The sequence below is a fragment of the Papio anubis genome, chromosome 1 (genome assembly GCF_008728515.1).
Source record: "Papio anubis isolate 15944 chromosome 1, Panubis1.0, whole genome shotgun sequence".
Classification (NCBI taxonomy): domain Eukaryota; kingdom Metazoa; phylum Chordata; class Mammalia; order Primates; family Cercopithecidae; genus Papio; species Papio anubis.
Genome location: NC_044976.1, coordinates 198654732 through 198726820, shown reverse-complemented (window position 1 = coordinate 198726820; position 72089 = coordinate 198654732). Strand labels below are relative to the sequence as shown.

General features: G+C 42.6%; 1 protein-coding gene and 2 long non-coding RNA genes across 7 annotated transcripts; 2 read left to right on the top strand and 1 right to left on the bottom strand.

Moving 5' to 3' along the window:
• Positions 1-12086: 12086 nt before the first annotated feature.
• On the bottom strand, positions 12087-47099 carry RAB4A (RAB4A, member RAS oncogene family). Of its 5 annotated transcripts, none has more exons than XM_003893793.4 (8): positions 46791-47099; positions 30600-30680; positions 28369-28483; positions 21731-21793; positions 19998-20152; positions 18552-18647; positions 14645-14781; positions 12087-13821 (listed from the first exon to the last, which is right to left on the bottom strand). In XM_003893793.4, the coding sequence occupies exons 1-7, from the start codon at positions 46819-46821 to the stop codon at positions 14666-14668; spliced, it is 657 nt and encodes a 218-aa protein (XP_003893842.1). In that variant the 5' UTR covers positions 46822-47099; the 3' UTR covers positions 12087-13821; positions 14645-14665. The 5 variants fall into 5 exon arrangements, with proteins under 5 accessions (XP_003893842.1, XP_009196173.1, XP_021786875.1 ...); XM_009197909.3 differs by having other exon boundaries at positions 19998-20114; positions 46791-47032; XM_021931183.2 differs by lacking the exon at positions 14645-14781.
• A 624-nt stretch (positions 47100-47723) lies between these two features.
• Positions 47724-49845, top strand: LOC116271619. Its single transcript, XR_004180222.1, has 2 exons — positions 47724-48590; positions 49040-49845. It is a non-coding gene; the product is annotated as an uncharacterized LOC116271619 (long non-coding RNA).
• Positions 49846-57934: 8089 nt separating this feature from the next.
• LOC108583681 lies at positions 57935-71206 on the top strand. Its single transcript, XR_002518996.2, has 3 exons — positions 57935-58349; positions 60921-61072; positions 70593-71206. It is a non-coding gene; the product is annotated as an uncharacterized LOC108583681 (long non-coding RNA).
• Positions 71207-72089: the final 883 nt, after the last annotated feature.

Sequence of the window (72089 nt, the reverse complement as noted above, 5' to 3'; positions counted from 1 at the left end):
AGCTATATGATGTCTGTAAGAAATTCATTTTAAATGCAATCATATGAGTAGGTTAATAGTAAAGGACAGAAAAAGATGGACCAGGTCGGGCGCGGTGGCTCACACCTATAATCCCAGTACTTTGGGAGGCTGAGGAGGGATCACTTGAGGCCAGGAGTTCAAGACCAGCCTGGTCAATATGGTGAAACCCTGTCTCTAAAACAACAAAAACAAATACAAAAATTAGCCTGGTGTGGTGGCACATTCCTGTAATCCCAGTTACTCAGGAGGCTGAGGCATAAGACTTGGTTGAACCTGGGAGGTGGAGGTTGCAGTGAGCCAAGATCGCGCCACTGCACTCCAGCCTGGACGACTCTGTCTCAAAAAAATAAATAAATAAAAAATAAAAAATAAAAAAATATAATAAAAACGCTAACCAAAAAAGAAAGCAATAGCGAAATTGATTTCAGAGCAAAGGAAATTACCAGGGATAAAGAGGGTTTTTATACAAAAGGTTCAGTTCACCAAGAAGATGCACCACGTTTAAAGGTGTACGCACCTGGCAGCAGAACTTCACAGAGCTTCTGTGCCCACAGTGCACAAGCATAGTGACACTCTCTAAAACCTGCTGGACTTACTCTAAGTGTGGCAAGCATCATCCCTAAAAAATGAGACAGTACAAGAAAAATAGAACATAAGATTCTCCGTATGCCCAGGAAAAGCAGGGTTATGACAGGAAGCAGACGGCGATGGTGGACAGGTGAATTACTGGAAAAAGGCTAACATGACAAAGAAGATTGTGCTGAGGCAATATATGTGAAGCAAATCTGACAACTGAAAGGAGAACTAGACAAATTCACCATTACAGTTGAAGACTTTAATACTCCTAACAGTAATAGAACTAACAGAAAATCAGCCAAGACAGAAGAATTGAGTATCATTAATCAAGTGGCTGTAATTGACATTTATAGCACTCCACCCAACAACAGCGTGATACATATATTCTTCCAAGGGCACATGGAACATTCTCTAAGACCATATCCTGGTTTATAAAATAAACCTTAAAGAATGTAAAATAACTGAAATCATACAAAATTTGTTTCTGACCATAAATGGAATTGAACTAAAATTCAGTCATAGAAAGATAACAGGAAAATCTGAAATTGCCTGGAAGTTAAACAACATACTCATAAATAAACCACCAAAGAGGAATTCTCAAGAGAAATCAGAAAGTATTTTAAAGGGAAGAAAAGTGAAATTATAGCATATTAAAGTATGTGGGCACACATAATGCAGTGCTTAGAAGGACATTTATTGCATTGAGTGCTTTTATTATGAAAGAAGGTTTCAGATCAATAATCTGAGCTTCCACAGTAACAGAAAACTGTAAGTAAAATGAACCCACATCTAGCAGAACAAAGGAAGAAAAAAAGCAGACACCAATGAAATTGAAAACAAAAATGGAATATGAATGAAGCCGGGAGCTGTTGCTTTGAAAAAATTATTGAGAAACCTCTAGTAAGACTGAATATTTTAAAAAAAAGAAGCCATGCAGACTGAATATTTTTAAAAAAAGAAGCCATGCATATCAACATCAGGAATGCAATGATTTACATTTTACTGATTTTTTTTTTTTTTTTTTTTTAAATCGGGTCTCACTTTGTCATCCAGGCTGGAGGGCAGTGGCGCAAACACGGCTCACTGCAGCCTCGAACTCCTGGGCTCAAGTGATCCTTCCACCTCAGCCCCCCCAAGTAGCTGGGACTACAGGCATGTGCCACCACACCCAGGTGATTTTTGTATTTTTTTTGTAGAGATAGGGTTTCGCCATCTTGCCCAGGCTGGACTTGAACTTCTGGGTTCAAGGGATCCCAAAGTCAGGTGTGAACTTACTGATTATTAGTGATGCTAGCATCTTTTTCTTATTAATCAGTCATCTTTACTTCTTTGATGAATGGCCTGCTTATGTGCTTTGCCAATCCTTTTAAAATTGTTTTGGAAAAAAATATAGAAAAGCTCACTGACTTTTTTTTTTAAGTGAGTTTCTTTCTCTTACTGACCTTGTTAGGGTCTCTCTATATATCTGATATCCATCTTCAGACAGATATTTTGTGAATATTTTATACAGCCCATTGCTTTCCTTTATGCTTTCTTTTGTCTTATGGAAAATATCAATTTGCATACTCAAATCTGAAACCTTTCCTTTACAGATGGGGGACTTTGTGTCACTTTCAGAAAGATTTACCCTTCGATTATAAAAAATGCAACATTGTCATCCAATGGTTTAAAAGAAAAACCTTGCTTCCGGTGTTAGTGCTTTAATCCAACGGAAGTTACTTTTTTGTGAATATGAAGTAAAAATCTAACCTTCCTTTTTTTTGAGACCAAGTCTCACTCTGTTGCTCAGGCTGGAGTAGAGTGGTGTGATCACAGCTCACTGCAGCTTTGACCTCCCTGGGCTCAGGTGATCCTCCCACATCAGCCTCCCATCACTGGGACAGCAAGCATGCACCACCACACCCGGTTACTGCTTGCATTTTTAGTAGAGATGGGGTTTTGCCATGTTGCCCAGGCTGGTCTCCAATTCCTGGGCTCAAGCCATCTGCTGGCCTCAGCCTCCCAAATTACTGGGATTACAGGCGTGAGCCACCCTGCCTGGCCCAACCTTTCTTTTTTAATCAAATGGGTAGCAGATGGGTTTAACACCATCTGGTGAACAGTCCTTTCTGATATAGAGTGTTACATCATTTTTAAAAAAATAAATTCCTATAGATACATGGGAAGGTTTTTAGGTGCTGCTCTTCTATGGATCAGTTTGGACAAACCTGAGCTCACCATATTCTTCTAAACTGCAAAATAAATTTTGCATTTACTTCGTATCTGGGAGGCCAAGTCTCCACATGCCCACCTTGTTCTCTTTTCTTGGTTATTTTCTAAATATAAACTTTAAAATGAGCACGTCAAATTCTATTTTTAATTCCATTTGGCAGTTTCATTAAACTGCACTGAATTTACTAATTTTGGAAGATTAACAGCTTTCTAATATTGAGTATTTTTATCCCCAAATATAGTATGTCTCCATTTAGGTCGGTCTTCCTATATTTATTTCAGCAGGATTTAAAGTTTTCATGAATAAAAAGTCTTGCACACCTCTCGTTGGATTTGCTCCCCACCTCCATCAAATTTTCTAAATGGTTCCTGCCGATGTGTAGGCAAAGGACTAAATTGGAAGGAAAACTATTACCTTTTCTGATAAATGGGAGGAGCATATGAGTGAAAACAAAAATTAAGGATGCTGTCATTAACCAAATTGTTTTGCAATTACCTCAAAAGAGAACTGGAAATGACCCAGTTCATCAGTAAGAAACTGGCTAAAGAAAACATTATTTCCACAAAATGGAACCCTATGTAGCCTTTAATGGAAAGCTCTCAATGTACTGAGAAGTGGAAAGAGCTCCAAGAGAGTTTAGGTGTACAAAAGATGCTGTACGTAACATGTTACCTTTTAAGAAAGTGAAGGCTAATGAAAATATCTGTATCTACATTAAGAACCTCCGGATTCACAAACTAACTAGTGGCTGCTTGCAGGGCTAGAGGAAGAAATGGAGTGATGGGATGGGCAGGGAGCCTTCAGTGTTCACCTTTTCATGCGGCTTTGATTTTTAAACCATAAGAATGCATTAACCATTAAAAAATAATCCTAGAGAAAACAAAAGAGAAACAAATACAAACAACCACTCTTCAAGATATGCCCTCCCACTGAAGAGTCTCAGCTGTGTGATTCTTAAGCTGGACTAATAACTGAGCCGCCTGGAGGGTCCTGCAAGTGGAGCTTCCCACTCAGGCGGCCACTGTCTGGCAGCGGAGAGGAGAACAGCGCGGGACCCTCCACTTCCTGCTGGTCTGGAATGGGGCTCTGGCACATTACAATATTTAAAACTCTGCAAGCTTTGGATGATAAGGTATAAATCCTGGATTTTCACCCAAAAATGAACCTTTTCTAGGAACAGAATTTTGACATGATCCTGTTAACCCACAATAAAATACACAGTACAGCATCTTCAGACTGCTGCTGATGCTCATCCAGCATTTCTGAAAGCCCTGGGTCTGACTTCATCTCTCCCTTGTTCTAGACCCAGGTTCTGCTTCACTTTCTTCCACAGCAGGGACTGTCGCTGGGGCGTCCCACGATGTGTACATCATAATGCGATGCTCCAGAAGCCTGTGTGACTGCTACTTGTAGAATAAAAGGACACAGTCTTCATGGCTACCATAAAATGGATGGCCAATATTACAATTTAATAAAGACAAAATGTAAACCATAAATCTCTTTTAAAAAGTTGTGCATTTTAAATAGTTGGGTTTCCTGTTCTGTAAGTCGGAGGGTAAACTGGTCAAGTTCTTCAGAGGGCAATGTAGCTTTATTGATATTTAAGGAGTATGCCTTTGATTTAGCAATTTTGCTCCTAAAAGTTTTCTGATACATCCATATGTGCAGATACACTGAACAAAGGTGTTCACACGGTGCAGGACACGGATCAGAGTGTGTCACATCCACACTGCCTGCCTCGAGTCATAAGCTGGACCTCGACAGGAGGAAATGCAAAAAAGGAAAGCGTAGAAGAGTCTTAAAGCATGCTAAGAACACAAATGGGCCAGGTGCTGTGGTTTACGCCTATAATCTCAGTACTTTGGGAGGCCGAGGCAGGAGGATCGCTAGAGCCCAGGAATTCAAGACTGGGCTGGGAAGCATAGCAAAATTCCATCTCTACAAAACAAAAAAATTAGCCAGACATGGCAGTGCGCAACTGTGGTCCCAGCTACTTGGGAGGCTTGAGGTAAGAGGATCGCTTGAGCCCGGGAGGTTGAGGCTGCAGTGAGCTGTGATCACACCACTGCACTCCAGGCTGGGTGACAGCGTGAGATCCTGTCTCAAAAATAATAGAAACTCACAAATGGAAGGACGCTCTGCCTCCAGTATTTTCATATGAAAAGCGGTGTTCAGAGAAGTGCGTCTGAGGTCCTCACATGAGCAGTTCAAGGGGCTAAGGGGTTGGCTGTGGGAGGTGAGCCTGTATCTGCAGCTAGGAATTTTACTGTGCACATATGCTTTTGATTTTACTAATGAAAGATGGTCCAAACCAGTTAAGGATGACTATTTTGGTCGTGTGTGGTGGCTCACGCCTGTCATCCCAGCACTTTGGGAGGCCAAGGTGGGCAGATCACTTGAGGTCAGGAGTTTGAGACCAGCCTGGCCAACATGGTGAAACCCTATCTCTACTAAAAACACAAAAATTAGCCGGGCATAATGGCAGGCACCTGTACTCATGAGGCTGAGGCAGGAAAATCACTTGAACCCGGGAGGTGGAGGTTGCAGTGAGCCAAGATCACACCACTGCACTCCAGGCTATGCAACAAGAGCAAAACTCCATTAAAAAAAAAAAAAAGGGATGACTATTTTGTGAAAATTAACATCGCTATTAGTTCATGTTTTACTGTTCTTAACACTTAGGTTATTGACTAATACCTGTAACAACTGCTGCATCCATTTCTGTTTCATTGTTTTAGAGTATCAGGATTTCAGAAGAACTGGGAAGTTCCTCTGTGTCCAGGATGCTGTCTGGTTTTTGAGAACCTGGGAAGTCTGGACTAAGCACATACTTTCTGGCAACAGCCGCCTAGGACAACCTCTCGTGCTGCCCCATGGACAATGCATGACAACCCAGCCTGCTCCTGCGATGCCCTCAGGCCTCGACCTGTGCTCACTTGTGGATACTTACACTCAGCCCCCGTTTGTCATCTGTGCTTTCTGCAATGACCACATAGCTAAATGTTTCCTTGAAGCCCAGCTCAAGTATTCCTTTGCTGTGTAGTGTCACCCAGCCATGGAACAAACCTGTATAATATCACCCAGCCATGGTACAAACCTGTATAATATCACCCAGCCATGGAACAAACCTGTATAATATCACCCAGCCATGGTACAAACCAGAGTAAAGTATCATCCCCACAGAAGATCCCTGTGAACAAACACCAGACTCCGTGCCTAAACTTCAGGCCACTAGACGTTTCCTAAAATGTAACTACATATGGTAGAAGTCTGGAGCAACAGGCTAGCATTTAAAGCCAAAATTATTCCTGGAAATAAAAAAGAGGAAGAGAGGATAGCCAGTACTAGAATACTTGCATAGTTACAGATTAAAGAAAAATTCATGAGTGAAAAATGAAATTTTTCTTCTACTCTTGCTCAAGGACTAAGTAGAGATGAGTAGCGCAGGTGAGGGCTAGCGTGGGTCAATAGTTTATTAGCAGACAGCACAGGAATGCTGCCAGAATGAATACAGTAACTGCTGCGGCTAGAAAGGCAGATCCAATCATACAGGATGGAGAACAGCCTCCCTGCGAAGGCCTCACAGGCACCTTCTTACCTTGATGAGAGGAAGATCTAACCAACACGTCAGTACCAGACTGCCTTAACCGCTGAGCAGCAGACTGTGACAGGCATTCTGAAAGTCAATGGACATGCGTTTTCACTCATGTACTTCCAACCTGTAATACTTTTAATTTAATGAATTCAATTTGGTGGAGGCAGAGTCAAAAAAAAGCAAGCTACCAAACTTGCAAGATTTTCTAAAAAATCAAAACATGGTTTCACAATGATGATATAAGTTTACCCCTCACTCCAGATAATTTAGTACTAGCTGGGTGCTGTGGCATATGCCTGTAATCCCAGCACTTTGGGAGGCTGGGGCAGGAGGATCACTTGAGCCCAGGAGTTTGAGACAAGCCTGGGCAAAATAGTGAGAGCCCATCTCTAAAAAAAAAATAATAATTAGTGGTTGGGTGCGGTGGCTCACACCTGTAATCCTAGCACTTTGGGAGGCCGAGATGGGCAGATCATGAGGTCAGGAGTTGGAGACCAGCCTGACCAATATAGTGAAACCCCGTCTCTACTGAAAACACAAAAATTAGCCAGGTGTGGTGGTGTGTGCCTGTAATCCCAGCTACTCAGGAGGCTAAGGCAGGAAAATCGCTTGGACCTGGGAGGCAGAGGTTGCAATGAGCTGAGATCACGCCACTGCACTCCAGCCTGGGTGACAGTGAGACTCTGTCTCAAAATAAATAAATAAATAAATAAAAATAATTAGCTGGGCATGGTGGTGTGCTCCTGTAGTCCCAGCTACTTGAGAGGCTGAGGTGGGAGGACAGCTTGAGGTCAGGAGGTCGAGGTTGCAGTGAGCTGTGATTGCACCACTGTGCTCCTGCCTGGGTGACACACTGAGACCCGGTCTCACAAATATATATATATTTTTTAATGGAAAATACTCCTATACCAATTAAAATCAGAAATGTTTATAGTTCTTAAAACAAATTTTCGCCGGGCGCGGTGGCTCACGCTTGTAATCCCAGCACTTTGGGAGGCCGAGGCAGGTGGATCACCTGAGGTCGGGAGTTCAAGACCAGCCTGACCAACATGGAGAAACCCTGTCTCTACTAAAAATACAAAATTAGCCGGGGTGGTGGCACATGCCTGTAATCCCAGCTACTCGGGAGGCTGAGGCAGGAGAATCGCTTGAACCCAGGAGGCGGAGGTTGCGGTGAGCCGAGATCGCGCCATTGCACTCCAGCCTGGGCAAAAAGAGTGAAACTCTGTCTCAAAAAAAAAAAAAAAAAAAAAATTTCATAATATTTGAAATTTTCATAATAAAATGTTGGGGAAAAAGGATTCCAGTCAACAGAAATCCCAGTTCCTCATCCACTGTGCCATGCAGAGGGGCCTGCAACCAGGACTGCTGCCTGCTCCCTGGGTTTGGCCTTGGGCCAGCCCTTTGCCTGGGTGGCTCAGGCCCCTCATTTGTGAGATGGGCCTAATGACCCACTGCAATGGGTGGTTCTGCAGGTTAAATGCTAAATGTGAGAATACGCTCAAGTTGTAAAATATGCTATGCCCCTTCAAGGTTTTACTGTTACAGACATTTCAATTGATAGTATTATAAACAGGTTCTTGTTAAACTAAATATTATCTAGTGTTTCTCCAGCACACTATGGTTTTAAAGAAGAAAGGTGGCCACTGAGTCCTATACTTTGTTAAGGGATGGGAGATGCAGTGAACAGCAAAAGCAGCCCTCGGCAACCGCAGATCCTCACAGTGGGATCTCTCCAAGTGTAGGAGTCAAGTTCTCATAGCTCAGATAGGGCTGAAGTTTGGAAAAATCAGGTAGAAACACATAAAAAGAACCTAAATAGAATTCAGAATTTAAGTGTCAGGTGAAAAGAGTGAGTCTTAAAATTAGCGCAGGAAAACTATTTGTCATTCCTCTATTCCTTTGAAAGGCAGCAGAGTTACTAAGTTTCCAAGATCTAATTATAGTTCTGGCCTCTGCTTCAACATGGGGACTTGTCAACTGTAACTTAGAGTGTGTAATTAACAGAAGTGAGAGATTCAACACATTTCACCCCTAATCATTTATGTGGCAGCATAAAATACTACAACAACTGATCATGGCTAGGCCTTAGATCAGAGGCTCATGGACAATTATAACCTCAATTGCATCTGACAACCCTCGAGCTGAAGCTCCCCATTCTTACAATATCAAATCCTGCTAAGATGGAGAACACAGCAGGCATAACTGCTTGTTCACAGGCTGTGCTGTGAGATGTGCCAAGAGTCAAGAAGGAGTGCAGACAGAATCCTGTGCACTCCTGTTGTTGTTTACCTGACAACAAAACACGAGGCCTAAATATTGGAAGCTATCAATCCTGGAAGGTCAAACATGTACTGTAGTCAATATTCAAAAACAAAGTGAGCTGCTGCAGGAAGGAAGGGTTTTAACTGCCTGTTTGGAAATTTTGCGAAGTGGGATCTTGCAGTGGATAGGCTGCACCAGCGATACGCAGATACGCTGGGAAGTCTTAGGGACACACCTGGCTCTGTGATCATTTTTTCCCACAAGCCCTGGGGTCCCTCCTATGTGCCAGGCATCAGGCACACCAAAGCTGTGTCCCAGGGAGCTCTTAGCCCAGGAGAGAAGACAAACAAAGACAAGGTACAATCAATGAGATCAATAGCAAGAAAGGAGGTCCGGACAGAGAATCATGAGCGCTAGGTGTCTGCATATGCTGAGGTCAGAGACAGCGCCACAGCAGAGTTTTCACTGCACCCCAAAGAGCAGCAGGCCTTTCGCTCGACTGACTTGGGGGGCTGGCTGAGGAGCATTCCGGGTGAGGAACTCGAGTCCCCACAGAGACTGTGAGAAGCCAAGGGTGTTCAGAGATGTGCACGAAGTGTCCTATAAAAGCACCATTTTCCCCTGAAAGTGAGAATAGTACAAGGGCATGGTAGGCACCTTTATGGCCACGGAAACCAATATGATGACTTTCCTGTAAAAGGTAATAATGGGGTAGATTAACCCAAAATCAATCATATTATAAAATTTCCTATTCAACTTAAAATTCTTTGAGGGCTCACACTCAAACATACAGAAATTAGCATTTTTACCATCATACATCATTCCTTGGTCCATCAATATTTAGTAAACTTAATTATTTTCATGACATTTTAGAATGCAAAATACTCAGAAATTAAGCAAGTTTGTTTTCTTCACTCTAGTTTTCTTTAAAATGAAGTTTACACATTGCATCAAGAAGTTACAGAGTTTTGAGAGCACAGGCTTATCCAATTTCCATGGAGTTTTCCACAGACACTTCATGACAATGCCCTACAGCATGAAGGAGGACACCGAGATTACTGCAAGAAATGGAGGACCAGGTGTGGCGGCTCATGCCTATAATCCCAAGGCTTTGGGAGGTCAAGATGGGAGGAATGCTTTAGGCCAGAAGTTTGAGACCAGCCTAAGAAACATGGAGGCAAAACATTAAAAAAAAATTAGCCAGGTTAAGTGGCGCATGCCTGTAGTCCCAGCTACTCAGGAGGCTGAGGCACGAGAATTGCTTGAGCCCAGGAGGTTGAGGCTGTGGTGAGCTATGACTGTGCCACTGCACTCCAGCCTGGGTGACAGCAAGACTGTGTCTCTGAAAATTAAAAAAGAAAACAAAGAACAACAACAAACAAAAAAAAGGAAGGGCTCAACCCACCTTCTATATAGTTACATATGGTCCAGACAAGTGTGCATCAAAGTTAAATGTTTCCTTTACAGTAAAATACATTCTTCAAAATAGAGTAGTTTGAAGATGAGATCTTTAAATTTGTAGAGATGATTTAAAGTAAATATGCCTCATATTACTACATTGGCAGGAGTTGTTTTAAAACCAGTACAACAAGGGGTACCAGCCCTCCAAAGCCATGCTGGTTATGTATAGCAGGCTGATGGTCCTGGTGTCCCTGCTAAAGGTACACTGCCCCTGAGCCAGGGAACAGCACTTCTGTACAACTGGACACACGCTGGGAAGTCACTGCCTCCAATGCGTCACGAAAGACACATTTTGCTGTTTTAGCACATACCAGAAGAAAACCAACTTTATATGATTGCAAGATATGAAAAACATAAATAGCCTTGGCTTTGTAAGTTCCCAATGGTATGGAAAATTTCATAAAATTTTTAGAAAATGCTATTGTCAAAGATGCATACTGACCTTTTTTTTTTTTAGATGGAGTCTTTCTCTGTTGCCCAGGCTGGAGAGCAATGGCATGATCTCAGCTCACTACAACCTCTGCCTCCTGGGTTCAAGCAATTCTCCCACCTCAGCCTCCCAAGTAGCTGGGACTACAGGCACCCACCATCACCCCTGGCTAATTTTTGTATTTTTAGTAGAGATGGGGTTATACCATGTTGGCCACGCTGGTCTTGAACTCCTGACCTCAAGTGATCCACCCACCTCAGCCTCCCAAAGTGCTGGGATTACAGGCGTGAGCCACTGCACCCGGCCCTGATGTATTTTTGGGTGAAATGACAGATGCCTCAGATGTTTTCAAGTACTATAGCATGAAAACGCTGGGTAAAGATAAAGAAAACAAGATCGCAAAATGTAGGCAATTGTTGAAGCTGGCTGATACAGTGGTTCATTAGGCTATTTTTCTCTATATTTGTGTATATTTGAAAATCTTCATTATAAAAAATTTATAAGTATATAAAGGGAGAATCTGGGGGGGCCAGGCATGGTGGCTCATGCCTGTAATCTCAGCACTTTGGAAGGCTGAGGTGGGAAGATCCCTTGAGGCCAGGAGTTTGAGACCAGCCTGGGCAACACAGTGAGACGCTGTCTCTACAAAAAATAAAATTAAGAAAAAAGAAAGAAAGAAAGAAAAAGAACACAAAATGAGGGGGAAATATGAAGGGAAAAAAGTACATAAATGCTCTTTTAAATGAAAAAACAGATTCCCTAACCAAATTATTTTCTATCAGTAGGCAGTGTTTCCTAACCTTTGAGGCTGGTGACCAACAACTTGGGTCACTTGTCCTACTGAAAGTGGTAAATCTTGTGTTCTCAGATAAATTCCTCTAAAATTCTAAAACAACCCTTTAAAGAAATAAATACAATAGGGAAATAACCAAGTCAACGAGTGGAACAAACTCAGATTGTACATACATGAGTAGTTAGATGGATCAGGAAAGAGGTGCTTCACAAATAGCACCATAAAACATTAAAAATTCACGGGTTTTTTTAAAGCACCTCTAATTTGCCTCTCCAAAAACATAAAAAGATGACAGAAAATAAGGAAACATCATCTGCTGTGTCACAGTACAAATTACAGATCATTTAAGTTTCTAATTTTAGCATCAGATTCTTTAAATACTATTATTGATCTGCTAGGAATCAATGTTCTTGAATTCAGCAATTCTTATACTAGCCACCAGTAATGTTTTCAACAAAACCATTACAGATTCCCAAATTGTGATGTTCTCATTTTTACTTAAATGCTGGACTGTAAAAGAATAAATTACGATCTCCAGTTTAAATGGTTTTTATAATCTTTTTCTAGGAAGACTGAATAATTACTTTCCTAGAAATCTAAATTAAGAGCTTCCTGAAAATTTAATGAGTTACGGGAAATAGAAACATAACATTTATTACTAGCCTGAACAATACCGAATTATCTCCCCTCCTCATTCTCCCTAAAGGCAAAGCCTGATTAAGAACCACCATGGTTTGGTTCTCCAGCAACTTTTATTGGTCAAAGGATGCAGAAGGATATATGGTGTCTGTGGGTTAATTAACAGGATCGTTTATAAAACAACTTTACATTTATCTTATTTTTAAAATTCTTGCTTTTGAATAAGCTGATGTGTTAGAATAGACATGCTCCTATCCCATGCAAAAAGCTGTTCAAAAATGAGCAGCTTGCAAATCTATCATAAATGAGACATTGAATAAAACATTCTTACAGTGAGGTCTAAGAAGTAGTTCAGTCTGAGAATTTGCTTCAGATACTTTTTGAAATAAAATACTCAAGGCATAAAAAAAGCGAAACTCAAAATATCTAAAACAGATACATACTGGTATTTTTATCCTAGTTACTTCCCAGAGTTTTTGTGTGTCTCTGTGCTCTGCTGATTAAAATAAACAACAAAAGCAGTAGGCATCTTCTAACTAAAAGTTAATTTACTAGTCTTCAACTAAAAAGTCACAGTGGAAGAACATATATAAGGTGAAGAAAGCTTTTTAACCTTTCAGACTTAAATAATACTGTATTTCAACTTTAAAGAAAGGTTCCACCATATATTTTTTGCACTGACATTTTAAAATATAAGAACAAGTCTTTGTAATACAATATACACTTCAATATACCCAATATACCTTATATGAATTAAAAACATGTCAACTTGATAACTGTAGTAAGGCATTTAAGTATTCAGCAGAAGCCATAAAGAAATTTCTTAATGAGTGGTGTCCTTTTCATATTAACTGGATTTAGCAGGTTTCCTTAAAATGAACAGGAAACAAAAGATATGAAAAACAGGCAGTGATGCCATTCTACTGAATTCCAGAAAAAGCACAGTACAAACAATGTGTTTTCTAGCAGGGAGACCAGACAGACCAGCAAACTGGAAATGGATGAGCGGCCCCAGCTTGCATGGTCTATTGTATTTTATCCACCGCTGAGAGAAGTATTAGTAGCCCGGTAGGTTTGGGTAAAGGTACCAGAATCCTTAGTGCTAGTCTCATAGCCTAAAACAGAACAGGTACTCCACATATACTTCCTGAACTGACCTGGATGAAGAGGCTTTAAAATCAACAGAGCTGGACAGTATAAAGTTCACGGAAAAACTCCATTTTTCATTTTATTTTTTTTGGTATGTTAGTGAATGTCTACTGATCTAGTATTTCAAGTGTGGATCACGTAAACACCATGTAGAATGTAGTAAACAGAATTAAATAAGAAACACACTGGCTATCAATGCCAGAGTCTTTGAATATCAGGTCATAAATATAACCAATTGTGCAATATAACCAACATGATGAGAAGAGCACACCTCACAACTGACAATTTTAGTTCATATGATTAAAAAAAATAAAATCTGAAACTGCATTTAGTGCCACATTCTATCATATCATACATCAGATTCCATGCTGCGGAGCTGCACTGGGCTACAGGACATACAGTACATAGCATGTTTATAGCATGTTTATAGCATGTTTTAAACCGAAAGTGAAAGGGAAAATATGAAACAGAAAATTTTTACATACACATCTAACGGTGTTGTCCATTTAATTCGATTTATATGATTTGCTGTGCCACTTTGACCAGCTTGCAGAACACCCCAAATTCTCTTTTCCCCATAAAGATCTACTTCCATACAGAGTAGAAAAGGATGGTGGTAAAAAAAACTTCAGATTCTTCAGGTTCCAACGATTGTGTCCCAAATGCCACTGTATGAACACCTAAAAAATAATAGGAACAATGTCAAAATCTGCACAATTATAAATGCAAAAGTAAATACAGCTTAAAGCCTAAAAGAGAATTCGTGAACATCTCGTCTTTCAATACTTGTCTGTGTCTACTACATGATGTCGACTATAAATAAAACGTCCACTGTGGTAAATGGGAAAAAAGAAGAAGCTTTAAAAAGTTAAAGGGAGACATTTGTCAATTTCATAAATGGGTCTCCTGTTTTAGCAAAAGGCACATTCATTTAGACCTCAATCAATCCAGGAAAGGCTCCTCACTGACATAAGGAATTAGGATATCTCACCCTCTCCCGTCAACCACCACCTGCCCTTCCTTTCTTTCTGAACAAGAACATGAGAATTTCCTATAGGGTGTAAATTCTTTCAGTTAGAACATCCAACTTTAACTTACGGGATATTCTCCTTCTCTTTTTTTTTTTTTTTTTCTCTGAGACCGTCTCACTTTATCACCCAGGCTGGAGTGCAGTGGTGCGATCTTGGCTTACTGCAACCTCTGCCTCCCAGGCTCAAGCAATTCTCCTAAGTTTCATGAGTAGCTGGGACTACAGGTGCATGCCACTATGCTTGGCTAATTTTTTGTATTTTATAGAGATAGTGTTTCACCATGATGCCTAGGCTGGTCTCAAACTCCTGAACTAAAGCGACTGGCCCACCTCAGCCTCCCACAGTGCTGGAATTAGAGCCACTGCACCCGGCTGGGATCCTCTCTTTTTCATACTGCAGCTTCCCAAAGCTTTAACAGGCCTCTGCACTTCAGCTTGTCAGGAACTCCGGGCAGTGAGGTGTCCAAACCCACCTGTGCGCTCTCCCATGGCTCCTAACAACCACACTCCTGAGCATTCGGGGCCTGTGCGCGTCGCGGTGACCTCAGCTGTCTCAAGGCAGCATCTCCGTACTGAATACCCGAGCCCATTCTTTCTGGGTCCAGCTCACCTAAGGACCAAGCAAGTCTTCTTTAAAAAAAAAGTTTTATGTTTCTGAGATCCCAAAAATAGATTTAAAAAAAAAAAAAAAAAAAGCAAAGTACGGAACCCTGCGTATATATCCCACCATTCTGAATAAAGAGGAAAAAACAATTTACATGTTTGCTTGCACCAGCACAAAACGTCTCTAGCACAATACATAAGGAACGGCTGATTTGGAGGAGTTCTAGATGGCCGGGGACAGGAGGGGGTGGTAACAGCGGGACTTTCCACTGCATACTCTTTTATACTTCTTGAATTTCAAATTATGTGAATATATTATTTACATAAAATAACTTAAAATTAAATTACAAAGATACAATTTTTCACTTATCGGATGGGCCAAAAGTCCAAGTATGATGATACTACACGCTGTGGACATGGCTTTAGTGAAATAAGCCCATCACTAGGAGAAAATGTGACCGTCTCTACACCAAGATCCCAAATGCTTATGTTCTCTGACCCAGCAATTCCACTTCTGCGCATCTGTCTGACACACAGACTCATGCACATGCAAAAAAAAAAAAAAAATATATATATATATATAAAAGTATTTACTGTAACATTACTTATAATAGCAAAATACTGGCAACAACCCAGATGTCCAAAGTAGACTGGCTACATAAATTATGGCAACACATACGTGAAATATAGGTTGAGCGGTCCTTATCCAAAATACTTGAAACCAGAAGTATTTTGGATTTTTTCAGATTTTGAAATATTTCCATTATACTTACCAGTTCAGCATCCCTAATCTGAAAATCTGAAATTTGAAGTGCTCCAATGAGCATTTCCTTTCAGTGGCAATGTTGGCAATTAAAAAGTTTCAGATTTTGGAACATTTTGGATTAGGGATACTCAACCCATGTTATATATTACACACACACATTACGTATGACACTATGTGTTATATATATGTACATTAGGTATATGTATATACGGGAACTATACGCTGATTTGTCATGATTTATAGGTTATATAATAGTAAGTAAAAAAGCAAGGCGTGGTAGTCTATCATATATTTTATATAAAAAAAGGGAAGAAAACAATGGTTTTTGAATGTATTACCCATTAAAAAAAATAAAAAATACTGCTGAAGAATCCTAATTTATACCCTTATTTTTTTTAACCTAGAGGTACTTATGATTTTGATGATCTCAGAAAAAAATACATCTTGAAGACTGTATATGAGTTGCTCTATCTGATGTATTCAGGGATACAATATTAAAATATCAAGGTCATGTAAATACAACCTCATGCTGAGCTTAGTAATACTCAACAGCAAGCCAACTGTAATGATTTATGTTACAGAGTCTTGGTTTTTGTACCAAGCTTAGTAAATTTTTTTCTTTCTGATAAAAAAAAAATACAAAAGGATGACGCATCCACTTCTGTTGAAACCCAGCCCTTCCAACTGGGCCCAACTCTCCTCCTTCCTCCTTTACCTAGCACCCTCCTTCTTCCCTGCCCTCTCCTTGCCCATTCTTCTCTCCGTTCCCCCTTTTTAAACATGCTGCAATTTCTCCCATCACCCACACCCCTGACTTTAAATTAACCCTTTGCACCCCACAGTGCCAGCCTGCGCTTCCTCAGGGGAGGAGTGGACACTCTGCTTGCTCACTTCCTACTTCTTCCTGACGGATGGCCAGCCATCTTCTACCTTCATAATTCTGCTGAAACTGTTCTTGATCAAATTGATCACTGACTTTCTATTCCCCATCCCAATGTGTGTTTTTCAGCTCAGTCTTAGCTTATGAGGCTTCCCTCTGTTACTATTACAGTACATAATGAACACTCCTTTGATTTACTTATAATTAGGGCTTAAGTGACACCCACATTCCCTTGATTTTCTTCACACATTTCTGACCATTTCCTTTTTCATCTTTTTTGTAGATTCCTCTTCCCCTGCTCATCCTTCATCTCCAGGGTTCTGTTGATCACTGCTCTCCTTAAACACTGTTCTCTGGATGATCACATTGCTTCCACAGTTTTAGCTGTTCCTATATATTGATGGTTCCCAAATTTATACTGCCAGCCAGGAACTCTTCCCCAAGCTTACTAGATAACTCCATGTGCATGTCCCAGTGTCACCACAAAGGCTGCACATTTGCAACAGAGCCATCTTTATTCCCTCACACTCCCTGCTTCTCCTCTGGCTCCACCGCATCTCTGTCCAGAGACCCCAGTGTGACAGCTGTGAGTCATCCTTGGTTCCTCCTCCCCTGCTGGCCTCTCCTGCTCACCCTGTCCCACCTAAGAACCAGTTGTCCTGTTCCACTATTGGGCATATGAGTCATAAGATGCTACTGCCTAAATATATCTTAGATCCATCTCTCTCTCTCCATCTCTGCTTCCATATCCTTGTTAAAGCATTAATCAGTCATTTCTTACTAGGATTACTCAAAAATGCCTTATAACTGGTATCCTGGCCTCCAACCCTGTCCTCTCTTCAGTCTGTTTTCAACATAACTCCCTACATACATGACTTATCTCAGGTCACAACCCGATCACATCACCCACCTGCTGACAACCCACCACCTACAGCAGTGGTTCTCAACCTTGGATGAACATTAGAACCGCATGAGTGAACATTTAAAAACGCTGATGCCTCGACCATACTTCAGCCCCATTAATTCAGCGTCTCCAGAGGCAGAGCCTGGGATTAGAACTTTTAACGCATCTCAGTGACTCTAGTGCTCATCCAGGGTTGAGAATTGGTAATCTACAAGATAAAGTTCTAGATCCTTGATGAGGACTGGCTGGTTCCTGCCTTTCTTCAACCTTTTCTCCTGCTATTCTATCTTCCTCACTCCCTTTGCTGGCTCACTCCCTTTGCTGGCTCACTCTTCGTTATATTCTGAAAGCCTGAGCTCATCTAATACCTCCTCCTGGAAGCCCTCCCTGACACCTCCTCTATCCTCTGGCTGTGGCAGGTCCCCTTCTTCATGTTACCCTGAGCCTGTGCATCCCTCAATTACCACATCAGCCTCGTGATATAATAATTATCCTCTGACTGTCTCCCACGGAAGACAGTTTCTTGGGGGACAAGGGGTGTGATTTATTCATTTTTGTATCCCAGCATCTGACAAAGAATAGGCACTCAGATGTTTGAATGAATCAATTAAAAGGTGATGCCTATATATAGTTACTTCAGTAAATGACAATTACATAGTATTTTGTCAGCTGCCTACATTAGGATTATTTTGAATTATTTTAACTGAAGCAACACACACAAAAATGAGGCATTTTATAATTGAGGCATGCTCAGTGAGCTTCAGAAATAAAATTACTCTGGACTCCATAGCTCCATGATGCCCGATCTGCAAAGATCAACACTACACCATGTACCTGTAACTCCCTTACACATGACCACTGGTCCAACAGAATTAGCATGCTGTTGACAGAGTGGACAAAGGCCTATTCTTCCTCCTTTTAGTGAAGGACCCAAGAAATACTATAATTCTAAATGCAAACACTCCCTGAAACCTTGACTACCCCTCCACAGCTGAGTTGGTGTGCCCATCCACCTTCATCACCATGGAAACCATCCTGATAAGGAAGGGCTTTCACCTCAGCCAGGAGAACATGACCTTTGAACCCATATGTGATGATTTTAGGTTGGCAGGTACAGAGAGAATAGTCTTTATTAAACCACTCCTGAAACTATTAATTAAAAGGTGATCTACTGAGCTAGAGTGTAAAATATGCAGAAGAAAATTTGACTAATGGAAAGGCTTTTACCTGATTCAATTTTGTTAAGTATTTTTCTTGCACACTGTACAAAAGCCTCTTCTACATTCTCCCCTGTTAGTGCACTTGTTTCCAAAAACATCAGCTCTAAAATGGACATCAAACAAAATAAAGTCATATTTAGAAGATGATCATAATTTTCACTTACTAAAAGTCTGTGCAGCATTCTCTTAGAAAAGCAGACAAAATATAATTTATAACCTAAAACCATATATTTCTGTCAATATAAAACCAATATATGTCGTTATGTGTTTTTTAAATGTTAGAAGAATTCCAGCACCGGACTGAAAAGCTACTGGAATCTTGTGCTAGCCCTTCACCTGGTGAAAGGCCTAAGCAAGCCACCAGGCTTCCCCAGCTGAGTGACCAGCCATCAGGAAGGAGCTGGCTCGCCAAAATGGCCCTGCCACTGATTTCAGGCAAAGTTGCAATGTCCTTCAAACAATCTGAGTGTCACCACAAATATGACCTACAAGTGTTTACACTTTTTAGGGGACTATACTGCAGTTTGTCATACAGCCCATGAAGAGATAGTATAGGAATTAATATTCTTTCTACCCACTAGAGTGGCTGTTCATCTCAGCAGAAAGGCCTGTTCTGCTTGCTCTCTCAGCAAACCACAGCCTCGCTAGCCTCTTGTATCCTCACTTGTAAAAATGAGTTTAGATGACATCTAAATTCCTTTTCATCTTTGTTAACATTCCAAACTTCTGATTTCTAAACAGTTTTTTAAAAACTGTCATGATGGCGTATGGATTTCTCTCATGTTTATTTTCTTAGCAAGAAACTAGTAAAGTTACAATATAATTTGGAATCTTAGGGTCCAATCAAATATTGATAATTAGCATATTACAGTCTTTGGCTCTAAAAATTATTTAAAATGTCTGAATTTTTAAAAAATCATTCTCTTATCCATTAATAAAGCAACCATTAATTTTATGTGGCATTTTCACGTATTCTACATGGAAATTCAAAAAAATGTCAAAGTCACCTATAACCAAATGACTTAAGTTTAGCAAATGAAGCCAATAAGCCAAGTATTTCTTCTGCTTCCCTTTCTATTTGGGCTAATACTTCACCAAATTTCCTTCAAAATACATTAAAAAATAATGACATCATTTGGTTAGAGTCTTTAAAGATTATTGCTATAAATTTCACTTTAGCCCAAGATCTCTAATATTCAAAGACCTTCGACTGAAAAGTCATTACATAATGTTACTACATTTGCTTTTATCATTATAGTAACTTCTGCAGGCAGAATGCAATACACTAACAATATGCTAAACAGGTCTAATTTATAGTAAAAACAATTGGAAATTCCACATTTCCTAAATCTAGTTTAATCTCGAAATTCCAATATATGTTTTAAATTCAAAGAAATGCTTTTATCCTCAAATATGCCATTTGAAAAACAGTAAGAAGTAAAAGGTCACTTGCCATTTTCTTGAGCAAATCTGGAGGCTTCTAAGAAGGTAACTTCACGATCTGCATCCAGGTCCTTCTTGTTTCCACAAAGGATGATCACAATGTTCTGACTCGCTAGCATTCGGGCATCTGTTAACCAATTAGTAAGCGCATTGTAGGTTTCTCGGCTGCGTAATATAAGATTGTGAAAATAATACATGTATTTTATAAAACTAGCAACTCTTTCCAGTCATTCTCACTACTCACACCGCTTTTCAACATTTCAGGGTAATGGCACCAACACCTTTAAGGTAACTCAGACAACGTGAATGCACCAAACATATACCATATCCACAGAGTTTGTTTCGTTTTGTTTCTGGTAAAATGAGACAGTAAGTCAGATATTTTGTCATTTTTTGTTTGCCCAGTCATGGGGCAAAAGGAAAGATATATTCCTTCATTCATTTGACATCTACTGAGCTCTTAGCATGTGCAAGGTACTAGACTGTGGTAGGCAAGATTTCACAGCTAACTGCTGCCACTTAATGAATCCTTGCAATGTGCCAGCACTTTGTTTTACAGGACTTTATCACATTGATTCTTTATAAGGATTCCATGACACAGACTGCCATTATTCTCCTTTTCCCTGAGAAATCCAAGGCCCAGAGAGATTAATTACGTTGCCCTAGGTCATACAGCAGCCAGTGGCAAAGCCAGGACTTGACCAGCTCTGTCTGGCTCCAGAACCAACTCTCAGACTTACTATTTTTGGCCCTCATGTGTCTAAGGACCGAGTTCTTCTCATGGCACTTTGCTAGCCTGACTGATGACTTCACACTTTAGCAGGCAGAGCCTTTCACTGCTGGGGCAAGTGCAGGAAGTGCTGGGCCAGAAACTGCCTGCTTCCTCTCAGAATGCCTGTCTCCAGGGACACAGATTGGAAGAGGGAAGCGGCTGACCGACAGCCTCTCACTGGACAGGTTCCTACCTAGAAAGGGCTCCCAGGTGATGCCATTTAGATGACACGTTTCTGAGATAGTGCTACTCAGATCAGCGCTGTCGAATGGGATTTCCTCATGGATAGGAATGTTCTATAATCTGTTCTGATATGGTAGTCACCAGCCACGTGTAGCTACTGAGGACCTAAAATGTGGCCAGTGCAATCGAGGAACAGAATTTTTTATTTTATTTCAGTTAAATTGCCATATGTCACAAACAGCTACTATCTAAGTGCTTCACATTAACTAATTTAAATCTCCCAATGACCTCCTGAGGATCATGGGATTATTACTACCTCCATCTTACAGACAAGGAAACTAAGGCCCAGGCAGCTGAAGCAGCTGGCCTCAGAGGATCACCCAGCTAGTGACTGCAACTGGGATTTGAACCAAGCAATCTCAGCCCAGCGTCTGTGTCCTCGCCCTCTCTCAACTCACTTCTAATAACTTACCGTACATAAAGCTTTGTGAACCTTAAGGAAAGTGTTGTCCAAGCATCATGTCAAGAAACGTAATGCAATAAGATAGATTGCTTCATCTACCTAAAACCTTACAAACACATTTCTCTGCATGGGAAACCAGTGGTAGGGGCTTGTTCAAAGACCTCTGAGACCCCAGAGGGAAGGGCTAAGGGGCTTCCTGGATGCCAGCCACACTACCGTCCCCAGACACACAAAGCACACACTGCATGGAAGGCACCTCGCCAAGACCAGCCTTTGGGCTGCAGGGCACTGAGCAGCCTCCTTCACCACGGGGAGCTGGCATTACCTGGTGATATCATAGACAAGGAGAGCCCCGGCCGCGCCTCGGTAATAACTTCTCGTCACGGACCTGGAAGAATTACACTGGTTTTACTTTCAACCAATTGAGACCCTTTACCGTATCCCACCTTCCCATGAAAAAACACCCACGCTTGCTCTGTAAACCACGGCACAGGGACAGACGCGGGTTTAAAAGAGAAATGATTCAAAGACACCTGAACATACGTGAGAGGGGTTACTCTGCCTGAAATCACATCACCGTGACAAGTAGGAGATTCCTTCAAAGCGGATGCAGCTCTCTGATGGATGTCTCCTTTGAGAACTCCTAGCAGGGTGAGCTGTCTGCAGGCGGAAGCCAGCACCACCGCCTAGATGGCCACTAAGGGGCTCAGCAATCCACTCGCTTCTCTGTGGGCTCCTCATCTACCCCACTCCCTGGCACAGCTCTCTCCATCTCTTCCAGTCCCCGCCACCTCTTGGGGTGGTGGAATCCATAGTCACCACGGCCCTGCACCCATCTGCATCCCTGCCCCATCACCATGGGGAAACTGAGTGTGCCAGCATGTCATACCTACTCTCACATTCAAGAAGGCGTCTTTCGTTGAAGGCGTCTTTCGGTCACACGTTTTCCCTTACATTGTCAATCTCTCCCTCTTTGCTAGATTTTTCCCATTAGTGGCCTGACACCTATAATCCCAGCACTTTAGGAGGCCCAGGAGGGAGGACTGCTTGAGGCCAGGAGTTTGAGACCAGCCTGGGTAAGACGACAGACCCTATCTCTATAAAAAATTAGCCAGGCATGGCAGTGCACACCTATAATCCCAGCTACTCAGGAGGCTGAGGCAGGAGGACTGCTTGAGCCCAGGAGTTCGAGGTGATGATGAGCTATGATCATGCCACTGCGCTCCAGCCTGGGCAACAGAAAAAAAAAAAAAAGCCAGGAGAGTTCAGGATTTTTCCTATCAGCAAAACAAAAATAAATTGGCTCTGGTGCCACCCATCTTAAAACACAAAACAGCAATATGCTGCACAATCTTTTCAGCTACTGTCCCACTGTCTGCTCTTCTCCACATCCAACTCTGTTTTCTTGAGACAGAGTTTTGCTCGTTACCCAGGCTATAGCGCAATAGCGCGATCTCAGCTCACTGCAACTTCACCTCCCAGGTTCAAGCAATTCTCCTGCCTCAGTCTCCCGAGTAGCTGGGATTACAGGCACCCGCCACCACGGGATTTCACCATGTTAGCCAGGCTGGTCTCAAACTCCTGACCTCAGATGATCCACCCACCTCTGCCTTCAAAAGTGCTGGGATTACAGGCGTGAGCCACCACGCCTGGCCCCACATCCAACTTTCTGAAAGAGCTGTCTTTACCTGCAGCTTCCTCTTCTTCACCTCCAACCCGGTATCTCTCTCTGCTACTCCCCAAAAGCCTGTCAAGATCCCCACCCTCTGTGCACCCGAAGCTCACTCACTCACGCAGCCTCTGCGCCCTGCACTCCGCTAGTCTTCCTCCCGTGCACCAGCCACTTCTCTGGCTCTGGTCATTCTTCTGAATCTGCCCTGCTGGGACTGCAATTCCCCAGAGCTGGGTCCTGGGCTCTCTTAACATTCGACTCAAATTTTGTCTCCAGCTCAGATCCAAGTGCTGCCTCCGTATCTCCATGAGACTGCCTGATAAACATGTCAAACTTAACATTTGCACAGCAGAACTCTTTCTGGTTCCACCCTCCAGGCCCGTGCTGGCCTAGCAAGAGGCATCACTACCCCCCCTGTTTCTAAAGCAAATCAGCTCCACGTTCATCCTCAACTCCTGTCCACTTCCACATTCACTCCGCCTGCCTAGTCCGGTCTCCTAAACAGATCCTGTGTCTGCCCACGCTGCTGTCCCTGCTGCCACATGTGGCCCACAGTCCATTCTCAGAGTAGCCCAACTCATCAAGGCCCACGACAGGACACACCCCTCACTGTACCTGGCCCTTTGGCCCCATTCTCTTCCCTGCTCCCAGCCCCTGCCACTCCCATCTGGGCTCATCACACTGCTGGCTCTCCTTGTCCCTTGGGTCTCATTAACACTGTCTCCTCGGCAACGTTCCCCAAGCACCCCCATCCAGTGGACCCCCTCTGTCTATCTCAGTGCGTTGTCTCCTGGGTGGCACCATCCCACTTGGTGGGATGCTCTGTCTCTGTCTCTGTGTTGGCTGCTGCCTCCCCTCCACGGGGCACGGCTCTGCTGTCTCACTCACCAGAGGACCGCGGTCCCTAGCACAGGGCCTGGACAACTGCTAGCCAGACATTTCCAGAACTTAACTGTGGCCTAGTTTTAAAAAAACATATTTGGTCTTCATCCCAGGTTCCTGGCACAGAGGCCTAAACCCCTGTGATTTCCTTAATGATAAAGGTGTCTTTTGTAAGCCAAGGAGATAACTGTGGGAAGAGGAACAGGCTAGAGAACCTTGGGATGGGGGCTGTGGCCGTGGGAGCCCTCGCCGTGTGAGGAGAGCGCTGGAACTTCTAGCCTCGCCTCAGCCCTCTGGGGAGGAAAGAGGAGCTGGATGGAGATTGAGTCACTCATCAATGGACAATGTTTTAATCAATCATGCCTATGTAAAAAAAAAAAAAAAAAAAAAAAAACCCACAAAAAAACCAAAATGATGGGGGTCAGAGAGTTCCTGGGCTGGTGGTGGCATGGAGGTGCTGGGAGGGTGGCCCATCCCCATACCACGTCCTCCTGAGCATCTCCTCCACTGGGCTGTGCCTGAATTCACACCTATCTAACAAACCAGTAAATACCAGGAAAAATGTTTTTCCTGAGTTGTGTGAATCAGTCTAAAGAATTCTCCAACCTGACAGGGATGTGAGGGATGGAGGGCGTGGGAACTGCCAGATCTGTAGTTGGCCAAGAAGTGCAGGAAGCCTGGGCACTACAGTGGTGACTGGCATCTGAAGTGGGGGTGGCAGTCTAGGAGACTAAGCCCTTAGCCTGGAGGGTCTCCATTAACTCTGGGTAGTGTCAGAAGTGAAGTATTGGACACCCAGTTGGTGTCAGAGAATCCAACTGGCTGGTGTGAAGAAAAACCCCATAGACTTGATGTCAGGAAAAAAAAAAAAAAAGACACCACAGAAATGAACAGTGCCTATTCTTGGAGAACAAGGAAACCCTGGAGCTTGCAACAAACAAACAAACTTACTAATTATTACTTTGCTACTTGGAAAAGAAGAGCTACTTTTAAATGTTCTTTTTAGCTCTTAGTCAGGAAGCTTCAAACTCTTCATGTAGCTTGAAGCTTTTCATCTCTGCCTTGAGACTGTTACCAGGAGAGGCACACGCTTTAAGGACTGGCGGCAGGTGCAGGTGCAGAGTGGACTGTTTGCTTCGCCCCCCCAACCTCCTAGGGCAGGGGGAAAGGCCTCGCTTCTTCACATCTATTAAGAGGCAGCACCTTTCTTTTCTTGCTCAGCAGGCACCTAGCTTCTAGAGGAAGAGGGAACTAACAGTTCTCTTCAAGATAAGCTATATCACATCTACTTCTTAAAATTTTACTTTCGGATTTATTTTACAACACTGTCTTTTGACAAATGGTTTCTTATATAAATTATTCAAGTAGACAAATTTACACATTTAAGAGTACTACTCTGAGGTGTTAAATTTTCTTACAAAAGTCATTTTAACCAACATAATACATGTGGATAGCTTTAAAGTGAAGTGTTACAAAAAGTCTCTAAATTAAACACAGGTATCTCCTGCCTCACTCCTCTCTGGGAGCCTTACTCTCCACAAGCAAGGTGAGTTCTCTTTCTGGTAACTGGGTTTCCTTTAATTAAGTCATTAAAAGAGCACATACTGCACCCCTATGTGCTAGACACTATTCTGGGCACAGGGGAAACAAACAGAAAACTCAAAACCCTTACACTCATGGATCTTACAGTTTCTTTCTTCTCACTTCTACAAAAGGTTTAGGAAACTGTGAATTTCAGAGCTGTTTCTTCCCGCTCTGACAAGAGTCGTGAGCTCACTTACAGACTCCTCACTTGTTCCCCTGGTCCTTCTGGAAGGGCAGTGCCATCACATCTTAGTCTTCCCTCACCGTCCCTCTAGACCTGTGCCATTCTGAGCTGGATCTTCCTGCTGGCTTCATTTTCCTCTTTCTTGGTTCATGTCCTTGTCCTGGTGAAGTATATCCTCCTAAACTTTCTAAGAAAGTACATTTCTAAGAAGTCTCTAAGAAAGATAATCTTGGCTTCCTGCTCATTCTTGCACATCTGTTGGTATTCAGCCTTTACTCGCACAGTTACAGTTTGGCTAAGTTTAGAATTTTAGGTTGAAGAATTATTTCACCCTGAGTTTTGAAGGCAATACTTCCATTTCTTTTAGCCTCCAATGTTGCTGTGGCAGGGTTCAAAGCAATTCCATTTCTCACACTGTATATGTGGCTGCTTTTTCCCTCTTGGAACCTTTTTGGTCTCCTTTACTTCATCTCTGGTGTTCTGAAATTTCACATGACATGCTCTGGTCTGGACTTTTTCCTTACTATGTTTGATTTTAGGTGGGCCAATTAATCTGGAATCTCATTCCTTCAGTGAAACGTTTTCTTCTATTGTTTCCTCTGCTCTTCTCTCTTCTGGAACTCCTAATAGTCAGGCATTGCATCTTCTGGATTAATTCTGAATGATTCTTTACGTCATCTCTCCCATTTTTCACCATGAGTTTACTTATTATTCTGATTGCTCTTTTTAAGTATGACTTTGTTTCTATTACTTACTTCAATGCAATCTCTGCTCTTCTTTCTGAGGATACTGTGGTTTTAGTGTGATTTTCTTATTCCCTGAAAGTTCTAGCTTCTTTACTTTGAGCTCTTTCTTTTGCTATAGAAACTTTCTTCAAATTTCTGCCTGATCATTAAGAGCAAGGAATGAAAAAGTCTAAAAGCAGCTCTTTATGTGTGGGTGAAGCGGGTGGGCTTGGAGGGTTTCACTGTCAGATGACTGGATAGAGATGGGGCTGTTTCACTGGGAAAGTAAAACACAGTACCTTCAAGTCTTTCCTTTCCGACTATTCATTTTTCTAGAGAAGGCTCTTTTCTCTTTTCTCTTATGTGGGACATACACACCTGGCTGCCAGTGACCAGGGAAGAGGTGGGCGGCGGGGGTGGGGGGCGGTTCGGGGCCAGAGGCTTTCACTTTCACTTAATTTCCCTCTTTTCAGGCCTGACCCCGTGCCCTCAGGTGGGCCTTATGACCTTGAGTCTAGACCCCATTTCAACGTAAAAGACTGAACCTCTTATTTCGTGTGTAAACATGAACCTCTATAACGTCTACCTCCTGTAGAACCTGATGCTTCCAAATGCTGACCTTTTCTGGGACTCTGGAGGAAGAAATGGCTTCCCCCATTACAGCACTTAAGGCAGAGCTCCTTCTGCTGTCACAGCACCATCTACTTCCTATCTTTAAGAAATTTTTTGGAAATCTCTCAACCATAATTGTGCACTCTCTCAATCTTGGCCTTTTTGTATTAATTCAATTTCAGTTACTTAATAGATATTTCAGTGGGGTTCTGAGAAGGAAAAGGCATACATGTCTAATTGAATCCACCGTGTTTAATCAATGCTTCCAGAAAAATGATGGTGATTAAAAGTGGTTATGGTATTTTTGAAGCAATTATTGAACTTCAATTACTTAATTAATTTTTGAGACAGAGTTTTGTTCTTGTTGCCCAGGCTGGACTACAATGGCATGATTTCAGCTCACTGCAACCTCCACTTCCCAGGTTCAGGCGATTTTCCTGCCTCAGCCTCCAGAGTAGCTGGGATTACAGGCACCTGCCGCCACGCCCAGCTAATTATTTTTATTTTTAGTAGAGAAGGGGTTACACCATGTTGGCCAGGCTGGTCTTGAACTCCTGACCTCAGGTGAGGAAGTCTACCTCGGCCTCCCAAAGTGCTGGGATTACAGGCATGAGCCACTGTGCCCGGCCAAACTTCAATTATTTAATATAAGATATATACTCAACTTTAAGTGAAACGTTTACAAATGGGGTGGATTTCACTGAATTATAAAACTATCTGCTCTGACTGTGCATCTGTGCAAAAAACACAACTAAAATATTCAATTTTCTTACTTTAGTAGTTACAGAATACTAAACATGTAACCTCATTTGCAGTGACTGAAGTCATTCTGAGCCTCAATTATGACCCTATTGTAATAAAAGTGTGGAGAGAATATTTTGTGGAGTGTGTAACAAACATCAGAACATGCTCTAGTTAATGTAAAACAAAACAAACCCTCACAAGAGGTTTTCAAAAGTTCTTCTTTAAAAAAGGAACACAGAAAAACAAACTTGTGCTTTGATGTGAATCTAGAAACATACTGTACAATACACAGTGTCACATCCTCCTGAGAACGGGTCAGCCTCCGAATGATAATGCGGTTGCCTGGAAATCCTCCTGTATTCTTTAGTAATCCATGCTGCACAGAGCTAACCTGAATTTTAGCTGTCTTGTCAAGCAAAGTTTCCAAAAATGAAGTTTCTGAGATTAGGACAAGGAAGGGGTGTGTTGGGGAGGGGATGAGACCTTACATATTGAGAGAATATCATCAAGTATTTCAAATCAAATTTTCAAATATTTTTATTAAGTTAGAGAAAAGCTACCTGAATCGTTCTTGTCCTGCTGTATCCCATATTTGTAACTTTACATATTTACCACCAACATTTATTATCTTTGAACCAAATTCCACTCCTATTGTATGATTTGAGTCATCTTTGACTAAAAAAGAAAAACAAGAACAGCATATTTAATTTTAGAACATTAACAGGCTTATAAATTTAAACAAGTGACACTAAAACCAAGAGTAACACCAATGGGGAATGGACATTAGCCATTCATTTCTCCAACATTCCACTGAGAAGATGCATTTAGTTTAAAAGATAATACACATAGCCCCTATTCTCCAACAGACATAAAGATGTTTCTCAAAACCCCTAAACAAATCATACATTTAAAAACCTATGCCTGAAGGTAGCCCTGCCATACCCGAACCACATGCAATTGTGCGCTGTGAAGATGCTCACAGATGGCGACTGCTGACGTACCAGGTACCATTCTGAAGGGCGTAACGCCCAGTGACAGGTCTGGAACTCAGTAAGTAATGAGGTGGAGACAGTTTCAACTACTGTATTTGAATGGTTAAATATTCTAAAGAAATAACAGTGAATGGAAGGAAAAGCAGGGGAAAAGGGAAAAGGAGGAAAAAAATTGAACCAAAGAATAAACACCCTCCAACAAAGCCCAAAACACCCTCCAACAAAGCCCAAAACAAAACCCTATGCGATCTACAGGTGTTTGAGCTTTTATTAATTGTAGTGTTCTATGGAAATGATTTGGGATGAATTTGTTGGAGAAATTAGTACTATTTGAATGGGCAGGAGAGAGGCAAAATAAGTATTTTGCTAAACCCAGCGGGAATACACTGCCTATGAAAGAACATTTCGGTGATGATGAACAGATAAGCTAAAATTGAATATCATGGCTATGCAGTCCATTGGCTAGTTTGTAGTTTGTAATTGCAGAACAAAATTTAATTTTTCCAGGGATCAGGGATGCCACTTGGCAACTGGATTTATTATTCACAGGGCAGAGGGTGCATAAATGGTTACAGTGACTATGCTAGTCTGTTTCATGCCCAGACAGTATAGAACTAGTACGGAAATTCCATTAGGAGTAAACTACCAGGAAAAATGCAGAGTAAAATCCTTCAAAAAACAACAGCTAAAGGCCAGGGGCATCCTGGTTACAAAGAGAGACCTTCCGTTCATCACTGTTGTGAGGAGTTGTGGGGAGGACCATGCAGGGGAGTTCTCTGAGGAGGAGAGAGTGATTACATAAGCTGAGTACTTGGCCCAGTACCCTCTGGGTATTCTTTTCTAAGACTATACCATGCAAAGTCTTGGCAACTTGTAAATAAACTATCCAGTGAATGAACACTTGCTAAATTCAGTAAGGACCAGTTCTGTGACTAAGACACACTGGGTCCATGTCACTAAACAAACAGGCTCCAACAAGCTCTTGGTTGATGAAAATGGAAGTAGCAGAGTAAATTTCTAGCATTTTATTATTCTTCAAAGCTTTCCGCCAAGCCACCCCATACTGGCTCTTTCTCCTTTTTACCCACCACCTACAGTGTCTCACGTAAACTTTCTTAAGATACACTTAATTAAAAAAGACATTCTGTTTTTGAGCCTTCACCCACCTGCCACCAACTAGACAGGTCTTTCTCCACAATTCTTTCCATTATTATAAAAGCATTTTTTTTTTTATTTTAAGGGCCTTTCAAACCTACAGTCTTCTACAGCTTTCCAATGTCTCACATGGTTTGAAATAAAAAATTCAACCTCCCTTACCAAAACAGCGAAGGTTGATGGTAAAAGATGGGCTGTGTGGTCAAGAGGTCTGTTCCTGGCCTATAAAACAGAATTGATGACAGCAACTGCCTTACCTGCCTTAACTACAATACAAGCCCACTATGAGGACCAAATGTTGTTATTTTATCCAAAATGTATGCCTAGAGTTTCTCTGGCTGCTCTGTCAGGAAATGGGATTCCTGCCAGAGAACCCCTTTGCTATCTTCAATATCACTATAAGATCTCTCAGCATTTGGAAAATGTACAGTATAAGTAATCATATATTGAACCATTGTTAAACTGAAATGCTAACTTAATAAAAAATCACATCACCCAAAGTTTAATAACATAACCCTTCAACTTACTTTCAAACTATTACTTTTTTCCTCTGAAAAAAGTTTAAGTTTTACTGTAAACAAATCTGAGCAAGAGAGGGCTCTCAGAAGACATGCATGGGAGAATGACCATTTGATGACACTTACATTTTTTTTCAATAAACTGATGAAGTAAGCAAGATTTGCCAGTTCCTGCATTTCCAATAACCAAGAACTTAAACAAAAAATCTGAAAGATAAAAAGAGACTGTGAAAATAACTTCAAAATGGTGCTGTGAATTTCTTCTTAGATCATGATCATAAAATTTAGTATCTTAGTTGTTAATATAACAGGAAAAAGAGGTAACTGAGTATCTTGTGAAATGACAATATACGTGTTGACTTACCTTCTGACATTTAAGGATTTTAGATATTTGGCTGACATGTTAAGTCAGTGGTTTTCCAAACTGTGCTCTCTGAATAATTACTTTGCAAGCTGAAAGTTTGAAAACTACTGTTGGAATGAATAAAACTTGTCCCTCTGCTAGCCACTATTCAAAGAAATATGCATATTCAGTTGGCAGCAAACTTAGTTTAGAAATTTCAAATGTTTTCTGTACAAAACAGTAAGCCTGGTAGACTTTGAAGAGTCTACTTCTTTCTTCTTTTTAAAAAGCAGGGGAAAAGGGAAAAGGAGGAAAAAAATAAGTTTTGTCTGCACTTGCAGATTTATGTGGTCTTGCTTCTTTTCCCTCATCTGTAATTTGTTAGCAGCATAAGCCATGTTTAGATCAGCACTTCAAGTGTGAAATTTGTCTGATTCAATGACAAACTGAATAATTTTTTCTTTACACATAGTAATACATTCAATTTGGGATATTATTTTTTATAAAATGGAAGTAAAGGATTTCCAAATAGAAATTGTTAATTAGCATGATGTAGTATAGGTAACTTCATATTACCCATATTAATTCACTTTGTTTTTTGTGTTATCAAAGAACCGTACGTAGTTCTGCATAGCTTAAGAGCTGAGGAGCTCGGGAGCACCAGAACACCAACTCCCTCCCCATCTCACTCAGCTGCTAAGTCCACTCCCTACCCTTGCTCCTGACCCACCACTGCTAATCTCCACTGCTGCCTGACTCCTTCTGTGGTCTCAAAGGCTCTGCTCTGTATTCCTGGCTCCCCTGTTTGTACCTTTGAAAGTGTCACCTCCACACTCTTTTCCAGATCAGACCAAGCACTTCCTCCTCAATTAAGCTCCAAGAGTGTGTTCCTTTACTGATGCTTGGCCTAGCTCTGTCACCTGTTTCTTAAGAACTATGTTAATCACCACTGAGAGATGAAGCCTATTCAACCTCTCATAATATTCACATGGTTACAGGCAATCAAACTAAAAATAACGTTATTAGAATTTTGTTGGCATTAAAAAATTCCAGGCTAAGCGCGTTGGCTCACAACTGTAATACCAGCACTTTGGAAGGTTAAGGAGGGAGGACTACTTGAGCCCAGGAGTTCAAGGTCACCCTGGGCAACATATGAAATTCTGTTCCTAAAAAAAATAAAAATAAAAAACTTAGCTGGGTGTGGTAGCACACACCTGTAGTCCCAGCTACTTGCGAGGCTGAGGAGGGTACACACCTGAGTCCAGGGGTTCAAGGCTGCAACAAGTTAGGATCACACCACTACACCCCAGCTTGGGCGACAGAGCACTCTGTCTGTAAACTAATTATTCAATGGATAGGTTAAAGAGTAAAATGGGGCCAGGCGCGGTGGCTCAAGCCTGTAATCCCAGCACTTTGGGAGGCCGAGACGGGCGGATCACGAGGTCAGGAGATTGAGACCATCCTGGCTAACACGGTGAAACCCCGTCTCTACTAGAATATACAAAAAAAAAAAAAAAACTAGCCGGGCGAGGTGGCGGGCGCCTGTGGTCCCAGCTACTCGGGAGGCTGAGGCAGGAGAATGGCGTAAACCCAGGAGGCGGAGCTTGCAGTGAGCTGAGATCCGGCCACTGCACTCCAGCCTGGGCGAGAGCAAGACCTCGGCCTCAAAAAAAAAAAAAAAAAAAAAAAAAAAAAAAAAAGTAAAATGGACAAAACGGAGGAGAGAATTAGTGAATCAGAATAAAACCTGGAGATTTCAGTAGGCTGTACCGAGAGCTAACAGTAGGCTGTTATATACAGAACATATAAAAGAACTCAAGAGACATGGAGGATTGAAGGAAAATATCTAACATGAGTCTAACAGGAATTTTAAAATTAAAAAAATAAGAGAATGAGGGTATACCGAGAGACTACATTTTTTTTTTTTTTTTTTGAGACGGAGTCTTGCTCTGCCGCCCAGGCTGGAGTACAGTGGCCGGATCTCAGCTCACTGCAAGCTCCGCCTCCCAGGTTCAGGCCATTCTCCTGCCTCAGCCTCCCGAGTAGCTGGGACTACAGGCGCCTGCCACCTCGCCCGGCTAGTTTTTTGTATTTTTAGTAGAGACGGGGTTTCACCGTGTTAGCCAGGATGGTCTCGATCTCCTGACCTCGTGATCCGCCCATCTCGGCCTCCCAAAGTGCTGGGATTACAGGCTTGAGCCACCGCGCCCGGCCGAGAGACTACATTTAAAGAAATAATGGCTGAGAATTTTATAGAATTAAAATTAAAGGATTGTTCAAATAAAAATAACTCTGAACCATGAGAAGAATAAATAAGGATAAACCTACACATAAATACGTAATTGTGAAACTGCAGAATAAACACGAAGACTGTAAAAGCAATAAGAAAGAAAGGAAAAAAGGCTTATAAAGAAACTAGGTATCTTGATTCCAAAGGTCCAAAAACAAGGGGGTACTATCCTCACACAGCTGAGAAGAGGGGCAACACTGTTGCATTTGATGTGCAAAAAAATTACCCTTAAAGCCTAGGTGGTCTTCCACTTCCAGGACAATGGAGTAGAAGAACTTTTTCCTATTTTTCTCACTAAGAACAACTAAAAACCCTAGAAAAAGACGGGCGTGATGGCTCATGCCTGTAATCCCAGCACTTTGGGAGACCGAGGCAGGTGGATCACCTGAGTCAGGAGTTCGAGACCAGCCTGGCCAACAGCAAAACCCTGTCTCTACTAAAAGTACAAAAATGAGGCAGGCGTGGTGATGGGTGCCTGTAATCCCAGCTACTCAGAAGGCTGAGGCAGGAGAATCACTGGAACCTGGAAGGTGGATTGCAATGGGCTGAGATTGTGCCACTGCACTCCAGCCTGGGCGACAGAACAAAACTCCGTTCAAAACAAAACAAAACAAAAACCACCCTAGAAAAGAAATAGAAAAGACTCTGAGGCCAGGCGCGGTGGCTCATGCCTGTAATCCCTACACTTTGGGAGGCTGAGACAGGCAGATCACCTGAGGTCAGGAGTTCAAGATCAGCCTGGCCAACACGATGAAACCCTATCTCTACTAACAATCTTTTAAAAATTTAAAAAAAATTAGTCGGGCATGGTGGAGAGCACCTGTAATCCCAGCTACTCAGGAGGCTGAGGCAGGAGAATCGCTTGAACCTGGGAGGCAGAGGTTGCAGTGAAGCAAGATTGCGCCACTGCACCCCAGCCTGGGCAGCAAGAGTGAAACTCCGTCTCAAAAAAAAAAAAAGACTCTGAAAGGGTGGATGGAGCAATAGAAGGCCAGTGTACCAGAGATTTCAGTGTACCAGGAATTTCAGGGCCCAAGGAATGATTTGGAAGGAAGTTTCCTGGGTTCTTTTTGCCTCTTATATCCTAGGCTTGGAGCAGAACAAGCTGGCAACCCAGAAATGCCAATGGATGCAGACAAAAAAAAGTCCTAGCGAAAGCCTGCTCTCTGTAGCCATGGGACCAAAAAAGGGGCAGCCAAGCAAGAGAGAGGAAAACTCTGCCACAATAATGACTCTATTCTAGCCAAGTACCACAGCAAAAACTACAGTCCAACCTGTACCCATGCCAACGAAGGCTGAATGGGGAGCCTAAACTTCCACCCTTGCAAGGCTACACCCAAGCATATCAATATTCCCATAAAGATGGTGTCAGAGAAGATCAAGTAGGGAGCTAGGGCTTTCATCTCTGCTGGCTGGGTAATGAGCTCTTCTGTGCCCCTGCCACAGTGTCAGTGGAGGTCACCAGGGAAAGGGGGATGAGAACATTCTAATCCTTACCCAGCAGTAACAAGATGAATTCCTCTCATGTGTCAATGGAAGCAAGTGGGGAATCTGAACTTCTAGATTCCAGAATCCAGACATGATGGCAGTGATCAGGTAGTGTCCAAGACAGGAAGACAATTAAAAGACTTAAATAAAGATCTAAGGTCCTATAACAAAATAGAAAAATATCCAGGTTTCAGTTGAAAACTCCTCATCATACCAAGAACCAGGAAGACCTCAAACTGAAAGAAAAAAGGTAACAGACATATTCCTATATCAAGATGACAAATGTTAGAATTATCTGACAAAGATTTTAAAGCAGCCATCATAAAAATGTTCCAACAAGTAACACAAACATGCTTGAAATAAATGAAAAAATTAGAAATCATCAGCAAAGAACTAGAAAGTCTCAGCAAAGAACTAGAAGATACACAGAAGAACCAACCAGAAATTTTAAAACAGAAAAATAAAACTACCAAAATAAAAGTTCAGTGGATCGGCTTGACAGCAGAATGGAAGTGACAGGAAAGAATCAGTGAACTAGATGACAAAATGATAAAGTATCCAATCTGAACAACAAAGAATAAAAGGCTGAAATAAATAAACAGAGCCTCAAAGACCTGGTGACAATAAAAAAGATCTAACATTCATGTCACTGGAGTCCTGGAAGGAGAGGACAAAGAGCAAGTGATTGAAAAAAGCACTCCAAGAAATAGCACTGAAAACTTAACTTTGGTGAGAGACATCAATTTACAGATTTGAAATGATGAATGAACCCAAACAGGATAAACCCAAACAAGTCTGTGACAAGATCATAACTAAACTTCTGAAAACTGAAGAGAAATAAAAAGTCTTACAGGTAGCCAGAGAAAAACGATACTGTATCCAAAAGAGAAATACAGTTCAAATAACAGCAGATTTGTCATCTGAAGCCAGGGAGGCCATAAGAGAGTGATTGTATTTTTCAAGTGCTCAAAGAAAGAAAACCTTTCAACCCAGAACCCTATGTCCTGTGAAACTATTTTTCTGGAATAAAGGGTAAATGAAGACATTCTCTGATTTAAAAAAAAAAAATTAACAGAATTTATCACCAAGAAATCTGCCTGCAAAAGAACAGCTAAAGGAATTTCTCTGAACAGGAAGAAAATGATAAAAGAAGGAATCTTGGAACATCAGAGTGGAAGAAAGAACACGGAAAGCAAAAATATGGGCAAATACAATAAGGCTTTCCTTCTTATCTTGAGTCTTCTTCATTATGTTTAACTGTTTAAGAAAAATAGTATTATCTATATGATTCTAAAATATGTAAAGGAAATACTTAAGACAATTAAAACAAGACAGGATAAAAAGATGAAAATAGTGAACTATGATATATATATATATATAACTATGATAAGTTATATATATATAAAGTAAGACATAGAGTGACCACTGAAACAGCCATGAGCAGAGATACATTCAAAAACACTCTTGGTAAATCAAACAGAATTCTTTAAAAACGGCCAGTCAAGGCAGGCTGGAAAAGAAAACTGAGAAATAAAATGGCAAAACTGAGTCATACAATATCAATAATTATATTAAATGTAAATGGAATAAATACACCAATTAAATGACAAAGATTGGAAGACTGACTTAAAAAGCATGACCTAATCATACACCATCTACAAGAAACTCACTTCAGTTATAATGATATGGACTGCTGAAAGAATGGAAAAGGATATATCATGCAAACATTAATCAAAGAAAAACAGGGCTGGCTGTATTAATATCATATAGACTTCAGAACAAAGAAAATAACCAGAGACAGAAAGGGCCATTACATAACTATTAATACATAAGGGTAAAGCCACCAATAAGATATAGGTATCTTGAACATGTATATGCCAAACGGCTGTAAAATATGTCAAGCAAAAACTAACAGAATTAAAAGGACAGACAAACCCACCATTATAGCCCGAGATTTTAACGCTAAGTAAAATGTTAACTGGATGGTTGGCAGTTTCTTATAAAACTAAACATTTAAGTACCATATGATTCAGCAACTGCACTCCTAGACATTCATCTCGGAGAAATGAAGACTTTGTGTCATATAAAACCCTGTATATGAATGTTTATGGCAGTTGTATTGGTATAGCCCAAAACTGGAAACAACCCAGATGTTCTTTAACAGGTAAATTGTTAGACAATCTTTGGTACACTCATAACAAGGAATGCTACTCAGCAATAACAAGGATTAAATTGTCAACACATGCAATAACCTGGATGTATCTCCAGAGAATTATACTGAGTGAAAAAGTCAATCCCAAAAAATTGCAAGTGCAAGATTCCATTTATATAACATTCTTAAAATGACAAAACTATAGAAATGGAGAATAGATTCGTGGTTGCCAAAGGCTAAGGGAAATGTGGTGATAGGAAGGAAGTCTGTGCCTATAAAAGGGCAACAGGAGAGATCTTTGTGGTGATGGAAGTGTCCTGGATCTGTGTCAACGTCAATATCCTAGTGATATTCTGCAATGATTTTGTAAGTTTTTCCCATTGGAGAAAACTAGGAAAAGGGTGCATGAGAACTCCGTATTTTTTCTTACAACTATATGAATCTACAATGATCTCAAAATAGAAAGCTTAACTGAAAAAAAAATATTATATTATCAGACAATGACTCTGTAAGTTTACTATGCACAGTCCCCAAACTGGAAGAATTAGCAAAGGATTCAAGAAGGAAACAATACCAGAAGGAAGGAGTAGCAGAAAAGCAGCTGAGCTGTCTATTAATTCTTTTTCCTTGTGGTGATACATGTATTTAGATAACATAGATAATACTATATGGACGATGAATTATTCCTTGGTAGATGATGAGAATCCAACTTCAGGAGGAGTTTCAGTTAGTGCTGAATTACCTGGATCTCACAGAAATCATTCTGGCAGGAATGTATGGCATCATGTTCTCTCAGAGTGTTCAACATTTGCTGGTTTGCAGCAATGATGATCTCACTCATCATGACTCCATATCAGAATATGGCAGAATCTGTACTAGTTTTATGGGTTTATTTTGCATTTTTAATCTGTGGTTTTCTCTTTCTTTTTCCTTGCTTAACAGTGGATGACATATATATAGCATACCAAGTGTATGTTTTATATGTTAAGTGTATAGTGCTTAACAACTACAGAACATTCTAATCCTTACCCAGCAGTAACAAGATGAATTCCTCTCATGTGTCAATGGAAGCAAGTGGGGAATCTGAACTTCTAGATTCCAGGTGAATAGCCATATTACAGAGTAATTAATGAAGGGAAAATGCCTATGTAGGTTATATAAGATAACTAAATGTGAACTGGTTAAATAATTGTGTCCACCTAAATTAGATTTGGTGTTTATTATAGTGAACGTTAACTTGAGGGCTCAAACTCACGATAAATTTTTCTCGTTCAGTTTATGATAATTACATTCACCCGATGAGGGTTTCCTATAGAATGAATTAAGCTTGAAGGGAAAGACCACACCCCAAAGCAGAAAATCTAAAACAGATACATCCTACTAATGTACTTTTAACTTTCCACATGAAATGTCAAATGAGATGACAGGAAAGGTATCAAATAATTAGAATTCAATCTTGGGCAAATGTCAGCCATTCAGGAACACAGACAAAATAAAGACTAGGAAAAAATGGCCTCCTACCCACTGAAATAGCAAACATAAAGCCAAAAAAGATTAACTCTACAGGAGACACCTCATTTGGAATTGACTGACTTGTTTTACATTCACTTCAAACAGCACTATTGCCTAATGCCCCAAACTGCAGCAGATCAAAGGTATATACTGAAGTAGGACTGTGAACTACAGGCACAAAGGCAGATGGGGACAGCAGGGGATGAGCTAGAAAGTGACCATAATAGCACAGCACATTTTGTGCAGCAGTTGATAGTCAAGGATGACCTTGAGTGTTCAAGAAAATTAAGCTATATTCAGCAGACAAGATGACCTCTGCCTTCCTAGTTTTTTCCCCAAGCAATGGTCTTGCTTTCGAGATTTCCAAAGGTCAGAAAGGAAGCACGAATGTATGGCCTCTCACCGTATGATGCACTTCATGTGTCTTACTTCCTGGCAGAAGAGGCTAAGTGCCGTGGTATAGCATTAGAATTTGGGTAGAATGGAGTCATTTAAACAAGGTTTCCTTCTTTAGGAATTAAAGGCTTAGGATCTGTGATTATGAAAACTGAGATAAGAGATGCTGAAGGTTCTGAGGAGGAATAGGCTTTAAGGCAAAACAATAAATTGCAAATTCAGAGATTAAGTTGAAAATACCTGTAAGTCAACACAGTGGAGATTTGGGGAAGCAGTTCTCATAAGGGCTGAATGTGAAAAGAGAAGCTAAGTGAGAAAAAGGCTGCCAAGTGTCCACTGACTGATCATCAGCATCCCTGGTGAAACCAACATCGCTTCAGGTGGGGGCAAAATCCTAATTACAGTCAGTTGAAGAATGAAGGAAGACAGACACTGTTGACAAAAAGTACTGACAGCTCTTATAAGCAATTTAGCTGTGAGGGAAAGGAGAGACAGAGGTTGTTAAAGGAGGAAGGCGCAAAGCCAGGAAGCTACCAGTGGAAAGAGAAAGGAGGGGAACAGACATGATGGGTGAAGTGGGGACCTGAAGCTTTAGAGATGGGGTCCAAAGTAGAAGGCTGGGGTTAGTTTTAGACAAGAGAGACCTTCTTCTGAGACGACATAGAAAGGGTTAAGGATGAGGTAAGCAAGTTTGCAGACATGGCATCTTTTCCTTACATCTACTGGTGGTCATCTACTAGGAGTGAGAGAATGGGCTTGAGGAGATGCGTGAAGGTTTAAAATAGCTGATGTGGAGAAAGACAGAGGTGACCAGGATAAGAAAAATGATTGCTAAGTATTACTGAGTACCCAGCTGGAAGCAGAGACCATACATCTGCAATGATCTCAATCTAAAAGGAGCTCTGTCTGCACAGCAGGCAAGGCAGACGGCTGGGTAGCCAGGGCTGGAGCTGTGCAAAGTGTGTGTAGCTGAAAGAAAAAGGACGAGGTGGAAGGAAATGCCATGGGTGTCTTATCTGAAGAGAGAGCAGCTCATTGCCCGAAAAGAAGAAAGGGGCCAGGCATGGTGGATCATGCCTGTAATCCCAGCACTTTGGGAGGCCAAGGTGGGCAGATCACTTGAGGTTAGGAGATCGAGACCAGCCTGGCCAACATGGTGAAACCCGACTCTACTAAAAATACAAAAATTAGCCAGGTGTGGCGGCACACACTTGTAATCCCAGCGACTCAGGAGGCTGAGGCACAAGAATCACTTGAACCTAGGAGGTGGAGGTTTCAGTGAGCTGAGATAGTGCCACTGCACTCCAGACTGGGCAACAGAGTGAGACTCCGTCTCAAAACAAACAAACAAACATAAATAAAAAAAAAAGAAGAAGAAAGGGAGGAGATGGACCAGCAGCCTGCAGCTCTGAAAGTGAAGAATGGATGGAGTTGGAGTGGTCAGAATGGGATAGGTGACAAAGTCCAGGGAGCAGCCAGGGAAGGGAGTACCTGAAGAGGTGGTAGAAGAGATGTAACTTCATCCTGACTAGAGATCAAGTCAAGGAACTGTGGAGCTGAGTTGTTGACTGACCTCTGCAAGGACACTGCAGTGACCCAGGATCCGTCAGGAGTTGGAGCAAAGAACAAGACCATATGACAGATGACCTTGTTGAGTAAGGACTATCCCCAGGGTCATCAGATAACAGCAACGAGGAGCCGGGAGAGGACAGAATATAAGATGACAGGTACTTTAAAGGACAAAAAGTCTCGGTACAATGGTCAGGGAGGAATTGAACAGTGGAAACCTTGATGAAATGCTGGTTAGGAGAGGTGGAAGGTTTGGGCAGCAGAGGAACACATGACTTGTGGAGGAGAAGAATAAGAAGTAAAGGAGGTGGAACATGCAGCAAAAGTTAATCATGGGACTCTGCAGTGTGCCTGTGGGAGCCGCGGTTCACCTAAGCCTGAATTAAACGTTGTCGGCACAGAGGAATCCTGACCCTTGTAAATTTAACATCTGCAGCATAGGCTCCCCAACAATTGCTCCAGGTTCGTGATTGGGTCTTTGGTTTTCCTGACCCATTCGTTGGGATCACATGCACTGAGGAAGCTGATGTGAGGAAGCCAGTTACTTAGCAGGCCAGCTCTTTGCTATTTTCCACTGATATAACAATTTTTATTTTTATATATATATATATAAAATAATTATATATAATTGTAAATGATTTATATATAAACTATTTAAAATACATATATATATATAATGTATCTATATTATATATAGATATATAGTTCTTCTAAAGCGGAAAACTACTCCCATCCTGGCCTAGGAGGCTCTCATATCCTCATGAACCCAGGTTCCAGGTGCTGTGGAACCCAGGTTCCAGCATCAGCGGTGCGGATGCTGAATGGCAAGCTGCAAGACAGTCAGCACAGCTGCTCAAGTCACTGTGACGAAGAACTTTGGAATGAAACCCAATTTTCTTACCTTTTAATCATGTAAACTGGCCCTAATTTAACTTTCCTTTGCATCTTTCAGGGTAAACAGTAACTTAAACCATGTTAAGAAGTTAGCTCAAAAGACTCTGAAACCAAATAGATCCAGGAGGTAAGGATGGGGAAGAATCAAAAATGGACTCTAACTTTATCTTCTAGGCAAACACAGGAAAAATAGAAGACGGGTATAGGCGTGAGTAGTTTGTTGGGTTTGGGACGTATTGTGTTCAGATGCCAGGAGGCCACCGAGGTGTAGTTAGGTAGCTGAAAATAAGACCTGTAGTTTGAGTGAAGGATGCGATGAGAAATATAGATGTTACAGTCATCAGCGCATCAGCAGTAAATCACAGGCATGGGCTGGAATACTTTACAGTTTAAATGACCATGAGAAAGAATAATATTTTGTTTTTTCAAAAAATCGTGTTTTCAGAGTCTCCCTGGACCAACAGCACCTGCATGGCCCGGAAGCTGGTCAGATGCAGATCTCCCTCACCCTCTAAGTCAGGATCTACATTTTAACACACCAGGGGTCTTGTGTGCACATTAGTTTGATAAGCACTGGTGCAATGTTTCCTAAACTTTGGTACTTGAAATGTTCACCAGCTTTCAGTGAATGAGAAAAAGAAAATGACAAACATGTCTAATCATATATTTATTCAACTTAAAGAAATGTCCTTTGTTTTGGTGTTACAGGATTCCTTTGCTGACATGTTTACCTGTTCTTTCATGAAATTAAGGTAAAGGGCAATTGGGGTGATTTCCCTAACAGCAAGTTATTTCATACTTTATTGGAACCAGGTGACTTTGAAATGCTATTTACAGCCGGGCGTGGTGGCTCACGCCTGTAATCCCAGCACTTTGGGAGGCTGAGGAGGGCGGATCATGAGGTCAGGAGTTTGGAGGCCAGCCTGACCAACACAGTGAAACCCTGTCTCTACTAAAAATACAAAAAAAATTAGCTAGGTGTGGTGGCGGGCACCCGTAGTCCCAGCTACTTGGGAGGCTGAGGCAGGAGAATCGCTTGAACCCAAGAGGTGGAAGTCGCACCACTGCACTCCAGCCTGGGCAACAGTGCGAGACTCTGTCTCAAAGAAAAAAAAAAAAAAAGAAAAGAAATGTTACTTCCTTTATCAAGGATATCTTCTTCACTCCATCTTGCTTTGTCATCCTAAATTTCTCCATGAGTTGTATTTTGATGAGCAAAGCCTATATTTTAGTTTCTTAGGGCTGTCATCACAAAGAACCACAAACTGGGAAGCTTAAAACAACAGAAGTTTATTGTCTCACAGTCTGGAGGCCAGGCGTTCAAATTCAAAGTGCTGGTAGGGTCAAGCTCTCTCTGAAGGCTCTAGGGAAGGATCCCTCCTTACCTCTGGCTTCTGGTGGTTGCCAGCCATCCCTTGGCATTCCTTGGCTGCTAGATGCATCCTTCCAATCTTGGCCTCCATCCTCACATCTCTTTCTCCCCGAATACATGTGTGTCTAAGTTTCCCTCGTCTTATAAGGACACCAGGCAACGAATTAGGGCCCACCGTAATTCAGTATGATGACCTCATCTTAACTTGATTACATCTGCAAAGATCTTATTTCCAAATGCGGTCACATTCATGGGTACTAGGGGTTAGGACTTAAACAGATATTTTGGGGAACACAATTCAACCCAAACAGCCTACAATGATACAGTTTTAAAGGAAAATATTCTGATAATTCTCAAAATTATATGGCAAGGCCGGGCGCGGTGGCTCAAGCCTGTAATCCCAGCACTTTGGGAGGCCGAGACGGGCGGATCACGAGGTCAGGAGATCGAGACCATCCTGGCTAACACGGTGAAACCCCGTCTCTACTAAAATACAAAAAAAAAAATTAGCCGGGCAAGGTGGCGGGCGCTTGTACTCCCAGCTACTCGGGAGGCTGAGGCAGGAGAATGGCGGGAACCCAGGAGGCGGAGCTTGCAGTGAGCTGAGATTCGGCCACTGCACTCCAGCCTGGGCAACAGAGCCAGACTCCGTCTCAAAAAAAATAATAAAAAAAAAATTATATGGCAAATACTGTAATACTGTGCTGTTTTCAAAATGAAGCACAAAATAAAAACATTAAGAGTATATTTTAATAAAAATGAGCATAGAACCAGCAATTTGAGTTGTATTCTTTTCATATATTATTCCCATTGTAGATGGCATAAACTCTAATATATGTAGAGATTTTGTATTAGATTTTTCCTCACTCTCAAACTGTCCCAGCACTTAAATTTTAAAAGAAATTTCTGGCATTTTCCCACCACATATACCTTTTAGCTCTTTTCTGAACATTGCTGCTTGGCATCAAAATTACTTTCAGCCAGTTTGTCATCTCCCAGGTCTCAGATGCCTGAAGCAGAGTTCCTTGGGAAGTCCCAAGCTGTACTAACCGGCCAGGGCTTTAAGAATGTAGTGTATCTAATGACATTTGGGAGAATTTCGTTTCATATTCAGATTAAGGGTTACATCCGAAACCTAAGATTTCAATTTGCTTCATGATATTACATAAAGTACAATATTCATGTGGTGACTTCAAAGCAACAAAAAATGTTCAACACTACTCAGTCTATGGAAGGTGAAATACTGTTTTAATATGTTAAAAAGCATATTAAATGAACACATTAATGAAAGGTAGCTCATTAACAGTACATTTTAGCAGGGCACAGTGGCTCATGCCTGTGATCTCAACACTTTGGGAGGTGGAGGCATGAGGATCACTTGAGCCCAGGAGTTCGAGATGAGACTGCAACAGTGAGAGACCTCGTCTTGACAAAAAAAATAAAAAAATAAAAAAAATTAGCCAGGTGTGGTGGCATGCACCTGTGGTCCCAGCTGCTCAGGAGGATGAAGTGGGAGGATTACTTGAGCTAGGGAGGTGGAGGCTGCAGTGAACCATGATTGTGTCACTGCACTCTAGTCTAGGTGACAGAGTGAGGTCCTGTCACAAAAAGAAAAAAAAAAGAAAAAAAACCCCAAAAACAAAAACCCAGTACATTTCATGCACTGGCCCTTGATTTTTCCTCATCTCTCTGTCAAGCTACACAGAGCTTCCTTTTACAGAAGAGCAAATGAGCACAGAGTACAAAGGAGTTTAAAGGTTAGGCAAACATTCCTTCACCAGCTCAGAGGCAAATATCCAGAAGGGAGCCTGACTGTTTCACTTTTAAGGAACAATGCCATATAAATATGGCCACTGATACGTCCAAGTGACAGCCTAGGACTTGGTTCTAGGTGACTTTTACTTCAGCTTGGCAAACTTCAGCTGTCCTGCTTGCTCTTTCTAAAGCTCATTTTCTTTTTTGGAGAGTCTCACTCTGTCATCCAGGTTGGAGTGCAGTGGCGCAATCTTGGCTCACTGCAACCTTTGCCTCCTGGGTTCAAGCAATTCTCATGCCTCAGCCTCCCGAGTAGCTGGGACTACAAGCGTACCACCATGCCCAGGTAATTTTTCGTATTTTTAATAGGGTTGGGGTTTCGCCATGTTGGCCAGGCTGGTATCGAACTCCTGAGCTCCAGTGATCTGCCCCCTCGGCCTTCCAAAGTGCTGGGATTACAGGCGTGAGCCATCACGTCTGGCCTCATTTTCTATTTATTAGTTTCTACTAGTTTTCGATTAATTTCCTCTATTAGAAGAAAAGATTCAATTCAGAACTGCAAAGTAAAAACATACTTGGAAGTTATCATGAAATAAGAATACTAATGGTTAAAGCCTTATGATCAGAATGCAATCAATCTGTGAAGCTCAAAAGTTCAGTTAACTGTGTCTGAAGTGGAGATGCCAAAGATATGCTCTATTTTATCAGTTGTTATCATTGCGTAAACAAAAAATGAAACATAAAAGGTCCTTTCTTACTGATTCATGACCCCCACTTGCTTTTCTTCTTTGGACATTCCACCCTTCCCTTGTGCTCTGTGCTCCTTACTCAGGTTAAAGAAACTCAGCGTGGGCTAAAGAGCACTTGAAAATAAAGAAGTGCAAAGATGCAACCAATAATTGCTAAAGAGCATGTTTTCCTTACAACATTTCTGACTGTGGTTCTCTACAGGAAGAACCAGACCACTGCCATTTGCAGAAGCATTTGCAAACACTTGTCCTGATGAAGGCATCGACTTACTGGAGGATTTCCTAAGCCTTCTAGGAACAGATGTCATGCCCCTGTGTCACCAAGAACAGGGCAGTACCAGTCACAGGAGTCACTCACTGAAGGTGGACCAAAGGCACTGTGACCCCAGCATGGAAGCCCTTCCAAAAGTTCCCATTTTTTCTTACAAGACAGACTCACGCCTTCCTCAAGGCCCTCTCCTCTCTGTCTCCTCATCCATCTCTCCAGCGTGGTGCTCAAAACACACCCTTCTTGAGTTGCCCTTCCCACAGGCCTGAGATGTTTTGTGTGTTGCCTGGTTAATGCCTCCCCGACACCCCCTGTCTGGGTCACCTTTCTTTCTAACACACTTTCACGGACCACACTCCTTAAGAACTCTTGGCTGGTTTTTAATTATTCACTCATTAGTATCACAATTGGATGAATACTGCATTCCCTCAATAGACGGTAGGCTCCATGAGACTAGAGCCGTGTCTGCTGTCTTTCTGCAGGACTTACAGCCCTCCCAGCACGGTGCCCGCTTCCCTGATGCCATTCCACAGTATTTGTTGCCGAGAAGGAGGCAGCACGCCAGGACAGATGGAGACAGGACTAATTTGGCTTGAGGTATGTAATTTTGAACTTGAGCCTCTCTCTGGGACTGTAAAACTCCAAATCAAAGTCTTAATCTGAGAATACACACATCTGAAAGACTGATTAGGGACTGGTAAACATCTATTAATATTCAACTCTGATAGAAAGTACAAGTTGTTTATTCTTACCACGCAAGGCCAAAAAAGGGGAGAAAAAAAAAAAAAAACACCACACAGTATATGCACTGGGAAAGCTTTCGCTTATTCAAAACAGTATTTGTCGAGCACCTCCAGGTCTGGATGCTGCAGGGGAAACAAAGATTAAACAGCCAAGGCTTTGCTTCCAAGGTGCTTACTGTCTTAAGGATACAAGGCATGTTTATAAATAGCCAAAATGCAACTCAGAAAAGACTAAAAAACACTGAGAGGGAGGGAGAAATAAACGAAGAGGTCTCCGGAGGAAGAGATGAATTAGTCTATCAGTAACTCCTCACCGTAATCCCAATGTAAAGCCAGGAATTCCAAACCAGGAAAGGTCAAACTGAAGTATTTGAGGAACACAGGCGTCGCCCTAAGCCCTTCACACGGCTCGCTGGGGATAATATAGCAGCTGAAACGGAACATCAAGCTGGCTTTCCAAACCTTCAGTTATTTACATTAGACTGAGAGGGGAAAAGCGCTAACAGTGCAGGCGCAGAGAAAGAGCAAGAGGAAACTTGAAAAGGCGGATCACGCCAATGCGCTGTGCACAGCCCCGCCCGCGCCCGGCGCACCAGCTACCCCACCCGAGCTCCCCGCGGCCCGCGTCCCCCATCTCGGTCCTAGGCCCAGGCACCTCCGAGACCCGTCCCCCGGCTCCGGCCGGCGCCACCGCCACCCTCAAGACCCCCGCAGCCCAAGCCCGGCCCCGCGCCGGCGACGCCCCCCGCGGCCCGATCCGCGCGCCCAGCCACCCGGGCCTCGTACCGTAGGTTTCGGACATGGCCGTCTGCGACATCTTGGGAGCGGCGCCGCCTCTCGCCGGGTCACCGGCTGCACTCGCCCGCGGTCCGCTGGCGCGTCTCGGTGGGGAAGAACCTGCGGCGGGAGACCGGAGGAGGGAGGGGCCCGACCGGTCCCCACGGCAACCGCCGGCCTCCCAGCGGCTGCGGCCCAGCCGGACTCCAGCTCCGCGCAGGCGCAGGGACCTCCACCCTCCGTCCGGCCGCGACCGCGAGGAGGAAGAGGAGATGGGCTACCCGAGGCCCGGCCCACGCCGCGTTCGCGCGTGCGCACGGGGAGGCCGGGGCGGGGCGTATGGGGACTTCGGCGCGCGCCGGAAGCACGTGCGCGGGCTGGGTCTCCTGGCGGTGTGCCCCGAGGCTGGGCGAGCGGCGGGTGGGGGCGTTGCGGGCTGAGTCCCGATTTCCCTCAGGGAAGGTCGGGTAGAGGCAGGCGGTGGGCAGGTTTGGGGGTGACAGAGGGCTGGGGACAGTGGGGTCCAGTTACCGAACAGAGGAGGAAGGTGCCTGCACTGGGGAGGAAAGCAGTCCATTTGCCACACTGGCCGGTCTCAGTTAAAGACATTGTCTTCGGTCATCATCTGAGGCTGTCAGCCAGGAAGAAACTTCCCTGACGCAGTTACGATCGAGGCCAGAACTTGGTTAATGTGTAACAAGGGGGCAGTAGGCCCCAGGTGTCCAGCCAGAGGCCGCCCTGTGAATGGGAGGCGGGTTCATTTACCCGTTGGGAAGCTAAGCTTTCACTCCAAACTGCCCGGCCCTCTTGAATGGAGCTGAGCAGGTGTGGGCAGAATGACAGAAGCTCAAGATGCCCAGATGCTGAAGTCATCGCAAGACTACAGACAGCAGCCTCTCCACATCCCATTTTAGAGGGTTCTGGATTACGGCTGAGAACTATCTCCCTCCTTGGCCTCCCAAGTTGCTGGGATTACAGGCGTGAATCATCTCACCTGGCCTTGGATAGTTTGGTTTCAGAAGCAAAACTGAGTTAGAATCCCCTTCTGTGGGAAATGTAGAGATAAACATTTATGGGAAAGAGAATTTTGGTTGAGGATTTGGCCCATCTGAGCTTGATCAGGGCCACATAGCGCCTCATAGTTCCCAACCTTGTTCACAATAGGTTGTCGAATGCTCAAAATATCCCTGGCTAAGCTCCCAAGTGACCTGGACTGTGTGGAAAATGCCAGTACAAAGTTTTTTTTTTTTTCCTGAGTCAATTTGGCTCCATCCTCCACATTGGCATCAGAGCTTCCCTCTTCCCCAGGGGCTATTTGGGTCGGTATTTTTCTCTTCTCTCCCATCCTAATAACAAATAAATGCAGTTTTTTTTTCTAAACCACAGAGAAGGCCCCATGGTGAAAGGTTGTGAGAGCTGCAGTTTCCTAAAATTGTTTTGTATATATTTCTTGTTCAATGGCTCAGATCATTTTTTGCTTTCTTGTTTGGTTCTCTGCATGTTGTGTTTGATTTAGGCTCCTGAGTATAGCAGATTGGTTCTGATTAAAACTATTTCAGAGGAAAGACAGTGATCCCAGGAAGTGGGAAGAAAACAGCATCACCTGAAGTCTTTCCTATTCGTTAGATGTTTTCTTCCTGCGAAAAACCACTATGTACAAGAAAGAAGTCAGTGAGCTGCAGTGATAGTGTTATTGACTGAAACTGGACCAGAGATCCCTGAAACCTGGACAAGGTGGTAGAAATACAAATTATGCTGCCACTTCAAAGCTGTGGGCAGTTTTCTACTTTGTGGAAAATGAAGACTTAGGTAGGCCTTTGGGAAAGACTGTTTGTTTTGGAAAAACCACCTAAAGAGACCATTTAGTTTGCAAATGTAACTGCAGTATCACAATTGGAAGAAGAAATATGCAAGGGCAAGGTTTGAAGGAGCCGTTCAGTTCAGTATCCTCGAATGATACTATGGAAGGTTCTTTGCATCTTAGTAACTTTGGGTCTTTGAAAGAAAACAAATTTCTTCAAAATGTTTTTAGAGACTGCTTTGATTCTGAGGCACTGCTGATTATATGGAAGAAAAAAATTATTGCAAAATTAATTTGTGTTTTCTCCAGTTATCATCTCCTTTCTCTTTGGGGGAGGTTTGTGACAGAGTAAAAACAGATATACAAAAGCCTAGACATGTTGGAGAGTTGTCTAAGGGAAATGTAATTATGGAGAAGGATTTTTTTGAGCTGAAACTAGATCCCACTTTTTTTCCAGGTCAGTGGTCCTTCAAGTATCTGGTACTTTCCTTCGTGCTTCCTGACAATGCGAAAGGATGTGGCAGGACCTCGCATTTAATGCCCAACGTGAAGAGCCCTAGGGCTTGATGCATGGGATTCTTGGAGTGAGGCCTGGTGGAGGGCACTGGTCACAGCCTCGGTGGAATGGTGACTCTCTTTGGTAACTGGAATTGAAGAAAATGAGTGGACTTGTGTCTGAGCACTTGGGAACTCAGCAATCCCTGGGTTTTACCTTGAGAAGGAGCCACGTTCTGGACATACAAGTGGAGACTTGAAACTGGAAGCTCAATTCCACAGCCAGGCTGGTGGAGACTATGTCATGTAACTCACATCTTCAAGAAAATAGAGACCTCAGAGGTCACTGGGCCACTTTACCTTCCACTGTCAAAAAAACTATGTCTGTGATCAGATACCCCTGTTGCTAGGGAATATTTGTCAGAATGGGCTAGATTAACTGCAGTAATGCAGATCTCTCAACCCATTTATGACTTACACAGCAAAGTTCCTCACTCAGACTACCTGTCCACTCCCACTAGCAGAGACTTGCTCATGGGCCCTCCTAGACCCAGGCTGACCGAATGTGTTTTATCTAAACACACCTCCACAGTCACTCAGGTAGGAGTGGCAATGCACTAGGACCAATTGTGCATTAGCTAGAGAGGCACTTACCAGGAATTAATTGCTATAAGAACTTGTATTTACATTTTGTGGGCTAAAGCAAGTCCTGTGGCAACGCTTAATTTCAAAGAGGACAGGAAATGCAATATTATTGTGTCCCTGAAAGAAAGGAGAAGAGAAAGTCTGTGGAAAGACATTATGGCTACCACTGGAATTTTCACCCGTCCAGGCAGCTCACCGTGCTTTTATTTGAAACAATTTTATTGAAGTATAGTAGGCATAACTACACATATGTATGTATGTATGTATGTATTTTATTTTTTGAGATGGAGTCTTGCTTTGTTGCATAAGCTGGAATGCAGTGGCATGATCTCAGCTCACTATGATCTCTGCCTCCTGGGTTCAAGTGATTCTCCTGCCTCAGCCTTCTGAGTAGCTGGGATTGCAGTCATACAGCCACGTACCACCATACCTGGCTAAGTTTTGTATTTTTAGTAGCAACGGGGTTTCGCCATGTTGGCTGTGCTGGTCTTGAACTCCTGACCTCAGGTGATCCACCTGCCTCGGCCTCCCAAAGTGCTGGGATTACAGGCGTGAGCCACGGCGTCCGGCCTGCACATATTTAAAGTGTACGTTTTGATAATTTTTGATATATGTGTACACTTGTGCTTGCTGCTCCAGGAGACTGCTATTTCTAGGCCTTTTGTGTGGACGGAGGCATTTTTGTGATTGTTTTATCTCATTTATTGCTTAGGACAAATAATTTCTTGTGAGGTTTAGTGGTGGTTTTGGGGTTGATAGTATAGGTGTTTATCACAGTCCACCTCCAAGTGGTAATACACTATACAGAGTGTAAGAAACAACCATTTACCTCCATCCTCCCTCAGCATCTGTGCTGAGGATGTTGTACTTCTACATATGTTGTACACCCACATACATTGTTATTGTTTTTACTTAATAAGCTACTAATTCTCTCTCTCTCTTCCTTTTAATTGTGGTAAAATAGACATAAAATGTACCATCTCAACCATCTTGAAATGTACAGTTCAGTGGCATTAAATACATTCCCATTGTTGTGCAACCATCACCACCATCCATCTCCAGAACGCTTCATCTTGCAAACCTGAAACTCTGTACCTGTTCAACAATAACTCCCCAATTCACTTCTCCCCACAGTGCCTGGCAACCACCATTTTACTTCCTGTCTCTAGGAATTGGCCTCTCTAGATACAGTACCTCATATAAATGGAGTCATACAGTATTTGTCTTTTCCTGACTGTCATATTTCACTTAGCATAATGCCCTCAAGATTCATCTGTAACATTGTAGAATATGTCAGAATTTCCTTCCTGTTTAAGACTGAATAATATTCAATACTTCGTACGTATATACTGCACTTCCAGCCAATTCTTTTCAATAGATTTAAACGATAAGAAAAAAGTATTTTATATTTACTCATGTAGTTACCATATCTAGGACTCCTTATTCTCTTGTGCAGATTAGATTTCCATGGTCTCATTTCCCTTTTGCCTGCAGGGCTTTCCTTAACAGATCTTGAAGTGTAGATCCGCTGGTGACTAATTCTTTCAGCTTTTATATATCCAAAAAAGTCTTTATTTCACTTCTGTGTTTGAAGCTATTTTTGCTCAGTTTTGATTTTTAGAGTTTTCAATTTTTTTTTTTTTCTAACGTGAAGATACTGTTTTAGTGTTTTCCGGCTTATTTTGTTTCCGATAAGGAGTCAACTGCCATTCTGATCTTTATTTCTTTCATGCAATGTGTCTTTTATCTCTGCTTGGTTTTAAGATTTCATCTGTATCACTGGTCTGAAGCAATTTGATTATGATGTGCCTTGGTGTTGATTTTCTTTAAAGTTCTTGTCCTTGAGTTTCACTGAACTTCTCTGGTCTTTGAGTTTATAGTTGCTATCAGATTTGGAATTTTTTCAGCCATTATTTCTTAAAATATTTTTTCTGCCCCTGCCTCTCCTTTCCTTTGGCGATTCTACTGCACAAAATACTAGGTCACTTGAATTTGTCTCCCAGCTAACTCAGGCTTTGTTCATTTTTTGTCAGTCATTTTTCTTTCTGTTTTTCATTTTTGTGTAATTCCATTGCTGGGTCTTTAAATTCACTCATCTTTCCTATAGTATCTAATCTGCTGTCAATTCCATCCAGCGTAATTTTCCTCTCAGGCATTGCTGTTTCACCTGCAGAAGTTTCACTCGGTGTCTGGACCTACATTCTGGTTTCCGTGTTTAGTAATCACGCTCTCAGGCCCTCCTCCAGCTTCTTGAGCATATGGAACATGTGTCATTTCTACTAACTTTATCATCTAAGTCATTTCTGAGATTGTTTATACTGATTGGCTTTTCTCTTCATTGTAGGTAATATTTTCCTACTTTACAAGCCAGATAATTTTTTATTGAATGCCAGACATTAACAAGTTTACTTTGAGATACATATAACGTTTATTTTTATAAATATTTTTGAGCTTTGTTCAGGGGTGCAGATAAGTTCTTTGGAAAGAGCTTGATGCTTCAAATCTTGTTTGTAGGCGTTTTTGGGGGGTGGGCCCTGAGCAGCGTTCTACTCAACAAGTCCTTGAGTTATGAAGGTTTTCACCATGATTGGCGGAATTGGGAGTTCCTCTGGGCCGTGCATGAGTGCTTGGGATTGTTTTCTGTAATATTTGCAGGTGATTCTTTATCTGGCATGGGGTAGGAGTGCCTACCACGGTAGGAGAAATGCAGGTATTTCTTCACTTGCCTGCACTGCTCAGTAGAAGACTCGAAGGGAACCCTCTGCAAACCTCTGGCACTCTCTCTGTCTCTCTGTCTGTACAACTTTGGGCAACCCCCAGCTCAGGGAGTGCTGCTTCTTCCTCCCGTCTGACTCCAGAGCTCAGTCTGTGGCACTCTTTCTCTGCAGTCACTTACTTGCTCATTCATTTCATCTGGTCTTAAGGCTTTCAATACGATCTAAAGCTGATGATTCCTTAATTTCTAGCTTGCCTAGGCTTCTGTGTACAATTGCTTACTTGATACGTCCACTTGAATGAATGCCTATCAGGCTTCTTAATACTAACGAAATAAAAACCAAGGGCGAGCACGGTGGCTCACGGCTGTAATCCCAGCACTTTGGGAGGCCAAGGCGGGTGAATCACGAGGTCAGGAGTTTAAGACCAGCCTGGACGATACGGTGAAACCCCGTCTGTACTAAAAAATACAAAAAATTAGCCAGGCATGGTGGCGTACACCTGTAGTCCCATCTACTCAGGAAGCTGAGGCAGGAGAATCGCAGGAACCTGGAAGGCAGAGGTTGCAGTGAGCCAAGATCATGCCACTGCACTCCAGCCTGAGCGACAGAGCCCAGACTGTTGCTCTGGACGAAGCCATTCCGTCTCAAAATAAACAAACAAACAAACAAACAAACTAAACATCCAGATTTCTTGACCAAACTAGTGCCTTCAGCAATTTTTTGTATCTCAGTAAATGGCAGTTTGCCAGGTGTATTAGTCAGGGTCAGGGTTCTCTAGAGGGACAGAACTAATAGGATACGTGTATATATGAAAGGGAGTTTATTGAGGAGAATTGATTCACACGATCACAAGGTAAAGTCCCATGATTGGCTGTCTGCAAGCTGAGGAGCAAGGAAGCCAGTGGTGGATCAGTCCAAGTCCCAAAACCTCAAAAATAGGGAAGGCGACAGTGCAGCCTTCTATCTGTGGGCAAAGGCCCCAGAGGCCCTGGCAAACCACTGGTGTAAGGCTAAGAGTCCGAAAGGTGAAGGACTTGGAGGCTGATGTTCGAGGGCAGGAAGCATCCAGCACAGCAGAAAGATGAAGGCCAGAAGACTCAGCAAGTCTGCTTTATTCTAGCTGCTCTGGTAGCTGATTAGACGGGCCCACCCAGATTGAGGGTGGGTCAGCCTCTCCCAGTCCACCGACTCAGATGTTAATCTCCTTTGGGAATACCCTCACAGACACACCTAGGAACAATACTGTGAATCCTTCAATCAAGTTGACGCTTAATATTAACCATCACACCAGGGCCAAACCTTGGAGTCCTGCCTGACTTCTCATGCCCACATTTGATCCATCAGCAACGCCTACAGGCTGTACTGTCAGAGCATCCACAATCTGCTTCTGCTACTTGCACTGCCCCCCCACCCCCACCCTGGTCACCTCCTGCATCAGCCCACCTCACCTCTCTCCTGCCTTTTGCAGCGACCTCCCCTTCCTGCTTCTATGCTTGTCTCCCTGTGTCGTCTTTTCTCAACACAGCTGCTAGAGCAATCCTATTAAAATGTAAATAAACAAAACCAAAAATAAATAACACTTCCCCTTTAAAACAGCCAGTGTTGCCTGTAATCCCAGGACTTTGGGAGGCCAAGGTGGGTGGATCACTTGAGGTCAGGAATTTGAGACCAGCCTGATCAACATAGTAAAACCCTGTCTCTATTAAAACTACAAAAATTAGCTGGATGTGGTGGTGCACGCCTGCAATCCCAGCTACTTGGGAGGCCGAGGCAGGAGAATCTTTTGACCCCGAGAGGTAGAGGCTGTAGTGAGCCAAAACCATGCCACTATACTCCAGCCTGGGTGACAGAGAGAGATTCCATCTCAAAAAAAAAAAAAAAAAATAATGGATCTCTTATATGCCACCACGTGATTGTGAGAAGGCTATAATAAAACTAGAGTATCATCTAATACTAGTATAATTTATTGAGTACTTGATAAACACTAGGTATAGTGCTAAGTGCTTTATGTGTATTATTATTATTTGTTGTTGTTGTTGTTGTTGTTTTTTGAGATGGAGTCTTGCTCATCACCCAGGCTGAAGTGCAGTGGCGTGATCTCGGCTCACTGCAAGCTCCACCTCCTGGGTTCACGCCATTCTCCTGTCTCAGCCTCTCGAGTAGCTGGGACTACAGGCGCCCACGACCACGCCTGGCTAATTTTTTTTTTTTTTTTTTTTTGGTATTTTTAGCAGAGACGGGGTTTCACCGTGTTAGCCAGGATGGTCTAGATCTCCTGACCTCGTGATCCGCCCGCCTCGGCCTCCCAAAGTGCTGGGATTACAGGCGTGAGCCGCCGCGCCCGGCCGCTTTACGTGTATTATAAAACCTAATCCTTACAACAGATTTATAAGGGAGGTATTATCCTATTTTACAGATGAAGAAACAAAGGCCCAAATGGATTACATATTTTGTCCAGTTTCCACAGCTAGTATGTATCAATGTTGGAATTTCTCTCTCAAACCAAACCAAACTGAAACCTCTCCTTTTAAAAATGCGGTATAAAAAGCCCAAAACACAGAGCTATGATTCCAAAAGGCATAGAATTATTTAATGCCTAAGGAAAAGAGCTCTCCGTTGATCCAGACCCTGTTCTGGATGCTTTGTGTCACTTCCCTTGATCCTTATACCACCTGACAAGGTTACTCTTATCTTTATATTATAGTCAAGGGTGACATCTAAACCAGGGCTCTTTATCGTACTGTGGTGCCAAATAAGTGTGGAGACACAGATGAGAAAGGGTTTATGGTAGAAAACATTCCCAGAGCACTTCTATAAATTCAGCATAAGCTCAGGTTAGCTTTAAGATAGAATATAGTCCTGAAGTTGACATCCAGTCCTCTAATATTAAACTCAGATATTTGAGTTTGTCATCCTCCAAAGCATATAGATTTTGTTTATCTAACAGGAATATGCTACAAATGCTTGATGTAACAGTCTACAACATTAAGCCAAGACTAGAGTTGTGGATAGAGTTCTTGAGTTCAGTGATGTGATAATTTCCTACCTTCACCTTCTCATTTGAAAGTTACCGCAAATCTTCCATCCATTCTAGTGTGATGCATCTCTGCTTCTTTCTGCATTTAACAGCATTGATACCCAGGGATTATTCATTCGAGTCATTTACATTCTTGTTTTGTATTCAGAAAAAGAGGATTTTCAGGTTCCTCTTTTCTTTTTAATTATATTTCTGTGTTTCCTCCATATTCTGATAAAAGTACCATAGAATTATCTTTTATTTACTTATTTATTTTCAAATACTGTGTTTCAAATTAAATGGCCTGTTTTCAGCCTGGTTTCTTATGAAAAAGATAGTTTACACAACAACTGCTTTAAAAAAAAAAATTCTCCATAGCCCACGCCTGTAATCCCAGCACTTTGAGAGGCCGAGGCGGATGGATCACGAGGTCAGGAGTTCGAGACCAGCCTGGCTAACACAGTGAAACCCCGTCTCTACTAAAACTGTAAAAATTAGCTGGGCATGGTGGCAGATGCCTATAATCCCAGCTACGCGGTAGGCTGAGGCAGGGGAATCGCTTGAACCCAGGAGGCGGAGGTTGCAGTGAGCCAAGATCGCGCCACTGCACTCCAGCCTGAGGAACAGAGTGAGACTCCGTCTCAAAAAAAAAAAAAAAAAAAAAAAAAATTTCTCCCTGAACACCACCAACAGAAATTTTCTTTTATGGGTTGATTTTAACATTTTAATCAGCTTTACTGGGGTATAATTTACATACAACAAAATTCACCGATTTTAAGTGTACAGTGAGTTTTGACAGATGTACATGGTCATGTGACAACTTCAACCTCGTCCCAATATGGAATTTTTCTGTCACCTCCAAGAGTTCTTTTATGCCTTTTTGCAGCCCTTTCTGGGCTGATTTTGAGAAGTTTTGATAGAGGATTATTGGCTTTCACATGGGAAGATGTAACCTACTCCAGGACACTGGGGAGGGGGTTTCCCCACTGCACAGACCAGCCACCATCCAGTCCACCTCTAGACCTCTCAGCAGCCTGTCCTTCTTGCCCTTTCAAGCATCTTCATCTGTGTTCCACCAGCTTCTTATTTGGGACCAGACAGTAGCCAATACCATTTCCATCCATCAGCTTGGTGAAATGTGTCCTTTAATGGAAGACTAATGAGGCCTAATAGAAAAAGCTTCCTGGATTTATTGATGTTCCCTGTGACTTTACAGGAGAGAGAGAGATTTAGGTCAGAGTCATTAGACTTTCTCTTCCTTTCCCTGAAATTGTGTGGAGTAGCAGCTAGGCCAGCAGGCATGCAATCAAACACTGTAGTGACCCACCATGTCACCTTCCTGGATTAGATGACTGTGGCCGCTGAAACAAAGTACCACAGACTGAGTGGCTGGGACAACAGAAATCTATTGTCTGACAGTTCTGGAGGCCAGAAGTCTGAGGTCAGGTGTCAGCAGAGTTGCTTCCCTCCTAGAGCTGAGGGAAAATCTGTTCCAGGCCTCTCTCCTGGCTTCAGGTGCCTTACTGGACATGTTTGGTGTTCCCAGCAAGCATCACTCCTATCTCTGCCTTCATTTATTATTATTATTATTATTTCTTTTTTTGAAATGGAGTCTTACTCTGTTACCCAAGCTGGAGTGCAGTGGCGTGATCTCAGCTCACTGCAACCTCTGCCTCCTGGGTTCAAGTGATTCTCCCTCCTCAGCCTCCTGAGTAGCTGAGATTACAGGTGCACACCACCATGCCAGGCTAATTGTTGTATTTTTAGTAGAGGTGGGGTTTCACCGTGTTGGCCAGGCTGGTCTTGAACTCCTGACCTCAGGTGATCCACCCCCGTCGGCCTCCCAGAGTGCTGGGATTACAGGCATGAGCTGCCGTGCCTGACCGACCCCAGGTATTTCTAATGCAGGTGGTCCCACATTTGGAGAAATCCTGCTGTGGGTTGAGGAATGGTTTTGTTCCTAAAGGATACAGGCACTGCCGCTTGTGGAAAATGGAACAGGGAATACCAGAGATTGAATAGAGCATTAAATGCTGTGAGTGAGAAAATCCTTATGTCTGAGCAGTGAGGACATGTTGCTTGGAGATATTTCTCAGTCAGAAATATCTATGGGTTAGAAACACACTATGGGTTAAATGAGAGCTGGTAGAAAGGGTAGTTGTCAACTCCCCCTGCTCTTTCCTGAGTCTCACTCTCCCTCCTGTATTCTCCCTCCTTTCTTTTCTTTCTTTCTTTCTTTCTTTCTTTCTTTCTTTCTTTTTTTTTTTTGAAATGGAGTCCTGCTCTGTTGCCGAGTCTGGAATGCAGTGGTGCGATCTCAGCTCACTGCAACCTCTGTCTCCCGGGTTCAAGCAATTCTCCTACCTCGGCCTCCCAAGTAGCTGGGATTACGGGCACCCACCACCACGCTCAGCTAATTTTTGCATTTTTAGTAGAGACAGGGTTTCACCACATTGGCCAGGCTGATCTCGAACTCCTGACCTCAGGCGATCCTCCCATCTCAGCCTCCCGAAGTGCTAGGATTACAGGCATGAGCCACCGCACCAGGACCTCTCCCTCCTTTCTTAGGGAGGATCTCGACTCAGAACTTTTCCTCAATCCTCTCTGTTAAGATGGTTGATTTCCTCCTTAAAGCATTATCTGTGCAGTTTCTTTTAAAAATTTACTCCCCCTGCCCCCATTCTCTAGGAATTGTTGGGTATTGGCTGGGCAAGGAGTTTGGAGCCCTCTGAGCTGATAATGTAAAATCTTTGAGGGGGAGAGATTTGAGCTTTCTTTTTCTTTTTCTTTTTTTTTCTCCTGTAGCATCTGCCCCAGTGTCAGGCACATTTTAGGTGTCCAACAAACATCTATGGAATGAATGAATGAGTGCTGGCACCACCTGTAAGCACATGGTAAGGATGACCGTGGAGAGAATATGCCGTCTTTTAATCAGCCCAGATGAGTGCAGTCTGTGTTAAGGCGAAACGCCAGAATCCCAAGGAACAGATTCACCACGCCGGGGTGGGACTCAGGCACTGCTGATACTGACGCATGAGGGAAAACCCTGTGGGTTTTCCTTCCAGGTCCCTTCTTGGTTTGCCCAAAAGAATGTCACATTTTGTTTCAGTTAAGGAGAGGCCTTTCCTTACAGCTGACTTTAAGGAAGCTGGAAATCGTGGTTGTGGGGGAAGTGGCTTTGGAACTTGGGGCCTCTTTGGGACCTGGTAGGCAATGGGGTTTGGGGGCAAGTTTGTGGGACGTGTGTCTGAACAGGAAGGAAGGGAGGAGTAGTGGGGCCAGCCAGGAAACAGCAGACGAATGCAGATTTCTCTTCTCGTGCAGCTTTGCTTAGAGTTGAACATTACCTCCCAGAGATAGATCGACCCCAGCCCTGCAGAGATTGGCTATCCTGCTCTTCAATTTATTTTTAGATGTATGATCTCACTTGAATCTCAAATCCAATAGGATTTCCTGACCCCTCAATGTAGCTCCGCCTGGCATTCCAGAGCAATTCAAGGATCTGGTAGGGCTGACTAGCAATCCACTGCTACATATAGGGGAACAATGAGTTTTAAAGCTGCTCGGAAATCTGTGATTTGAATATCGGGAAATCCTTGACTCTCTATCAAATGTGAAGTTGCTGATTTAAGAAATAAAGTTAAGAAACAATATTCATTAACAGAATGGAATTTAATGAAACCGCTGGTGTTTTGGGGTTATTTTCTGGTCACGTAGTGCCCCCTGGTGGGTTCACTGACATACGCTTCCAGAATGCTGGTTTCCCAGGCTGTGCTTTGTGACAAGGCCGGCACCAGCAGGGTGAGTCCAAGAATTTGCAGTTTAGGCCCAGTCCAACGATGCTCTAAAGATTGTCTGCTAACGGAAAATATGAGTTATGAAAATGCTATGGGTTGTATTGTATCCCCCACCAAAAGACATGTTAAAGTCCTAAGCCCCAGTACTTGTGAATGCAAACTTATTTGGGAAAAGGGTCTTTGCAGATGTAATTATGAAGTTAAGGTGAGGTCGTTAGGCCAAGCCCTTAATCCAATATGACTGGCGTTCTTGTAAGAGGAGGAGAGGCTGGGTGCAGTGGCTCCCACCTGTAATCCCTGTGATTTGGGAGGCTGAGGCAGGAGGATCACTTGAGCCCAGGACTTTAAGACTACCCTGGGCAACATATTGGGACCTCATCTCTACTAAAAATTTAACAATTAGCTAGGCATGGTGGCATGCAGCTGTCTCAGCTACTTGGAAGGCTAGGTGAGAGGATGGCTTGAGTCCAGGAGTCCGAGGCTGCAGTGAGCTATAATCATATCAATGCACTCCAGCCTGGGCAACAAGGGAGACCTTGACTCAAAAAAAAAAAAAAAAAAAAAAAAAGGAAGAGAGAGACACATAAGGAGAGAACGCCATGTGACAATGGAGACAGACACTGGAGTGATGCACCTGCAGACTGAGGATGCACAAGGATTGACAGCACCCCCTAGAAGCCAGCAGTAGGGCGTGGAATAGAGTCTCTCTCAACCCCTTGGAAGGTTCTAACCCTGCTGATGCCTTGATCTTGGACTTCAGCTTCCAGAACTGTGAGATGAGATATGTTTGTTGTTTAAACCTCCCAGTTTGTGCTGCTTTGTGATGGCAGCCCAAGCAGATGAATACAGAAATAACCTGGGATTCGAGTCAGAAGAACTGCTTTGAATCCCATCTACCACTTAGTACCTGAATGACCTTGGGAAAAGAAGTTCAATTTTTCTGAGCCTCAGTTTTATAAACTGCAAAATGGAGAAATACAAAAGTAACTGTTCTCCTGCCTCAGGATCCCTATGAGGATGAAGTGTGACTATGTATATAAAAACATTTTGTTTATTGTACAGCACTGTATACTGCCATCTTATTACATAAAGAAAGGAAGGTGGGAGGTAGTAGAGCGGAATGATTAAGAGTTAGGCTCTGGCCGGGCACAGTGGCTCACGCCTGTAATCCCAGCACTTTGGGAGGCTGAGGTGGGTGGATCACTTGAGGTCAGGAGTTTGACCTGGCCAACATGGTGAAAGCCCATCTCTACCAGAAAAAAAAAAAAAAAAAGAAAGAAAGAAATTAGCCAGGTGTGGTGGTAGGTGCCTGTAATCCTAGCTCCTAGCTTCTCAGGTGGCTGAAGCAGAAGAATCACTTGAACTTGGGAGACAGAGGTTGCAGTGAGACGATATGGTGCCACTGCACTGCAGCCTGGGCAACAGAGCGAGACTCCATCTCAAAAAAAAAAAAAAAAAAGCTAGACTGTGAAGTCAGTTTGCCAGGGTCTATAAGTGGAAATGTTACAAAGAAGTTTCTTATGAAAACATGACTCTCGAATGAGCCAAAGGCAGTGATGCCCAGGAATGGAGTTGTGGTAACTTAAAGGAATGTATCAGTCATCTATTGCTCTATAATGAACCCCAAAACTTAGTGGCTTCAAATAATGAGCTTATTCTTTCACACAGTCTCCGTGGATCAGGAATCGAGAGCACCTTAATTGGGTGCTTCTCACTTGGCGTCTCTTGTGAGACTGAAGTCACCCAGGGTTTAGACTGGGACTGGAGGACCCACTTCCCCGATGGCTCACCCACTGTGGCTGGCCCTCTCCACAGGTCTGGTGAGTATTTTTACAATATGGCATCTCCTCATTCTTTCCACCTCCCCTTCCTGCCCACCCCACCATGCCCAACGTGTTTTTACTCTTGTCAGTGATTCTCAACCTGTATGGGGTCACAGGCTCACTGTGACCTAATGAAAACTAGGGACTCTTCCTGAGGAAAGTACACATATGCACTTACACAGAATATTCTAGATAGAATTTCAAGGGGCTCCAAGATTAAGTACCATTGGGTCCACAGAGAGCTCTGTCAAATGTGAATCGAATTGTGTAATTCCCTGTTTAAATCCTTCCGTGACCCCCACTGCCCAAAGGATAAAAAACCTCTTTAGCACACCACGATCTGACTCCAACTTACTTTTAATAACAATAACCTTATCATCACATGGAATGTCTCCTACATGGCAGACACTTTTCACACTCTCTTTCTAATTCTTACAAGAACTCTGCAAGAAGTGGATTTTATGATTCCATTTTAGAGATAAGGAGAAGCTCAGAGCTGAAATCTGGCTGATTCAGCACCTGCCTCACCCCCACCCCACACCCTCAAGTGAATAGTTGAGTTTAGGGGAGCCTGGATTCTTCTGACTCTGAAGCTGGTGTCCTTCCAGGCCTGGCCACCCCACTCTCTGCCCCTTCTCATCTACTGCCAGGCACACTCCTGCTCTGGCGCTTCAGAATCACTCATCATTTCCAGACATGCGGTGGGTTTTGTGCAGGAAGCTTTTTCTACCTTGAAGTTCCTTTCTTCCCATCTTGTCCTCCTTCTCCAACCTTCTCTAATCACTGTGCTCTGTGATCCTATTCCTTCGCCAAGACTCAGGGTGTCATGTCTTCCATGAGCTTTTCGTGAACTACTCAGTCACAGCGGGCAGCCCCACTGCGACTTTCCAGTGCTCCTTTACGTATTCCATGGCGACCACCAGGCTGTGTCATAATTTCTTATGTACTCGCCTATATACTTACTACCCCTGGACCGTTTCTTGAAGGCACGTATCAGTCATGCTTTGTAACCTTTTTTTAAATCTAGCTCTTCACAGGATGGGTGTTCACTGTACATTTTTTGAGTGAATGAACGCATGCATGAATGGCATTTTCTGTAAGAATGCCCCCTAGCATGTAAATTATCCAGCTTTTGAATAAAGGTAGCTAGGATCTAGGGTGTCTTGAGGCTTCAGTCTTTCTAGGACATCTCTAATGAGCCTAGGGGTGGCAGTGTGATGCCACACCTGAAAATACTCTGCCATTTTCAAAGCTTTAACATTTTGGCACCCAAGGGGAGAAGCCACAGAGTTTATCTGTGTCTAGCTTTTGTAGTTACCTGTCTCATTTTAACAGGCAGGGAAATTGACACTCTGAGGATGCAAATATTTCCACCCAAGGGCCTGTCATTTAATGTTGTGCTGAATAGGAACCAGGAGCTGGATGTCCTGAGCTGTGTGTTGAGATCTTCTCCCTACAGACAACAGTGAAGACTTGTAAAGGTTCTACGTCTTTGAAATCTTTTTTTTTTTTTTTTTTTTTTTTTTTTAAGATGGAGTTTCGCTCTGTTGCTCAGGCTGGAGTGCAGTGGCGCTATCTTGGCTCACTGCAACTTCCACCTCCTGGATTCAATCCATTCTCCCAGATTCCTGAGTAGCTGGGATTACACGCTGGCTAATTTTCGTATTTTTAGTAGACCCGGGGTTTCACCATGTTGGCCAGGCTGGTCTCGAACTCCTGACCTCAGGTGATCCACCCATCTTGGCCTCCCAAAGTGCTGGGATTACAGGTGTGAGCCACCGCGCCCGGCCTATCTTTGAAATCTTAAAGGGCAAAGCTGACTTCAAACAGACTTCAAGCAGTTGTTTTTGTATGGCTCCATTTTAATAAGAAAAAATATAAATGTGTAAATGGATACATTGACAAAATGGTAAAAGAATATGCATCAAGTAATAATTGTTATCTCTGGGATTAGATTAAATTAAACTAATTAATTAATTAATTTTGAGATGGAATCTTGTTCTATCGCCCAAGCTAGAGTGCAGTGGCGCATTCTTGGTTCACTGCAATCTCTGCCTCTGGGGTTCAAGAGATTCTCGTGCCTCAGCCTTCCAAGTAGATGGGATGACAGGCGTGCACCACCATGCCTGGTTAATTTTTGTATTTTTAGTAGAGATGGGGTTTCACTGTGTTGACCAGGCTGGTCTTGAACTCCTGGCCCCAACTGCGTGCCTCGGCCTCCCAAAGTCCTGGGATTATAGGCATAAGCCACTGCACCCAGCCTCTGGAATTTTAAATTATTTTTATTTACTTTTTTTTTAAATTTACTTTTTAATGTATGTTTTACAATTTTTCTATAAGGTATATAAATTACATATTTGATTTTTAAAGTCTTCTAGTTGATAAAAGAAAAATGCCCTGTGCATTAGATAAGCTATCACTGTAATTTAATTTTCTGACTTTTCTTTCTGAACACAGATAAAATCATGCATATTTTGCACTTAGCACAGGAAGTGGTTTCTAGAGTAGCAGAAAGTCTCAGTAACTTCGAGGTACACAATTCTACCTCCAAGGCAGCATCATCAAGATTATATTTACAAGCATTCAGTTCAGTCAAGTAGTTGTCTCAGGTGCTTGTTTAGATCTCACATCTTCAAGGAATGTCAGGAAGCCTAGAGGCTGAAGAAAGATGCAGAGTATTTTCTAAATGTCGGGCAGTGAGGAAAATCCCTCAGTATTTTCCTTGTGATTAACTTGTTGATGAATTTTCTTAAGAAGTCAAGTAAAAAGAAACTATCCTAAGGGAGCGGGAACAAAGGCGGGACTATTCTGACTCACTCACCTCTGTGTTGACGGTGCCCTTTGGCGTCAGTTTCAAAGTAATTCATTCACATCTGCTCAGCAAGTACTCATTGCAAGCTCATTAATTCCAGGTGCTGTTATGGTTCCTGGGGATGCAGCAGTAAAGAAAGCAGAGTTCCTGACCTCATGGAGCAATACTTGCGTGTGGGAGGAGACAGATGTGGCAAATAAGTAAATATCTAGCACACTAGCACATCAGGGGTGATAAGTACAGTGAAAAAACGAATAGTGAGGAGGTCGGGCCTGCCAGGAGGGCGAGGGGGGGGGAAGCCATAGTTCTGCTTTCAGTAGGGTGCCTGCAGGATTCTTCCATAAGGAGACATTTGTACCAAGACCAAAGGGGAGGGGGAGGGAGCAAAGGCTGTGGTATCTGGGGAAAGAGCCCTGCAGAAGACAAAGACCCTGAGATGAGAGCATACGGGTGGGGCCTGCAGGGACAGCAGTCGGGGCAGGGAGATCAATGGCATGGGGAGTGAACCAGGCTGTGTAGGGCAGAGTATGGGGTCTTGTAGGCCACTGAAAGCATTTTTCTACTTTTAAATTCTGAGTGAGACTTGATACGATTAAGGGACAGGGCACAAGACAATTACTCACAAGAGGCACTAGGATGCTAAAGACTCATGGAGACTAGGCCATAAGGGACAAAGCCCAGGCATGGGGAGCCATTAGGGGCTGTTGCCCATCCTGAAAGATGATAGAGGCTTGGGGTGGGGGATGGGGAGGGAAGTGACAGGAAATGGCTAGATTCTGGATATAATTGAAGGCAGAATCCACTGGATTTGCTGGGAGATGAAAAGTGGAGTTTTTCCTGAGCAATGGAGTAGATAATGGCTCTATTATCAGAGCAGGTTTCGGCGGATGCGTTTCAGTTACCTACTGCTGAGTGACAAACCATCCTGTACTTAGTGGCATAAAACATCAGCAATCATTTGATTTACTCACCAATTGCAGCCTGGGCAGGGCTCAGTGGGGACGGGTGCAGGTGGGATTCGTTAGGGCAGCTCAAAGGCTGGCTGGAGCCATCTGAAGCTTGTTACTCACGCATCTGGCTGTGGATGCTGGCTGTCAGCTGGGCCCTCAGCTGCGATGTCAGCCGGAACTCCTGCACCTCTTCATGTTGGGGTTCACTCCCTCACGGCATGGCGGTTGGGCTTCAAAAGTGATCTACCAAGAAAACAAGATACGAAGCATGTGACATTTTCATGCCTTGGTCTCAGAAGTCCCATAGTCTCATTTCTGCTGTCCTTTATTGCTTCAAGGAGTCACGAAGATTGGTCCGAGTTCAAAGGGAGGAGACACCGACCCTGGCCCTGGATGGGAGGGTGTCGATGTCACATTGTAGAAGAACATGCGTGATAGGAGATATTGTGCCCATCTTTAGTCAATATCGTCTGCCACATAAAGGATGCAGAAATCAAGATTTTTAGAGCATGAGCTGCTTGTTAATTATCACACAGGGATGTTGAGTAGACAGGTGGATGTATGAGTCAAGAGAGGTCAAGGTTGGGGAAATAAATGTTGGAGGCTTTATTATACAGCTGGTATTTAAAGCCACCTGGAATGAGGAGAGATGTGGTGGTGGGAGGAGGAGGAGGAGAGAAAGGAGGATCAGGAGAAGAGACAGTTTATTAAGCATTGCATAATTTTTTTTTTGAGATGGAGTCTCATGCTGTCACCCAGGCTGCAGTGCAATGGCGCCATCTCGGCTCACTGCAACATCCGCCTCCCAGGTTCAAGCAATTCTCCTGCCTCAGCCTTCCCAGTAGCTGGGATTACAAGCACATGCTGCCATGCACATCTAATTTTTTGTTTTTTAGTAGAGATGAGGTTTCACCGTGTTGCCCCGTCTGGTCTCGAACTCCTGAGCTCAGGCAATCCACCTGCCTCGGCCTCCCAAAATGCCAGGATTACAGGCGTGAGCCACTGTGCCCAGCCACATTGCATAATTTTTATTGAGTAGCTCTATACTTAGCATTGTGGGAAGTACTTCACACAGCTTAGAGCGAGATGAAGGCCTCCCTGCCCCAGTCCACAGTGAAGCAGGCCTCTATGTACTGGCATAGAACTTAGCTCAGTTTCTGACTCTGTATTTTTCTCTTGCTCCCCGTGCCCCTGGTGCTGGAGCGCTTAATTAGATCTGACAAGGTCTCTTTTGTCCTTGTGCTTTGGCGTATCTTCAGGCTTTCCCTGGATAATGATGGCCAAAAGTATTCGGAGTTTTAGGAAACCTAAAACCTAAAACCTTCGAAAGGGCAATGTCAAGAAATAAATAAATGAATTATTCTATTGTTAAGCAACTCATGTCTGAGTAAGAGAAAACTTGAATTTATGGTGGTTAAAGTACATGTGAGATATTAAAAGAGAGAGAGAAAGGAAAAAAATAAAAACCAGAAAGCCATTTTTTGATCCTTAAGAGATCAGATGAAGTTTCTATGTGAAGCATTGAGAGATCTTTATTTTATGATAAGGCTAAATGTCAGATTGTCAAAAAAAAAAAGGGTCAAATATAAACTTCTTTGCATAATACATAAATCCATTCATAATCGGACCCTTTCCTTTCCAGTCTCCTCTACTAGCAACCTCCAGTATATTCTGGTTATCCTGCTCCAAAAATGCTCTAAACATGCCATGCCTGTGTAACTTCCCTGTGATTTATTCCCCCCTTCATTCCTGGCCAACTCCTACTCATCCTTCAAAGCGCAGCTTAAATGTCATCTCCTCTACAAAGCAGGTGGTTGTAGTCACCTCTATCAGTGTTCCCATCTTTTGTATATACTTCCTATGATTCTGATCACATTCTGCTTATTATCTTATCACATTCTGTCATGTATATGCTTATCTCCTCAAGCAGACAGTCAGTTTTTCAAGGGCAGTAAACCTGGGTGCGTTTTTGTCTTTTGCAGCCTCAGTCCCAGCAGTGCTGAGCAACAGAAGAGATAAACACCACAGTTTTTAGGAAGTTCAGTTGCATAAGAGATGACAGTAGAGACCCCTGCATGTCTATTGCAGACAGTTACTTACGGGGCTCACAAAAAATATTCTCTGGTTTTGCACAGTGGGATGCACTGTCCTGCAAAGGCTGAAGATTTTGGGGAGGCAACAGATACACCAAACAGGCTTCCTTTCCTATACCTCTCAGTTGCTGACACTATTAAGAAATGAAGACTGGGCAAGGTGGCTCATGCCTGTAATCCCAACACTTTGGGAGGCCGAGGTGGAGGTTATTGCTTATGACCAGGAGTTTGAGACCAGCTGGGCAGCATAGTGAGACCCCATCTCTACCACACACACACACAAAAATTAGCTGGGCGTGGTGGCACGCCCCTGTAGCCCCAGCTACTCAGGCGGCTGAGGTGGGAGGATCACTTGAGCCTGGGATGTTGAGGCTGCAGTGAATCATGATTGCACCACCGCATTCTAGCCTGGGAGACAGAGCAAGACCTTGTCTTAGGAAGGAAGGGAGGGAGGAAGGAAGGAAGGAAGGAAGGAAGGAAGAAAGGAAGGAAGGAAGGAAAGAAAGAAAGGGAAGGCTAATTTGGCTCTATGTCAATTAGGTCAAGTTGGTTGCTAATGTTATTGAAATCTATATCCTTTCTGATTTTCTGTGTACTTATTCTATCAAAAAGAGAGAGATGTTGGAATCTCCCAATATAAATCTCCCAATATATAATTTTGAATTTGTCTATTTTCTCTTTCTACTAGTTTTTCCTTCCTGTGTTTTAATGTTCTGTCCTACCCTGCATCTCCTAAAAAAATAGAAAAATTAGCCAGGCATGATAGTACATGCCTGACTGATTTTTTTTTTTTTAAGTAGAGACATGCCTGGCTAACTTTTATACCTTTTTTAGTAGTCTCAGTTATTCAGGAGGCTGAGGCATGAGTATCACTTGAACTCAGGAGGCAGAGGTTGCAGTGAGCTGAAATCGTGCCATTGTACTTCAGCCTGGGTAACAGAGCAAGGCTCTGTCTCAAAGCCAAAGAAAATTAGTAACAGAAAATAAATTGATACTAGCCAGGCTTATCTAGAGTTTGGAGAAACAGCATTGCTGACGGAAAATTAGCATAAGCTTTCTGAAGGCTAATTTGGCTCTATGTACCAGGAACTTAAAATGCATATCCCTCTAATCCAGTTATTCTATGTCTAGACATTTATGTTAAGAAAATAGCCATGGATGTGGACAAAGATTTCAGTACCAGATTGTTCGAGACAAAGCAAGTGGCTGGATGTGGTGGCTCGTGCCTGTAATCCCAGCACTTTGGGAGGCTGAGGTGGGTGGATTGTTTGAGCCCAGGAGTTTGAGATCAGCCTGGGCAACATGGTGAAACCCCATCTCTACTAAAATAATAATAATACAAAAATTAGTTGAGTGTGGCACTGTGTGCCTGTAGTCCCTGCTACTCAGGAGGCTGAGGGCAGAGGATCACTTGAACCCCAGAAGTGGAGGTTGCAGTGAGCCAAAATCACACCACTGTACTCCAGCCTGGGTGACAGAATGAGACCCTCTCTCAAGAAAAAAAAAAAAAAAAAAAGACAATTCTATTGCTAGTAGCAAAAATAAAAAAATTTTTTTTGAAATATCTTAAATGTCCAATAATAGTAGATTAAAAGTTTTGATATGTTCAAATAGAATAGTATGTCGTCATTAAAAATATCTTTATGGAAAAAATATTAGCATGGAAAAACATTCACCATAAAATGTTCATGTGAAAGAAGTGGATTACGAAACAATACACACACTATATCCCAATAATGTGTGTGTGTTTGTGTGTGTGTGCGTGTGTGTGTATGTAGAAGGCTAAAAAGTATATATTTATGTTTTAGTCTGTGCTGCTGTAACAAAATATCACAGACTGGGTAATTTATCAACACTAGAAATGTATTTGTCACAGTTGTGGAGACCAGGAAGCCCAAGATCAAGGCACCAGCATGTTTGATGTCTGCTGAGGGCTGCTCTCTGCTTCTGTGATGGCACCTTGTTGCTGAGGGAGAAGACAAAGGCTGAGTCTTCACTTGGTGGAAGAGAAGAAGGGGCTGAACTGGCTCCCTCAAGTCCTTTTATGAGGCACTAATCCAATCGTGCGAGCAGAGTCCTCACTGTCTCACTGTCTAATCACCTACTAAAGACCTCACCTCTTTCTTAATACTGTTACATTGGGGATTATTTTTCAACCTGAATTTTGATTTTGTTTGTTTGTTCGTTCATGACAGACTCTCGTTCTGTCACCCAGGCTGGAGTGCAGTGGTACAACCTCAGCTCACTGCAACCTCCACCTCCCAGGTTCAAATGATTCTCATGCCTCAGCCTCCCGAGTAGCTGGGATTACAGGCGTGTACCACCATGCCCAGCTAATTTTTGTATTTTTAATAGAGATGGGGTTTCACCATGTTAGCCAGGCTGGTCTTGAGCTCCTGACCTCAGGTGACCCACCCACCTCAGCCTCCCAAAGTGTTGGGATTACAGGTGTGAGCCACCACACCTGGCCCCCACAATACATTTAGACCAGAGGTTGGCAAACTTTCTGAGCTGCATAGTAAATATATTTCACTCTGTACAGTCTCTATTGCAACTACTTAACCTTGCTCTCATAGCACAAAAGCAGCCATAGATAAGATGGAAACAAGTGAACATGGCTGTGTTCCAAAAAATCTTTATTTACAAAAATAGGCACCAGGCAGTATTTATCCTGTGGGCTGTAGCTTATGATCCCTGCTTTAGGTAACAAAAAATTGTATCTGAAAGAACACGATGTTGTCTTTTTTTTTTTTTCACATCTGCCTATATATTTATCACATTTGGCACTCTTTTTCTTCCTTTTTTCTTCTTTTTGAGATCCCACATATTACTTGGTATCATTTTTCTTCTCCCTGAAGTATTTTATTGAACATTTCTGTAGAGCATGCTAGCAATACATTATCTCAGCTTTTGCTTGTTTGAAAAAAATCTTTATTTTACCTTCATTTCTGAAAGACATTTTTGCTTGGTATAGAATTCTAGGTTGACAGGTTTTTTTTTAATTGCAGTCCTGTAAAGCTGTCTCTCCATTGCCCACTGGCTTCCATAATTTCTGTCAAGAAGTCAACTATAATTATTAATCCCTTTTTACCCTACATAAGTAATTTTTTTCCTGGCTGCCTGGAAGATTTCTCTTTATCTTCAAGTTCTCAGCACTTCGACTCTAATGTTCAGGTGTATTTTTATTTGTGTTGATCCTACTTAGGGTTTTCTGAACTAGGACCTGTAGTTTTGTTGTTTTTGTATAATCTTAGAAAATTCTTGAGTACTGTATCTTCAGATATTTCTTCTGCCCTATTTCTTTTGTCTCCCCCTAGAATTACTGAGCTTCAACCTATTCTTCCTCTTTTATTCTTTCTGGGACTCCAACTGCATGTATGTTAGACTTTTTGAAATTGTTTTATGGTGCTTGGATTTTATCACCATGACCACTGCCAATACAATTACAACCATCACCTTCATCACCTTCATTACCACCATCATCACCTCCCCTCTCCCTCAACCACCACCTTTACTACCACCACTATCATCATTATATCCACTTATATGATGGTTACAGTAGGGAAGGTATTATTCTAAGCACCCTATATATGTTAACTCTTTAAGTAATTGCATCAACAATGTAATATAATTTTACACATATTGTTATTCTAATTTTATAGGACTTGGGAGAGGGATCTGGACTGAAGTGGAGGAATCCAGTGCAAGTAGTGGAACCCTCTGAAATCTTGGTTTGTGACTACAAATGCTATTCCAATATTTGAAGCTAATAAGTCCATTTAAGTTTGCTGCATGGAAATACATTCAATCAATCATCCAACATTATGAGGTGTCTCCTGTATTGCAGAAAGATGAATAGCCAACAAAGGCTGATGATAACCCCCCCCGCCTGTCTCCCTTCTTCCTCTCTCTGTCAAAGCATGAGAAGCATCTGAATATTCAGTTTCCACTGTTCTACGTTTTCGTGGAAGAACATAGGCTTTGAGATCTGGGCCTGGGCTCCCCATTTAGGTCAGGATCCCTGTGGCTTTCAGAGCGCCTTTGGCTATAGGTATTGCTTCCCACCTCCCTTCCCTTTCCTCCTCAGAACTCTTCCTGCTTTGGCCCTAAAGACAAGTGGGATAGGCTAAAAGCTTTGTAGCCCCAGGCCTAGAGGTGGGCAGCTCAGCTGCTTGCTAGAATTCTGAGTTTGTTAAGTTTCTTTTTTTCCTTTTTCTTATTAGAGATGGGGTCTTGCTCTGCCACTCACGCTGGAGTACAGTGGCACAATCATAGCTCACTGCAGCCTCAGGCTCCTAACTCAAGCAGTCCTCTTGCCTCAGCCTACCAAGTAGCTGGGACAGGAGGCACATGCCACCACACCTGGCTAGACTTGTGAAGTTTCTATACAACAACCTCATTTCTGTTTTTTACATTCTAAACTCCCAAGAAGTAGGTTTGTGGATATTTGACTTGCTGAAAATCATATAAACTGAACTTTCCTCATTCTAGTTTCTCTCTGGGATGCAAGTTATTAAAGTGAGAATTAATGTATGCCTGGGACAGTTTTGGCTTACACTTGTTGTCCAAGTGTAATTATTAATTGCAGCCTCCCCTGTTTGCTCACAAAAGGAGCACTGGTTTATTAGATGAAAACCCATATGGTCATCTGAAGTTAAGAAATCTCAAATCCAATTGTGTTATAGTTTAATCTGTTTTCTCATCTGTTAAATGAGAACAGTTCTCATAAATTTTACAAAAGTAGGTGAGAGATTAGAAGGAAAGGCTTTGAACTTACTAGAAGAAAAGACCTATAGAAATCCAAGGTGGCTTACTATTGTTATTATAATTTTTGTATGCCTGTTGGCCTGGAACAGATGTAATCTGATTTAAGCATTAGCTAAAACTTTATGTTAGAATCATAATTTTTTATATCTAATTATATATGCTTATAAATTTGTGCATTTTTTGAGATGCTTTCTCACTTTTCGTCTTGTCATCTTACCCTTCTCTTTTTCTGAAGACTTTAAATTGCCTTCATCTCTGTCTCACTTGTTTCTCCAATAAGTCCCCCTTTCCCACATTCCTAACCTCTCCATACCTCTCCTTGAAAAGAAGCAGACAGCTTTGGTGATGTGAATGTTAGGGAAACTACTGGGGCTTATGTCAGGGCAACAGAT

Excerpts from the sequence above, each read along its gene's own strand:
- RAB4A (XM_003893793.4), bottom strand. The coding sequence starts at position 46,821 with ATGTCGCAGACGGCCATGTCCGAAACCTACG. Across the intron at positions 30,681-46,790 it reads GGCCATGTCCGAAACCTACG|ATTTTTTGTTTAAGTTCTTG; the intron begins GTACGAGGCCCG and ends TTTATCTTTCAG. Across the intron at positions 18,648-19,997 it reads CAGATTTGCTCAAGAAAATG|AGCTGATGTTTTTGGAAACA; the intron begins GCAAGTGACCTT and ends TGTCCATTTTAG.